The sequence below is a fragment of the Rhagoletis zephyria genome, unplaced genomic scaffold, assembly GCF_001687245.7.
Source record: "Rhagoletis zephyria isolate East Lansing unplaced genomic scaffold, Rhagoletis_zephyria_1.1 Rzeph_scaffold_03343, whole genome shotgun sequence".
Lineage (NCBI taxonomy): Eukaryota > Metazoa > Arthropoda > Insecta > Diptera > Tephritidae > Rhagoletis > Rhagoletis zephyria.
The window spans coordinates 1-64,851 of NW_016160426.1; the positions used below are offsets into that span (position 1 = coordinate 1).

Here is a 64,851-nt window from a genome sequence, read left to right on the forward strand (position 1 = left end):
GTTTAAATTTCCTTTTTATATCGTAGAGAAGCATATAACCAAGAAGTACTCGGGTATGGAAATATATACATATGTACATATGTTCTTTAGACCGTACCAGAAAAAAAGTACGTCGTACAACCCTGGGTCTAAAGTACATATGTATTTTTGCAAGGCAATTTCAAAAAAAAAAAAAAAATATTTTGGCTTCTTGTCTCTAGATGAGAATTTTTTTCTACAGTTCATAGACCTTAAGTGCTCCGTTTTAGTACTCATCCACCAGATCTCAGTTTTTATCAACATATCGTACCACCCTTATGTAGAAAATTAAAACTAATTAGCCTCATTGTGTAAGTCGTTAAAATTAGGCTAAATTGTACGACTCGACAACACGACAATATTGGCATTGTCTACTGACGTGCTGAAATAAANATTGTACGACTCGACAACACGACAATATTGGCATTGTCTACTGACGTGCTGAAATAAATAAGCGACGAAAATCGTCGAAAACTATACAGTGCTGCCAAGTTTTTCCGTTTTAATACATACACTAGTCGAGTGGAAATTTTGGGCAATGATGTGAAATTTTCGATACGATTCCACTCTCGAAAAATGACTTGCATTCGACACGACTCGCGCAATGAGGATGAATATAAAATCATTAAACTTTTGCTAAATAAGTATTTTTTATTATTCTAGTAGATTCCAGAGTAGTATTTAAAATAACACTGCCGCGTCCACGTTGTGCGATCTTAGCACCGGTACACCTTTTTATTAAAGAAATACTTCACTGAATACCCCTAGGCTAAGACAACTGGAATTGAGGGAAAAGTTTTCTTTATGGACATATGTATATTCTATTCTCATAGTAGAATGGACTTCATTTGCCCAAAAATCGTTTTCGATAAAAACTTCGACAACAATCCTTTCCTCCCAAAAAAGAATTGGAATGACTATACAGGAGTTCACCATTTTAGGTGTAAATTTCCTACGTAGCAATCTAGCACATGGTTTGTTATTGTAAAAGCAACAAAACGCATGCTAGATTGTAACGTAGAATCTTTACACAAAAACGGTACAGATCGTGAACTCCCCTATTGTGTTTTTGTCATGCTACGGCATTCATATGCATGTTCCAAAAGCAAGTGTTTATCACGGCTGATTGTGACGTTTTTGCTATCAGCGAGGCATACCGAGAACAAACATTGTTACAGACAGCCAAAACAATGTAGAACGAAGATTACGGCTTAGGCCCGAAGACATAACGTTGCCTTGATTTGAGTGCAGGGAATTTACAGCATTCATGGCCACGAAATGGTTGGTGGGTGACTCTCTATCAGTCAAAAAAAGTTGTTATGCCTCTAGGTTGTATTTACGACTACTTTCCCCAGCAATGGTCTTAGACGGCTATCCGAAAGGGGAACAACAGGAGGAGGACCAACTGAATCCACAAAACGTTTCTCATCTCACAAGTGGAGAAGATGAGCCTTCCATAGCCAATTCAACGGTGGTGTTGTTACCTACAATCCCGCAGTGGCTTGGTGTCCAGCATAGTAATACCGTGTTCCTAGCTGTCAAGAGTTGGAGAGTGTCAAATTACTCCTTGACGAGCCTAGATGGGATCGTCCTATTAGATAGGCACTTTCCTCCCTTGACGTCAAATCCTCAGTGATCCCAGAGTGTGTAGAGTCGTGTAATGCTCTGATTGTGAAAAGTGCTATCGATGGAGTCGAAGTTAACCAGAATGGCTGCTGCCTCAATCCCGATAGGACGTGATTGCTTCATTTCCTTAGGTCCCAACAAGATAGACGAGGCGCTCAGTAAGGAAAATACCAATCTAATGGGGTGCAATGTGAAAAGATACAGGTTGACGGGTCATTGTAGGCTAAAAGGCCACTTGCATAATCTAGGAATCTGATCAAGCGTTCTAGTATGTCGCTTCTGTGACTTTGCCAAGGATACACCATTACACCCCCGTTCTGGATTGTGAGTGCGTTTCATGTAGAGGGGCCAAGAGAGAAGCACATACACTAACTCTCTAAGGTAGCTGAGGAGTCGTGATGATGTGAGAGTACAATAGACCTACTGACCGGACTGCTTTATCTAAGCATCTATGTATATGCTAGGTGAGAGCAGAGAACGTTTATAAATGAGAAGCCGCATTTCCAGCTCTGGTTCTCTGGTGAGAATTATTGCTGTCCATCTTTCGCTTAAGCACTTTGGCGTATTCCCGCCAATTCTTGCTATCTTTATGCTTTTTTCCTTAAAGTTTCTAAACCCTCTGCGGATAACTCATCAACGTCTCTATTTCCAGTATTACATATCTCGTTTATTTACTCATCAAAAACTACAATGTTTGTCCACCAGGAGTTAAGGCTGCACAAAATAGCAACACTGGTCTGAAAGTCAAATTCGAAGCTTTTTGCTGCATCCAACTTCCAAGCACTTGCAAGCTCTAAGGCTAACTTTACGAAGTATCCGTACACTGAACGTACCCAACGAGTGAAAGCCGGAAATAACCAAGAAGGAGCAAGCCTGCCGATATTAACACCCAACAACACTAACAACAGCCATACACACAACCACACGAACCAGCATATACCGCCAAGTCAAACAACTCGTCAATTTCCTTTGGGCGCCAATAGCACTCGTACAAGGCTTGCGTTGAGCATAAAGGTGCATTTGCGTGTGTGTGTGTGTGTGTGTAAAAGCGAATGACAACAGCGCCCAAACTTGTAAGAATAAAAAAACACCTCTGCGAGTAGTTGCTGGGAGTACTTGACTTGATTTCTCGCCAGCGCCATCGCTATCGCCATCGTCGTGGCCAACTCGTCAATCGCAATGTGGCAGTCGTGTGAAGTGAAAGTGTAAAACGCAGCGCGCTAGTGAAAATTGTAACTTTGCGTTGCAATTAATGATACAAAAAAAAAATTGAGAAAATTAAATTGTGAGTTTGCTAGCGCCTTCGTAAAATGCTGGAGTTTTAATGAAGAAAAAGTGTGTAAATTGTGTGGGCGGGCGCAAAAATATTGATTGTTTATGAAACGCTGAGTTATGTAAATTAATTAGAAGAGTTTGTAATGGAATTTTGAGAAAAAAAAAATCGACTACCATTCGCATACATACATATGTACATATGTATGTATGTACATACATATTCGCATGCAAATGCGTGCAAGTGAATTTTGTATGCTGCAGAGAAAATTTTATAAAAAAAAATAAATTGGGTTGTGAAAACTTTGCTACTAACACGCAGCATGCGCTGATATGTAAGGGTTAAAGCGGAAAAATAAAGTATATAGTATCATTAAAATAATAAGGGCAGTAGTGGCTGTGCGAAAAAAAGTGTGAGCTTTGTTTTTTTTCTCAAATCGTTGCAGTAACGCATAGCCAGCGCTGGAAATAAGTACTTTGCCTCGTCTTGCCTCGCCAGCAAGTACTTGTCACACGAAACAAACACACCCACACCACACGACGACGGGTCAAATTTGCTGTTTGTTTTTTTGTCATTTTCTTGTATATTGTCCTTTGCGAACTGCTGCGAAGCGTGGACGATGTTACGAGTACGTTACGGTTATTCAATTATGTGACGAGTGCAATTTATGGAGGAAAAAAAGTGTAATTGAATAAAGGCGAGAAAAAAATATTGAGCTTAGAAACAAATAAAATGTTTTTTAAAACGTGAAAAAAAAATGTTTTGTGAAAGTTAAAGGTTCAGGGATATTGAAAATTCACACGAAGCAGAAAAGAAAAAATCTGAAAAAGTACCATTTTTTGGATGCGATGCCGAAATGTACAGTGTAGGCAACACGATGGACGGATAAATGGTATTTCTAAGCGAAAATTTATATGATTGATGAGGAGCAAAGAAAAATTGATTTTGTGGCATATGAAAAGTGTGCTGTTCATACACTTACTTAGAATGGCTTTTTTTTTTGTTTAATATAAGAACTGCCATGAAAATGGTTTTTTACAGGAAACACAAAGACAAAGTGTAGATCTTGATAGACACGCCAGCTATCCTACACGCATTTGTTTAAATGTGTGTATATTTGCCGTCTAGATACAGTTAACACTTGCCAATTCGCTTGAATACTATATATGTTATAAGTACATAGATATGTATGTATGTACATATTTCTAGACCTAAATAAATACATACATATGTACGTTCATACAGACACGAGCTTGACTAACGACTTATATATATAACATACATATGTCAATATAAGTACATTGTCAAGAACTTGCTTATTGTCTGATGGACAAGAAATAAATTGAAAATATACATATGTACATAAACATATACATATGTATGTATGTACATTAGATCCCATCAGGATGTATTGGCCGAAAAAAAGTTCAATTTATTCCAAGCGATGTCGAACACCCATTATTAGAGTAAATACAGTCAGTGTCAAAAATATGGCTATCCTGACGTTTTGCGGATTTTATTTATTTACTAGCAGACCCGGCGAACTTCGTCCCGCCCAAAATAAATTTTTTGTATTGAAACATTTTGGTCCAACATTTTCATCAACAGTTCACGGTCATGATTTTCAGTGACGCTTTTATCTTCTAATATTATGGTTTGGTGGTTGTCAGAACGCATATTTACATTGCCATCTTAAAGAGGATGGGATGGATTTCATGTATCTCCATACCATGTTCGAGTACTCTACCATGAACACTTCCAGAGATATGCGGGGTGAAAAATTCGGTTTGCATGGGAGGTGCCACGCCCCTTTTTCCAAAAAGCCCCAATTTTTCTTCACGTCTATGCGACTGATTTTATATATTTGTACATACCAAGTTCCAGTACTCTACCGTGAACACTTCCAGAGATATGCAATATGAAAACTTCGGTTTGTATGGGAGGTGCCACGCCCCCTGCACCTAGCGATATGAAATATACTTACATCCCATTCTCATACTTACCATACATACATATATACACAAACAATTTCATAAAGATAGGTCGAGCCGTTTAGGAGGAGTTCAACCACTAACACTGTGACACGAGATTTTTATATATTAGTTATTGTCTATGCTAAATTTCTCTTATTTTTTTATAAAAATATAGTTCAATCCACAGCAAAACAATAAGAATACATTTTTTTAATGCAAGAAATACCAAGAAATTTTCATCGAAAATTGGATTTTTTAATTAGATTTTTTAGAAAAATATACGGTTGATTTTTGATATTTTTTTTTTGTCAAGGATGTTGCGCATTTTCTTAAACAAAATCCATTTTATGGGCAACAAATGTCGTCGAATAAGAAAAATTCAAACTTCTTTGTTTTCCTGCATTTCTTCGAGTTGTGTATGAAATTGAAAAACAAAATCGATTCTTGCGAATTTAACTGTTGATTAAATTATATTTAAAAATTTAATAAGAAAATTACGGCATGTAAAATCTAAATAAATAAAATCGTAAAAACGTCATGGTATGCATAATTTTGACGCTCATTGTTTTTATTTTTTTCGGCACCCTGTTAAAATAGGGTTTTATCTATAACTTTTTACTTTATGTACGATTTCTATAAATGATAATATGTATTCAAAACGGTGTCGTATTGTTGTATGTCGTAAACTTTAAATGGCTAAAAATATATTAAATATATGAATTTTCACACTGTTAAAAAATAGTCGGTTGTGCTTTCAAGTTTTCTACATTAACACTTATACGACACAGCAACAGGTGGCCACTCTATTCGAAAAAATAAAACCAGTTTGCACATCTACTGGCCAGGCGCTATAATTTGACACCTCATTTTTGAAAATCAAGCGAACGGTGCAGATCTTTCCTGGACAAATAATCTTTTCGCGTATTATCTAATACATAGCTTTTATCCGCGTGTTTCACCCCACGTCTTTATACAAATATGAAAAATAATTTATGTAAAGATGTATTTTAATTCTGCTCTAATTTTACCATAGGAGAATACTGAAGGACAGTTGTATAGCTTCGGTGTTATGTAATGAAATGTAATAATAACTTTTTGGCACAGCAGGTGTTTTTATTTACATTAAAATATCTCCAATAAATAATATACCATCGTTTAAAGTACAAACCCACTTGTCAACAAAATGCAAATCCGCGTATCAAGACAATGTAAAACCGTAAAACCCTCTTAAAAACTCATTTATATAAACATACCTTACTATAAGCACCTACATATGTACCAGAGATGTGTCTGCATACCAAATTTCAAGTTCATGTGATTACGATCGGTTCCGAAGTTATAGCTGATTAAATATTTCACGCCTACGGGAGGTGACACGCTCCCTTTTCCAATTCCGCCCATTTTTTCCTATGAGTATGGAATTAATTTCATTTATCTCGACACCAAGTTCCAGTACTCTACCACAAATATTTTAAGAGATATACAATATGAAAATTTTAGTTAATATGGGAGGGGCTGCGTCCCCTTTTCCGGTACTGCCGATTTTTCTCTATGCTGCCTATAACCTTCCCGGGATAAAAACAAATAAGTGTGCAAAGTTCGTGCGATTCCGTGTGGCGGTTTAAAAGTTATAAGGTAATAAACAAACAGACATTCACATTTATATATATAGCAGATAACAAATAAATACTTAATTAGTTAAAGTAAATCTTTTCGAGATACAAGTAAGCTGTATCGTGCTCGGTTATTAAGCTAGGCGCGTGCTGAAAAAATTATAACTTTTTAGTTTGTTATGATCTGCGAAAAGTATGTAGATTTTTAATACATTTACACGGTATGTCGTTTATAGAAATGGGGGTGCAGAGAAAAAACAAACATTTGCATTCGTCAAATACACTCATAAATAGTGCGGGTTCAAAATCGCTTAGAACAAATTCAACTTTTTTTGTGATACGGCCTAATGTATATATGGATACTCTCTTACATATATACATATGCACCTACATAAAGGCAAACAATAGTAGGTACGCATACCAACGCGAACGCATTGGAGCAACAAAGAAAATTAAATACATACATACATATAAAACTTACAAACAAAAGCGAACGCACATAAATCTATATAAATATATATACATACATATATATGCATTTCTAAACGGACACATACATATATAAAGCGGCAGTTATCCAACTCTGCCGAACATCCGGACAAGCAAACCCACCATATACGAGTTCATATACATACTTCCACACCCCCACCACTACATAGCCGACATACCAGCACACACATTGCCGCCATTAACAACAAAATCTAAACGTTCTTTATACATACATAGTTACTACGTCCAACAATGTGTCACTTGCTCATAGACATCTACATACATACATATGTACATACAGTCATATATGTACATGCGTACAAAGTAGCTTAAACCATTTGCTTTATAAGCAAATCTAAGCATTTCCCACTTTGTTGTTGTCCCTAACGTGCATACATTTGTACACTCAACCCATGAAATCGCCCATGCGCACATCCACCCACCACAATCGACCTACAACCGATCTACCTTTCTACGTCTTCGACTAAGTAGAAGCTTTCAATTTGAAAATTTGTTCTATAGACTTTTTACCTTTACCGAAATTGTTGCTTTCTTCGAATTTTTGATATCAGCATTGTCAGTGGTTGATGGAAACATTAAGCTTAAGCTGATTTTGGTTTTTAAATCTGTTGGTTGTGGTCTTTGCATTTCCTTGTAGACGTTGATGACGTGTTTTGTTATCAGTTCTTTCCACAATGCCAAACTTAGATTAAGTGAAAAATCACTTAAGACTAACGTCCTGAGTCAATGTGCTTAGTGGACCTTACAAATACGAGTAGCTGCTAAAGTTTGCAACCACTTTGGGCGATAGAAAAAATTGCGTATACGCTGAGGTGAACTCTTGGGTTCTTGAAGAGAAATATTCAGCGAAAGGTCTATGTTATAGGGAATTTACATGAGGCGATTTTTCAGGCGATTTTTAATTGAAAGCAACAATCGCCTGGTGTAAACAGCCTTTCAACTAATCGCTTACAATGAAGTTGGTCGGCCCCCTACTTTCGTTCAACTTTTGGTTCAACTAATCGCCTGTAAAAGTTGAATCATGTAAATTCCCTATAACTTTTCACTTAGTAGATATCGTGATTTTTTCGAGGGGTAGAAATATGTACATATACTAATTTTTTTTTGACGTAGAATACGTCTTACGTATCGATATGGAGGCTATGCTCAAATGTTGTAGTTGTAGAAACAACGGTCAATATTGGCTTATTTTGGGGTCAATTTTGAGCCTTTAAAGGGTTCTAGCAACTTACGATTTGCAGGTTAAACTTTCATTTTCGGGATATAGGTTCTTTGGAACAATAGAAATATTATCGTGTACAAATTTTATACAAGTTCAACAAAAATTGAGCATTTTAATGCAAAAAAATTTTGAAAAAATTAGCAAATTTTTTGTATTTCCAAAATCGCACGAATGATTTTATTTTTGTTTTTTTTATTCAAAAATTCAAGATTTTCCCCCCATTTGGTATATGGCAAGAATTGGTTGATATCTTCTAAGTATGTTTATTTGATTCAAATATATGGGCACAAATAATTTTCCATACAAATTCACTTCGTCATGCTGTCAAGCTGCATCGATGGATGAAGAAACAAGTTTTAAATGGTCCAATGAAAATGTGCAATAATTTTTTTATGAAATAGGAGCAAGAAATAATCTTACTCATACGCCGTATTGTATATAGCATAACGCATCCATACGCCTACAAAGCGTATGAGTAACATTTTTCATGTTTCATGGCTGTAATTTTTTTCATCGCAATGCAAGTTTAAAATGAAAATAACCTGATCTAGAAAAACCGAATACAAATCCGTAATCTACGACTCAAAATTAAGTTTACGTGTCTCGAAATTTTTTGAGTAATTATTGCGTCCCTTCAGTTTACAAAGGACAATTATTTCTAAATTTAAATTTTGTGGAAAACCGCAATCAAAGTTTGAACAATTCATACTGGTGGTATACAAAAATACAGATAAAAAAACATAAATTTTGAATTACTTCTCTATAGTATTAAATGTGCGATATATAGATATGTATGCATTTAACAAAATTAATTTTAAAAATTTATAAAATGGCGAAGATATGAGTCATCCATTTTCACGATGGTGTACTAGATTTCTTAATCGAGCATTGTCGTGAATATGACAAAAAAAAAATGTATTTCTTATTTAAAAAGGTAGTTCGGTGCTGTTCTACCATTCCCATTTCTAAATGCTGTAAAAAAATTCAACCCAATCGGTCTAGTAAATCTTAAGTTCTTAAGATATTGATAACCCCAGTTAGAAGAAAGTCGCTTCGAGGAGAACGCAACAAAATATATCACCTTTCGGCGCTGTTCTACCACTCCCGTTTCTAACTGCTGTAACCTCTGTGAAGCACATAAAATATTCTTAGGAGCATGTAGAATTTGTCCTATTCCAATATATGTATGTATGTATAAATAAATATACTTTATCCACTTTTCTAAAACAATTTTGACATATTTACTATGTATGGCGTATACATTTTTGTGATACCCACCCAGTTTCAACTAAATATGCCTATAAACGAATGTTTTTTGCATTTAGTAGTAGCGCTCTTTTAATTAGCGTTTCTAAAAAATTCGATAATCAAGCGCATACACATGCATACATACAAATACACGCTTACTATTAATAGCCAGCTATCAGAGCCATTTACGGACCACAGAGTGAGCCAGCTATTGGTGTTAAATACTTTGACATTTGGCCGAAACTAAGCATGCAATTTTCCAAGGCCGTAAGGTTACTAGTGAATTGTGCCTATGTACCACACTAGTCAAGCACATGTATGTACATATATGTACATACATTTTTCACAAATCCGTTTATAGTAGATGCTACATACATAAGATAATATGTATAGGAATTTATGGGCATTTTATTCCAGCAAAAAGTGGGTGATATGAATGTGATTGTGAAAAGAAGGAAATAGCATGGTGGCACACTAAAAACATTTTGTGTGTGGCGCAAACTGGATATATTCCTTTTAACATACATACATTCATATATATGTATGTATATATACATATACATATGTACATATAAACGTCAAATCGATTTTGCGCCATATGACGAGAGGAAACACTCTTTAGTGCGAATTTGGCCACTTCTCAAGTACGAAAATTGCTGCATAATTGGAAAGGATTAGCTTCAAAATATACGAAATGTGATACTACATAGCACATAAATGTACACATACATACATACATATATATCGTTAGTACTATAGTATGGTAACAGCGTAACTCACATCGTCGCTGCAATACAAAAAGCCGTAACTAACTAAAAATCCAAAATTCACTTTTTGATTGATTATGATGCATTTCATCGAATTATAAGTTCCCCAAATCGTTTTATGCAGTAAATAATTTTAGTTAGTTGTGGCTTTTTTCCATTTCGGCGACAATGTAATATACGCCCTTTCCATACTACAGTTACGATATGTACATTTGTGTACACTCTAAAAAATGTTTGTTTAAATTTGCGTATATTAAGATAGGTAACCAGTTTCCTCTCTTAATGAATGCGAATTTACACACCGTGTTAATTAAATTAAACACTGCTTGTTTACTTTTAATTATCATATGTGTGGCGTAGAATAAATTTCAAAATTGCTTTTTTGTGTTCTAAACATTTATTGTTCACAATTCCACAGTTAACACATACAATTTTTTAAAATTTCCTCTAAAAATTTTTTGTTTAAATTTATGCATATAAAAAGAGGTAACCAATTTCCTCTCCTCATGTGTGCAAAATTAAACACTGTCTGTTTATTTCTACATACCAACTTTGCCGCGTAGAGAAAAATTGCACACAAAGTGTTTACAATTGAGTAAATATGGGCACTTAAAATTAATTATTTAAAAAAAATATATTTTACCTTCAAAATGTTTGAAATTTTAAAAATTTCATGGGTATATTTCTGTGTATATTTTAAACATCTCATGTTCACAATCAAATCTTGAACATCTTGTGCGTATATTTCCGCAGATTCTGGTTGAAAAATAAACACTTTTCAGTAGTAGTTTTACATGCACTTTTAAGAGTGTATATACATTTACACCGCTTTATTATGTATACAGTATAAGTACTTTATAAACACTGCTGCTGCACTCAGCATTCATAAATTTAAGTGAGCAAAGTGGATATTTCAAGGAAATGCAGCTGCAGCAAGAGAAATTCTAAACAATAATTACGGCATCACAACTAAGAATGTCCTTTGAGTTTTTGTGGCCGAAGGGCAATTGTAAAATTTTAGTCCACAGGGATTCACATATCAAATAAATATGTTGTATTTCCTCATAGGCTGCTGCGGCTAAGTGGTTAGAGGTACGTACTATGACTCCATAGGATTTGGGTTCGATTCCTGCTCCGAGCATGGCGGTCGCCATGGCAGGCAAAATTGGGGATGCTGCCCAAAAAATACCGAGATAGATCTTGATGGCGATAGTATCATCCACGATAACTTATGGAGCCCTCATCTGGGTCGTCAGAACTGCACAACTTGGCACTATCAAAGCGTTGATCAAGATACAAATGCTGGCATGCGTATGCATAACTGGAGCCATGGGAACCTATCCAATCGCATATGCCGCATGCTTGGAATCTAGATTTTACCCCTCTTCATATTCATATACAGACTCCGGCGAAAAGCGCTCTAGTAAGGAATATTGGTACTAAAATCGTGGAAGAAGGGTTTCTTAGTCGTACGAAGATTGATATTCTGACAAGGCAATATCCTGAAACTGAAATACTGAGAGATAAATTCCATGCATCCGAAGCCCACATTTACAAAGAGGTTTAAAACTGATCTAAGTAATAGGAAGAGCTGCGCAAGCATATCCGAGACATATCGAATAATACAGGGATTTAGGCACAATACCATTTTATCTCGGACACTGGGTTAATATACACACAATAAATCCATGAAGGTGGCACAATATACCTTAAGGTCGCATCGTAAGCCTCCTAGTGTACTTCTGGCTGGAAAGAGCTTCCCATTAAAACCATTTGTCGTTCCGAGGCGAATTAAAGTGTAGGCCCCTCCATTTGTGTTATAACATTAGGATGCACGCCACAAATTGGAGAAGGAGTTCGGCAAAACCCTTAGCAAAAGTGTACGCGCCAAAATATTATTATTATGTCCTCATAGTATAAACAACCAAATTCGTGCAAAATAAAGAAGACTTTAACTGCTTTATAAAACGAAGATTTTTATGCGAATATCACTTTAAAAATCACTTTAACCTATTTTATTTTTTATATATAATGCTTTGTAGTGTATTGTATTTAGTCTAACAAAAAGTAGTCTTACCGTTTTTAAAAATAGCACAAAGTTACAATAATAAGCAAAATAAAGGTAAATAGCAGTTCCGCTTTTAACTAGCTCATCAGACATACATAAATATATCTAGTTAGTCGGGTGAAGGCAGAGGAGACATTGGAAAGTGCGACACAATATATGAACTGATTTGTTACATATTTAGTTATAAATACTCCTGTGGAATCTGAGTTAATGCATACATACATATGTACATATGTGCATATATGTATATACATATGAATACATACTTGCAGCTATAAGTGCATAACGCTAACTTGGAAGTGAAATATATGGCAATGAAAATTAAATAAATGACAAGGTAAATATGCTCAAAGAACTGGCATTGAAAGTGAATGAAAATCGCATATACATACATATTTACTAGGAAATATGCAACAAGAAATTTTTTGAAAAACTTGAAGAGTTTATGAAAAGAATTATGAGATTTAAGCCAAGCAAGCGAGCAAGAGCACTAAAAATTACTTTATTTCTCTCTTCAAGAATAAATATGCATCTGTACATTTGGCTAGAGAAGGCTCAGACCAGGCATTCCATGGTCCGCAACCAGTTATGGCACTCCCATCTTCGACCATCGAAGCCAACGTCAGAAACTGGGTGAATATTTCGCTCAGCGCTCACTGAGCTTACATGAGGCCCAACCGTCCAATAGAGAGTCGCAGGATGACAGAGGCATCCCCAGCTGCTCCATACCCGGCTATATCGTTAAAAAGTGTGCTTTTCCTTGCCTAGTCATCAGCCGTTCAGTTTCCCGCAATGTCACTGTGGCCTGCCACCAAAATAAGCCTGACTAGAGGTCAGACATTCCCTTATCGATTTTCAGCGCACCACCATAGCATTCCACCCACTGATAACCGCCTCGTTGTCTCTTCACACTCTTCAGCAGTGAGTCTACTGTTTTCTTAATGGCTGATATTTTCGCCTGAAAGACACTACCGAAGTCCGGAAGCCTGACACATAGGTAGTTTTGATAGAGAGCTCCTGGTAAAATAGACTTCCAATAACCCTGCCTTCAAGTTTTGATCCGCCTGTGAAGAGGTTCGTTCACTGCTCCCTTCTAGTAACCCGGCGCACCCAGTCCTCCCTTGACGGAGTTTGTGCTGCGACAATTCTGCCTGCAATATCTTCAGACAGAACATTCAGCATGACGTTTAGTGCTAGTATAGACGTGGTTCTTAATGCCTTCTCTGGTGAGTTCCACCAGACAAGCACTCCGTAAAACTAGATAAGTTAAGCCTATGGTATCATAGAGCCAATGAATTATTAAGGGCGAGAGACTTCATACCTTACCAATAGCTCCCTTGCAGCAGTATACGGTAATCGACGCTTTCTTTGCCCTTTCCAAAGGTACTTTTGGTGAAAATGGGATGACGGACTCAATGAGCCTTAGGCGAAGTACGAGTGGCCGGCTGGAAATAAATCTCGATTTTGGTCAGGCGCTGGTCAGATTTGTTTTCTTCCATCTAGCGCCCGGCAAGGAAAACTATGGAAATACTAGACACAAAAGTAACGCTCGCTCTAAGCAGCCACTGCCAAGTAATTCGAATTAATAATCAGTATCCCCATAAATTCCCAAATTACCCTTGTATCTCAACGGCTTGCCAGAACTTGCCCTGGTGGTGACAAGGAAATCAATGTTAGGAATATCCAGACGCACGATCAGTTGCCCGGGAACTAAGAGAGATAACATGTTTCGAGAGAACCTCTGAAATGAAAATCTCTGATGAGTTCTTGTATGCTACAGCCAGTCTACCCTCTTCTACAAAAAGTTTAGCTTCGGAGAAAATACCTAGTTCCAAAAAAACATTGTCAGAAAAAACTTTCCAGCAACAGGATTGATTACTCCAATTAGGATTTTGTAGGATACATCCAGTCCAACCACTGCTAAAAAGTATCTCAGTTAAGGAAATCTTCCCAACAGTGAAAAGTGAATATCCCAAACTATTATTCTGGATCCAGTGCAGGCTCTAAGAAGATAAACGTACTTCAGGACAACATATCCTTTTCCCTTCTAAGGCGTCGAATTACAGATGCTGAGATACTGTCCTGGCGCTGCCAACGCAAATCTACCCAGCACCTGGACTGGTTACCCAAGTCAAGATATTGAGCGATAGGGCGAGTTCAGGCACTGTGAGAAACCCGTTGTTGAGAGAATCTGTTCAAGTTCTGAAATGACAAAAAAAAAAACGCCGAAATACGTAAACCTAATATCGGGTCGTTGATTATGGATCGGTATACCGTTTTTCTAATTAAGGCCAGTTTCCCAACACATTTTAATTTTAATGGGAAAAAATTTGAACTTTAACAAACAAAAAATTTAAAAAAAATCGTTTGTGATTTTTTTTTCGTGTATTAATAAAGCTTGTTCATTTTGCAAAAAAAAAAAAATCAAGCTGCTAACGATGAAAATCGGGAGATAAATAAAGGTGTGAGGTTCTTCACACTTGCCTGGTTATCTGGTTAAAAATTATTACTCCATAGGGTATTTTATTGTTGTAAACTGAATAAAATTAAAAGCACATCAACCGATAACCTGATAACCAGGCAAGTGTAAACAACCACATTGTGAATGGTAAAATGAAAATGTGCAATCATTTTTTGAATGATGTAGGGCAAGAAATAATAGGGGTCTTCACACCGTGCTTGGTACTCGGTAATTCGGTGTACGGTAATTTTTCCAAATAGTGTTACACAAACAAAATACATGGGGAAAAAATACCGAACACCGATTTACCTAGTACATGGCGTATGAGTAACATTTTCCGATGTAGAGTTTGATTGTTTTTTTTTATGTGCAATGCAAACTTAAAATCAATATATATTGGGAAAATTACCTGGGTAAAAATTAAGTCCAGTTTAGCGTCCCTACAGCGTATTTACTCTCTTTATACTCATTTAAAGTGGTACTCTATCAGTTTCGACAAAGTTCTGGCAAATATGATGAGATGGAAGAATCAATGCGGTTAAAGTGTAACAAAATTGCTCTACGAATAAGCAGGATAGATGGTAGTCAGAGATTGTCGAAAAAAAAAACATTTCTTAAGTTGAACAATTCTGGTTAGTTGAATTGAGCGACTTATCACCATAAATGCTAAAATTAAACATTTGGCTGTGCGGTGGTATCTACTAATGCTACACCCTCTCAAATCTCATCCGAATATAATCGAACTTTTGATGGCGCCAATCTCAAAATTCTTATTATACCCACAGTTACACCGTAATCTTAAATGTTTTTTTTTTTTGTGTTGCCGCTAAGTAAGAAAAAATATAGCTATTAAAAGAATATTTAATTAATTTATCAAGTGCTTCACGCAAATACCCTACGCCAATCGTCTACTTGAAATAAAACGTGCTTAAGTGCTTCTTAAAATTCTCTCTAATCCAAAAAAAAATGAAGAATGATGCAACAGACATACCAACCATTGAATTAAAAAATTGCAGAAAAAAACTGCAAGCAATGCATTCAAGCCAGTAATAACAACATGTGTCGCCAACCAAAAACAAAACACAAAAACATCCAACTTGTGGTATTAAGTATTTGTGGTTTAAATCATACCTTACTTGTTTTTGTGCCGAAATAAATCCTTCGGTTCGAGACTACGTGTTTCGCATATGCATTCACAAAATCACAGATAATCCCTAACGTGTAGGTTTTTTTTCGGTAGTATGTCGTTGCAGGATGATAAATGTACTATGTTACAGGGAAGTACATATGTAGTATGTAGCCATTCCATACATACCTGTGTGCGCAGATAGCTTTAAAGGTAAAAAAGTTTAGTATAGCTTGTTTGTTTGTTTCACGCTTTGCCCTGACAGCAACAGAAAACAAAACAATTCATCAATAAATAAAAGCAAATGCCGTTGACAATGTTCATGATACAACAATGACTTGAAGCGCTTGCAAAAAAAAAATGGAGAAAAACACAGAAGTGCTTATCAAAAAAAAAAACATACATATAAACTAAACAAAGGATGTGAATGCAGAGTACATAAATGTCGTCGGCGCCATTGTTTTTTACCTGGACAATGTTGGCTAGTTGGACTAGCAGTTATCTACAAACAGATGCATGTTCATATGTACATTAGACTGCCTCACTCCCCATACAAAAAAAAAAATCGGTACGGTTTTTCCATTGGAATTATAAAATCTATTAAATAAATATTTCGGCAAAATATTGAGATTTAAGTGAGCTAGACCCATTTGAAAATACCTCCAAAAATGGAGTTTTTATGAATAAAAATAGTTTAAAACGGTTTAAGCATAAAAAATATGCTTAAAAATATTTTTAAAAAATTTAAAAAAAAATTTAACGGAATTGTGGTAATGAGATTTTTGATGCTATTTTTTAACTTTTTTCAAAGATGGGTATAAGAGAAACTTGAATAACTGAACCTAAACTCTTCCAGTTTAGACTTGAGAGGTATCATTGGAAAGGTATTTTCTCACCCTTTGTATTTCTTTGCTAATAAACTCATTTAAACGATGAAAGAGAAAGGTAGGGCGAACGAACATAATTCAAAGTTGAATTAAGATATGTTGGTATTTGAAAACAAATAAAAATTGGGACACGAATGCTTTTTTTTTTGGACAAAAATAAAAATAGTGGGAAAAGACCTTTCTACTGAGATCCCATAAGTCTACATCAGAATAGTGTTGGCCCAGTTATTCAAGTCTTTCGTAAATCAAACTTTGAAAAAAGTAAAAAAGCAGCATCAAAAATCTCGTTATTACGATTCCGTTGAAAAGATTTTTAAATATTTTTATGCAGATTTTTTAAGGTTAATTCGTTTTGTCATTTGAGAGGACTTTTTTCAAAAAGTTCTTTAAGAAACTATTTTTATTCATAAAAAACTCCATTTTTGGAGTTATTTTCAAATCGGTCCAGCTCACGTTGATCTTAGTATTAATAGAGATTCTGTCGAAAGCTCCCAAAACCTTCTCATCTTCACTCGACATAATCCACAAAGCCTTTGTGCGGCATATGGTGAGAGATTTGTAAAGCGTAATTTTTGTTCGCCGAAAGAAGGTTCTGCTTTTAACTTGCCTACTAAGTCCAAAGTAGCACCTGTCGGCAAGTGTCATTCTTCGCTTGATGGTGTTAATGCTTCCTTCCAATGTTCCAAAGTCCTTCACTACTTCAAAATTATAAGTGCCAATAGTGACCAATACGCGATAAAGTCTTTGTGTGTTGACAGCATGTACTTTTCTTTGTTTTCGTTCAACGATAGAAGAGGAAGACATATTCTACCTTCGGATATGTATTCATCAGTCCAAAGCCCGTATATTCTTCGTAACTCCGCCGCCAGGATCGGGTGCTTCTCGGCTGTCCGTTGTGTAACACTTCGACGCTGTCTGACGGACATCTTTATAGCTGCAACAAGATGCAGATGTTGGTTGCGCCGATAGAAGGTAGGACAAGAATACTCAAGTGCTTTTGCCGAATTTGTGTGCCGCTTAGTGGTAGCTGTAGTAAGCACGGTAGCTATATATGTATGTACATATGTAGTTGCCATATGATAAGTCGCGACCAGATCATTGGGTGGGGCAAGCACCCGGGTCATTTTAAGTATATTCACTGCAATTTGTGTCTGCTTTAAAGCATAACCTTGCTTACCGCCGCACCTATATAGTAACCATGGACACATCTCTCTCAGCTTCTGATTGAATTGTTGAGCCACAAGCTATAACTCTTCCTATGCCTGAAGAACTGTAAAATACCAGCGCTTAATCCTTCTATCCATCTTTGGATCATCGGTGTAGATGCTTCTACATCCCTTCCCGTCGCTAGACCAACGTCACCTACAAAGGAACCTCTCTTTCTTTTTCTTTTTATTCGTATATCATAACCTCACAAGACCCTAAAATTTTTCTTGCTAAGAAGATAATAGTTTTCTGCTCTTTCACAACCCGGCAAATCTTTTAAAAATTGTTTCAGTAGCGAAAGTTCAAACTGAAGAGTTATTTTTTTTTGGACTACAGTCCTACTGGAATAAATAGTCTAAGCTGCCGAGTGACACGAAACGAATCTACCCCCTTTTTCTATTGACGCAGATTTCTACTTAGACTCATACTTGCCGTCCCTATTAAAATAAGGGTATTGTAGAAATTGAGTAAGTGGCCTGGCACTCGGGTAAAAGACAACTTTGTTGCTTTGGGCTAATCAGCTATTTTGACCGATTTCGAGGCCACTTGCACAATTTAGTGTATACTCCTAACGCATCACTAATGCACCGTTGTCGATTTTTCGTTGATGGAGGGGCTTAGCAGAGAATAATCGGTTTTCTTAGTTACATAAGTATGTTGTTACATAAATGAGCTCGGTCATAAGTCGATTTCTAATAGCTTAAATACACTCCTTATTTTATTTGTGTGAAATGGATTACGACAGCCCAGAACAACTTTATGAAGTTAAAAAATCAATTTGTTGCAGTGAACTGAAAAATCAAAGTAACCACCGGAAGCAACACATCAAGGCTGGTCAGCCAGCATCTCGCGGGCGCTAATCGGTATACAGAGTCGATTAAAAATCAAAGTTGAACCACCAAACAACATTGGGTCAGTAACAACTAACTACATACATACATACATACATACATATAATAGGAAGGTATGGTGGGTATGGTGTGTGCATGTACTTTATACTATGTGAATGACGTTATCTCCGCTGCAAGTGCATTGTTTTAAATAACATGTATGCACTACATAGTATATCAACTAGGCAGACATTCAGGCAGTGGCACGCATGCATGAACTGAGCCTGTCAGAAAATTCATGGCAAATGTCGTTACAATATGAGCGAGCCGTCGAGGCAAATCCGCGTATCTTGAAATTACGATAGCGTCAGGCGCTCGTGTACTGTGGTGTTTGTGGCTTTGTTAGAGCATAACCTGCAGTCAGTGTTGCCAGAGAAATTTTCGTTTGGAGCTAAAACGGTCGAAAAAAAGAGCTAAAAAGGGCTAAATAATACTAATAGTTGCTAAAATGAAGAGCTACATATTTTGGTTAATGTTGAGCATTTATTGACGTAAGGTTGTTGTCACATTTTCTGCAATTTTAATAAAAACAACGGTTTTTATAAGTTTAAGTGCTGAAGAAAATCGTTTAAAACCAAAGTAAGGTGCATATATTTTGAATTCGGTGCTATGACACTTATAACAGTGAACTAAAAATACCTTACAAACTATTAAAGGCTGTAATTTCAAATATTTGCATTGAATAATTTTTACGCAAATTTTTTTTGGTAAGTTTTACTTCCAGCTCTCCTTAAAGGTAAAATTATGAAGGTGTAAAACAAAATCCACGCTATATGAAAAAGGATTTTCTTTTAATTAATTTTTGAATTCTTTAACCTAGATCCAAGAGTTGATGGTGGATACACTGCATCTCAAAATTTTTCATTTTATCAACGCTTAAGTTCTGGCGTATATATATTAAATACAACTAAACTTTCTGGAGCTAAAGTGCTAGATAAATTGGAAAAGAGCTAAAAAAGAGCTAAGAGCTAAAACCCAGTTTTCGGAGCTAAATAGAAAAATAAGCAGCTAAATCTAGCTCCAAAAGCACCGAAATGGCAACACTGCCTGCAGTACGGGGGAGCGACTACAGGACGGATGAATCGGTAGCTACCTGATAAACTCCGTCAATTACCAACCGACTACTTGCAGTGTATTTTAGCGATTACTTTTTCAAGGTAATGTCCCTGCGGTTGTCACCATCGGCTGCAATTTTTCTAAATATAGGCATAATGCAGGGTATGGTATGATTACGAAAGGGTAGATCTACAGGCACCTTGCACTGCGGCCAGATTTGGTCTAAAGTGTCCCCTATTTCAACTTTGGTTCTTTTACATGCTCAGGAATTGTATAAGCCCTGTTGCGAAATCTGCAATGGGTTGTCCTTTGCTAAACGTGTAGCTGTTTAAATTCTGGCTCTACGATGAGCCTAGCCTGTGTTGGGCAGGTTGTAATAAGGTATTCCACTGATGAAAATTAAAATTTCAAATTTTACCTTATTTCCGAAAAAAATTGGCCTAAAACTGGATAATTGGATCAAAAAATTAATATGTATTTTTATGTGCATGTATAAATTTTTGATAGTGGGTAGACAACCTCTCCCTTCGGTACAATATCTACTTTTGGACTCACATTAAAAAATCTTTGCCTTGAAAGGTATTTTTCCGTGGACTTCAAGCCAAAACTATGTTTTAGCCAATGTTTATGAGGGAGACTATTGGAAAAGTTTCCCACATTAGAAAACGCATCGAAATGGCTTTACAAATAAAAACAACTAAGAAAGTCTAAGTTCGGGCGGAGCCGAACATTAAATACCCGGCGCAAGTATTAAATATATGTTTTTTCACCTTTCCGAAAGCTACCGCTAGATGGTAAGACGGGGTGTATCAATTTTGAGTAAATTAGCGTCCTTAAATTTCGAAATATTGCAGTTTCAAGCATTTCTGAAATTTACCGTTATATGAAAAGCGGCCGCAATTTTAGTCCGATTTCAATAATTTTCAACGTTTTGCTTTTATGTGGCAAGCACAATAACCACACCGAGTTTGGTACAAATTGGTATAACGGTTACCGATATACATATATGTGATCATAAGTGGGCGATGCCACGCCCATTTTCCAAAATTTTACCATAAACGTATTTCTTGGTAAAGAATTGTTGCAAGCATCAATTTTGAATAAATGAGCTTTAATATTTTCTGATTTATCGAAGATTTTGTATTTCTCTAAATTACCGTTATATGGGATGTGGGCGTGGTTATTGTCCGATTTCGCCCATTTTCAATACCAACCTACCTTGGATAATCAATTTATCAATTTTAAAGCGCCAGTTCGACTTTTATTCCTTTCTTTAACTGCTTTCTCTACTGGGTGAATAGTGCGTGATGTCACCGCCATTGGTGCAACAGACACAACATATCAAGTACATACTTAAAAGTACTTACTTATACATAAGTACATACATGTACATATATAAATATGTATATGAAGCGTACATTTGCAAGCTAACATCATGCAGTGTGTTTTTTCACATAACATTATCGCATTTTTTAATTTATTTTATTAATGTATACGAACGTGTGTACTAGGGTGATCCTTGTATCCACAAAATAAGAGCATCCACGAATATTTTAAAATTGAAACGAAAATAGGGGTCGCAGCCAAGGTTTGAATAAATTGATTTTCGACAAAAATTTGACTTTGATCAGCTACTTTATAACACAGCGAGTTTATCAATTTATGTGAATAAGTTTCGAGTCAAAATTTTATCGAGTGTTTTGCTATTTTTTCTATTAAAATTTTTGTCAAACCTTGGTAGCGATCCCTAAAAATTTGTTTAAAATTTTGTAATTTTCGTGGATAATTTTATTTTGTGCGTAGAACAAAATAAAGGGGTGCCCCTTATAAAATTTAGATGTTGATATTTTAAGGACCAACCTTATGTATTTGCATATGTATGTACATGCAAACGTATTTTATACCAGCAACTTAACTGATTCGCCGGCGACGCGCCTATCTTCCACCGATATCCTTTCAGTGCTGTTGAAGTGGTTATTATGCTGAATGATGCTTCTTCGGTTATCTACTATCAACGCTAGAATCGGTTGCAAATACCAGATAATAGTGGCAGTTTAGCTTAAAGAGGTTTATATGTACACATACATAAGTACTTACTATACCTACATACCCTGCCAGCAGAAAAACGTACATTTTACCGACAGTGCAGTTTTCGTACATTTTTCGTATCCGGAAACGTTCAGAAAACGATTTCTATATTAGTTCATCACCTTATTTCAAAACAATAATTTTAAAATATTAGTTCAAACTGAGCATTTGAAAACATGTATACGTACTCGCCAGTAGCTGAGTGCGCAGAGAAGTGAGCTACTATTTGTTAGCTTTCAGGAGGTTCCGGTTCGAATTCCGTCCGAAGCAACACATTAAAATTATTTACTAATCGAAATAATTGCTGAATCTTAAATTTGTTATTTGACTGGTTGCCTGTAACTATGAAAAAGTTTCTGTGAAGTTCATAAACAAACAAATAAACGTGCAGCAAATAGTTCCGATACTAGCAAGTTAATATTCTTATTAAGTCTCATCAAAAAATTCCTTGTCGTTTAAAGAATAAACAGAATGCCGCATTATACTAAAGCCAGCTTCCCGACATAAGCTCAAAATATCATATATATATCTTTCCGTCAAGGTGTACGGATTTTTGGAGTGTTTTTTTTCATATAATAAAAATGTTCCTGTTTTACACATATCTCATAAATTTCTTGAAGTTCCTGAAGCCCCCATTATTTTATTAAAAAGAATTCGTTATTTTCGTACTGGAGGGACTTATCTATTAACGGCTTGACTATTTTTCACCCCATTTTAAAAATCAAACATGAAAAGAGGATTTATAGGCCTTTAAAATTATGTATATTGGTAGCCTTCGATTGTTGCGAGTTTTTATCGCGCAAAATTTAAAAAAAACTCTAATTTTCCTTATTTTTTAAACTTTAACTATCGCTTCAAATATTAAGCTGTTACTCGGAAGGGTCGACAACCTGAATGGAAAGTTTGTTACATGTACATAAATTAAGAACACACTGCTTGTTAAAAAGTTCTAGTCAGAAAAATAATAAGATTGTCTGTGAAGCAATAAACAAATAGGACTAGTGGAAATACATTCCCACGTCAAACGGTTCTACGTACCGGAATGACTCGGGGTTTACCCGCCCAAGGGCTGTAGTTTCGGCGATCTAACCCCGTTTAGGTCGGCGAAATCCGTCAAACGTTGCTCTATTTTAGGGCTACAACTGCTCCGGGCCAGAAACTTACACCTGCTGCGTATGCCAGAGACGACTGTATACAAACTTCACCTCGGTCAGGTGGACACGTCGTTCGTGGCCACATGCTGTGCGAACCGAATCGCCTCCACGGCATACCACCACCCGCCCGTGCAGAACACAACCAACACACACACACCTCAGCACAACACAACAATAGATACACACACAAACACAATAGCACCCACACACCGCCGCGGGCAACTCCCAGTCCCTCCAACAATCTGCTCGGTTTGTCAGTCCAGAATATACCGTAACGTGACATCAGTCAAGTGCAACTCCTGCCTTGGCTGGTGCCACTTTAGGGCATGCTCAGGACTTCACAACACGCGTGATTGGACAAGTGACTACGTGGGCCCCTGCTGTGCTGCCCTGTCGCATACCTCCCCCGCGACGCCGCCAACCACCACCACAAGGCAGCACCCCCTTTTGCAGCACGTACAGCAGGGAGCCGGCAGGCAACACAACTCCTTAATACCACACATAACAATCGGTCTCCCAAGGCACACAAAGGTGCTACAATTTAATTGTAATGGACTCCAGAGCAAGATCGAGGAGATAACTGTCTTTATGGGAAGGCATGCAATATTAATAGCTGCGGTCCAAGAGACGAAGTTGCACGGCAATTGAACCTTGGTGAATTGCGCCGGATACAACGTGCACCGTCGAGATCGCGAGCGAGACAATGGTGGAGGAACCATGTTCACCACCTGGACCAAGGAGGTCAGGCTACCGCTGGGAATTCACGTGGATGATACACTAATTTCGACGGTGAATAACCCCAAAATACTCGGAGTAACCTTCGACAGTCTGCTCTCCTTCTCTGCGCACGCAACCGCTATTGTCAACAAAGTACAGAGCCGCAACTAGGTCCTCAAAGTCGCTGACCGGCAGCACTTAGGGCAAAGACAAAGAAACGTTGCTGGCAACATACAAGGCAATAGGCCGGACGGTTTTAAACTACGCAGCACCAGTGTGGTCGCCGGAGACTAGTTGGACGCAGTGGATGAAGCTACAGACAACTCAAAACACCGCACTACGGACAGCGACTGGATGCCTTCTGATGTCGCCCCAACACCATCTACACGACGAGGCGATATTGCTCCCGGTCAAGGAGCATAACACCATGCTCTGCAAGCAGTTCCTTGTCGGGAGCGATAGACGTGGTCACCCGAATGGGCAGCTGCTTGCAGGAAAGCCCTCGCCCAGGCTCGTCAGGAGGCATCTCTACGAACTAACGGACGAAGTCCAGAGGTTCATTAAAAAACCTCTGGACCCGTCAGCATATCGGCAGGCCCTGAATGGCATTCACAGGTAGTCAGTCTCGAGTTATGTAGACTCCAGACCTATGAATGCCGTTCTAGGCGCACAACCACCGGACATAGACGAGACGGAGCTTCATCTGCCTCGGGAGACAAGAACCACAATAGCCCTTCGCTCTGGCTACTGCAGCAGGTTAAACTCATACCTGAGCAGACTAAACGCATGCGGAGAGACACCTCGTGACTCGAAGCATCTCTTCGTATGCCCGGAAAACCCAACAACCCTAACGCTTTTGTCCCTGTGGACCGACCACATTGATGCTGCACGCTTCTTAGGGCTGCCGTTAGTGGAACTTGATGACAACGACTGAGTTATTAACCGATCAGGGCGGGGTTGTTATAGCCGCTAAAACAACAACAACAACCATTCATGGCATGATACCAGATAAAACGAGCTCAGCCCCTTTTGATATGCATTGGCTGAAATGCTATTGATAGCGTCCGCCATCATCAGGAGATGTCGCATTGTATTTATTAAACCCTAAGTTAAATAAGTATTTGACGGTCGCCGTGTTGTAGTGGTAGCAGTGTGCGCAACCATTCCACATGGCCTGGGCTCAAGCCCGGTTTAACCCTACACCCTAAACCCTTTTTTGTGTTTTTTTTGTAATCTAGAAGTGCAAGAAAAATCTACTTAACCCAGTGGGAAAATGTAATGTATAGTAATCGAAAGAATAATCAGTAAAACAACCCTTTTCACATTCGCAAAAGGCATTTTTTTCGCCAGGGCGATGTCCTAAGAAAAGTGGGGCATTCAGTTTTGCATTACCTAGTATCGAGAAATGAATGTGTTTTAATATGAAACGTTTGGAACTTTTTGAATACATTAGAATTCTAATTACAAAGTTAGCAGTAATATTAGCGAGAACTTATAAGAAATACATTATATTATTTATCACGCATGTAATACATCACTACTTTTCCGACTGGGAAGTCACTGACTTATGTTGTTTAAGAAATTAACCTCTATTACGCGGTGTTATTTGAATAGGAACGAAGCGTTTACTGCAAAAAAGTATGTTGGAAAAAAATTTGACATGTGTGATTTTTGAAATGACCGATTGAATTATAAGCATCTATGCACATCTATGCTCATTTCAATAATCCGTGACAGCGTTTTCACGGTACACTTCTCTTGGCTTTACTCAGTTTTTACTAATAATTACAATTTTGTTTTACCATTTTTAATATACAAGCTTACGTCTATCTGAATATAAGTACATAAAATACTCGTATTTGTATACATTCATAACATTTTTTTTATAAAAAACGGTAAATATTAAAAAGAAAAATTTTGCATTAAAAAAGGCTTGAGTGCCAACAAACTATGCTAATCGAAAAATCGGAAAAATGCCAAAAATTGGCAAAAAACGTAATTTTTCATCTTTTGTTAACTGCTCAAAAAGCTGCCAGCTTAAACGGAGAACAATAGTCTGGTGACAAACTTTAGTATGATAGACAAATGCATTTTACACTATTTTTTGCACTGTTCCATTGTTAAAATTTCCATTCAATGAACGACAAAAATATCATCATTGATTAGTGGTATCGATATAGGTATTTAGTTTTGTCAGCGTTTTAACTATAAATTTTGCTTTATTTTCTTATAAATTTTTATATTAATAAATACATAGTAAATACATAAAAATATTTGAATACATCGAATACATTGAATATAGCGACAATTAAATTTGTATACCATGAAACTGTTAGTACTTAATCGGAAATAAACAACTAAACTTAAAGAACACGATATCCAATAATTTTAAATTTGCCTATTATTGAAACATTTTTGCAAATAAAAACAAACATTTAAGTAATTATTCTACTTGTACCTACTCTTATTTCTAACCTCCAGTGATGCCTTGCATATAGATATCCTGCACCGTTGGTATGACGTGTTGGAACTGCCTTCGTTTCGGTATTGGCTGCACATGTGGTAAACGTGTACCATTAAGAGCATTCAAGCTTGGCGTGAAATCATCATTGTCATCTTCATCGTCTTCGTCGGTGCTTGCTGCCGTTATATGCCCCGACTGAAGTGCTGCCGACTGGTAATTTTCAAAGTGTACTCTTTTACGCTTCACTGGCTCCACCGGTTTCCGCCATGCAATTGTTTCTGTGTGCTTATCGTTTTGTTTGGCTGCGCGCGCGGCAGCTGCCGTTTCGCTTGTCGATGGTCTTACATCTAGTGAAGAATTTTGCGAACTATCTCTACTCATTGGGAGGACTTCATAAGTAGCTAGCGATATCGGTGCATTCGTTGGTTCCAAAACTACACTGCTATCATCACTAACAATCAGTGATGCTGAAGCTGCTAAGTCTTCTCCTCTAATGTTATTGTCTCGATTCTCTTTCTCTTCCCCAACATTGATGATATCCTGGGATGGTCCCCGCAGTTGAAAGGGTGCATTCTCTTTCACAATGTCACGCAAATGTTTGGTGCGCGGTGTACGGTAAACCAAGCGATCGAAATCGTCCAGCGATGAGGAAGATGATATTGCAAGTGATTTGAGTTGATTTTTCTTTTCAATAGCGCATCTTATTTTGTATTCATAAATGTTTTCAAGACTTATAGCACATTTGGCACAAACTAGACTTTCCTTCCGAAAGTCCACTTTACGCTTGCGCGCGAATTCCAAAAGTTTCGGATTGCTGATAACTACACCTTCGCCATCTAATAAATGGCCGTCAGAAGAAATGGCACACCGTTCTCCACGAATTCGTACCATTGCCCTAAATGCAATTAAATTAGTTCATATTTTACAATTTCACTTTATTTACAATTCCAATTCTAATCGTTGCTAGACGAAAAATTTGCATCAAGAAAATGCATTTTGACGCCGTTGCGGATATATTTAAATGCAATCAGCTGACGGTCACTGAACGTGCGCTTTTGTGTGAGTGAGTGTTGCCGTTTAATTTTCGTACTCTTTATAATAACGGGGCCGTACGTAAGAGGTTTGATAGATGAATTAGAGAATTGTATTAATTTTGCGATGAAAATCACTGTACAGAGAAATAAAAGTACATTTCCGCAGCAAGCTTTTCAAGCGTTTGGTTCTTTTCAGGCTTTCAGCTACACAATTCAGCTATTGCGGAAAGCCTAAAAAACGCTGAACGCCTGAAAAGCTTGTTGTGGAGCTGTACTCTTAATATTTGTCCTCGGTTGACAATTGTACATGACGTAGGGGAGGGCATAATAAACAGGTAGTAGGTAATAGCAGAGCAGCTGTTTTGATTTGTTTTAATTATTTGATCTCTAAACTGTCAAATATTTTTACTTTTTTCAACAAAAGCTCTTCAATGGTAAAATGTATTTTCATGTAAATCTCCAAAAAAAGCGATTAAAATCTGCCTTTATAATGTTTGCTTAACTCAGGAGAAAGTACTTAGATAACAAAAAGGGGCAACTCATTAGGGGTCTTCATCAAAAGTGATGAACTCTTGATAAACTTGATAAAGTGATAAATTTATCATTTTGATAAATGAACTGTCAAACTTTGTATGAAAATCTATTTAACCAAGTTTATCACTTTATCAAACGACTTTGGCGGATAAATGTACACTTACAGGTAGTCGCTTTCGCTACGTACACAATGTACGAGGTAAGAATGAAACGTAACAAAATAAAAGTAAATGTTTTTGTTCTAATGTTCTAATAATAATGTACCTTGATGTGGGCAACATAAGAATCTTGGATTGGACTCGATGCCGAAGAAACAGAAGGGTTCAGTTCGTCCCTGTTGCATCAGGAACAAAAATCCCCAGGGCTTGGAAAGTAGTCTGGGTGAAGTTTACACCGAAAGCTGGAAAAATATCTCATGTCTGTCCCGGGGATTTCAGACCAATCAGCCTCTTCTCGTTTTTGATTACAGTTCTGGAGGTTCCTAACTATTGCCTCTCGGGAGCTTGCACACAATTGTGACGTCGATTGAGGAAGCATTCATACATAAAGATTTCCTCGATATTTAGGGGGTCTTTAACAATGTACTATCGGGGCAATACTCACATCCCTGAGAAAGCTTAGGGTCGAAGCGGACCTTCATAGGCTCATACACTGCATAACCAATGGCAGAGTTTTCGCGGCGAAGTGGGTCACCATCCAGCGTGTGGTAAACAGGAGCGCACCCCTGGGTGATGGCTTATCGCCTTTTCTCTGAATCGTGATCGTAAACAACCTTCTTCAGGAATTGGCGAGTAGTACGTGTCGAGTGATTGCCTATGCGGATAATATACCATGTTTAGTGACGAGCAAATTTTTGGGTACCTTCTGGGACTTAACTCAGTGGCACTTCAACTTAGTGACTAGATGGTCACTAGGAGGTATAAGGTGCACCAGTAATAGCCTCCAGAAGTACGTTGTTGGACGCGGCTTTATTATCCAAGATAGCTACGAGACAGAAGTCCTTAACGCTGAGGGACTTCTCTATATAAGCGACCAAGCTACGAAGTGCGGTGTTCGCAGTAGATAGATTTACTCTTTCGCTATTCCTGTTGGCCATCAGACAGTAGACGATTGTAATAATAATATTTTCAGGTGTCGTAAGAGCAAAGGAGAAATGCTGGTGGGCCTAAGGTCCTTGGGGTTAATATGTTATGGCTTTTGGAATAAAGACAACCGGCTTTTAAAATATGTGAACACTATTTCGTAGACCCCACCAGTGTATTAATTAGTTGTGCAGGCATTAACTTACTCATATAAATTTAAAAACTCGCTGAGTCATAGTTGATCAAAGTCAAAATTTTTAAAATATTTGCAATTTTAAAAAATAAATTTTTTCAAACCCTGATATCGACCCGACCTTTTTTTTTAACCTGGAACTTTTCGTAAAAGTTTTTATTTATTATTTTTACGAAAATAGAACAAAATAAAGGGGTGCCCCATTATGTTGATAATTTAAGGACAACCCTACTATACAGCTCGATAATATTTTGGATAATTTCCATTATAAATACCTGCGTGCTTATGTTAATACAATACTCTTAATAATCGCCTCTCTTGTCTGATATTGTTTAATAAACAATTAATTAAAAGTTATGTTTTTTATATACTTTCAGAGTACAGTCTCGTTTTTTTGTTAAGCAAGTGCAGTATGTCTCAGATAAAAGTAAATAAATTGCAATGGTTTCGATTGCCAATGGAAATAAAAGTACAATGGCGTACTTTAAAGGACTGTTATAAATTAAACTAAAAAAGAACAAAGGCAAACTTGTATAAATTCCTTCAAACATACACATCTACCTATAAATACAGAAATTAAGTAAATTAAATTAAATTCAATTCAATTAAACGCAAAAACTCTAAATGAGAGACCAACTAATTTAAAACAAAAAATTTAAGGTTACTATCACAACGCAAAAAAAAACCGTAATTGTCTTCCAAACAAAAAAACAAACCAACCAAAAAGAAAACTCCATAAGTCCAAAAGTTCACCAAACGAGCAATGGAAAAACTTGTGGAAAAATACGTCGGTAACAACAAAATTAGTCGAAATTTTCAAGCTAAACTCCAAGAAGTATCCGAAACAGTAGCAACGACCAAGAACTATACTCTGACACACCGTACCAGAAGTGCAACACTCAAGAACTACAGTCACAGCACAATTACGAGAAACAACGAAAATTCTGAACAACAATCAAAGCATCGACAAGAACCAACTCCAAGCCAGCAACAGTATTATGTGCGAAATGCAGCCACTAAAGGAACAATACAACAACAACCACAGCTAACGCCTACTGTCGACTATTTCCGCTTTTCCGCTTTGTATGCACTCGTAGCGAATTCTGCTACCGTTGCCACGTACAATATGCGTGACGCGTATGCGTGCGTGACTACCTACGATGAAGTCAACAGCGACGGTGGCGCCGACGACAATAGTGGCAACGACTATATGCCACATCATCATAGCACACGACAGCGGCGTATAGCTGCAATGACCGCTATAGGATTAAGCCGCAACCATATAAGCCTTACACGAAAATCGCAGCTTAGCAACAGAGTTTTGCGAGCGGCATGCCTACGAAGTGGCACTCGTCAACAAAGTGTTATATCTGCTGCTGCAGCCGCTGCCGCGGGAGGTGTCTATAGTTGCGGTCTCTTCAATACGATTGGCACTGTCGCCGGAAACGGAACAAGCTTTGCTGGTGGTGGCAGCGGCCTAGATAAGCGTAGTCTTTTCTATTTGACGCTCGTATTTTTCATCTATTGTGGTGCAATGATGCGCGCCTCTGTGGCGGCGACAGCCATTGCTAATGCGACACATAACAATAACATAAGTGACAGCGACGAAGATAAAGCGCCAATAGCAGCAACGGCGGCGGTGGCGGCGTCCTTGACACCAATCGCTACTCCTATTGAAAGCGTAATGTTGATTGATAGTAGCGTGCAAGATTCGATAGCATCCACAACAGCATCAACATCTGCTACGTTACCATTACCTGTCATCAACTTGACAGCTGCTATTGCGCATAGTAGCCCCAATGTTTCATTATTAGCCGAAGCGGAGCCACCGCCGCCGCCACCACCGCTGCATTTTGTGGTGGACGCGTTCGCAAAAGATCTAACGTATATACAACGCGTTGCAAAGCGCGATACCGCTCATGTGCCTGATGATGAGGATGATTCCGCTTATCATGACGACGAATTTGATGAATACGAGGCTTTAATAAATAATAGATCTGGTGAGTAAGAAACTCTTATATTTGAAGAATATTTATTTTTGTTTTCGATTTGTATACGATTTTTTCTACTTCACGCGCGAAATGAGATTAATACCCATGCACCAGCGTTATTTTCTGCTTCCTACTAACTCGTTTTTAACTCTTATTTCATCGTTTTTGCTCCTACCGCTGCAAATAATGGTTTAGGCCCTGCCTCCCTAGCTAATTCATCCGCTACCTCGCCAGAGTAAATGTTGCATATATGTAATGACTAGCGCCTTTCTGAGAGGTTAAATTGAGTTTAGAAGACACAGCAGCGGTCCGGAAGCCATAAGAGCCCTGATTAAGCCCTGCACGAGTGAACTGTCACAACGGAATGGAGCAATGCCTCTATCCAGCGCAAAGTGAACAAAGGTACCTTCCATACTTTCTCTAGATAGTCGTGATAAACGATGTCCTGGAGAAGTAAGAAAGGAGAGGATGCCAGGTTATTGCCTACACGGATTATGTGACACTCATTGTTAGAGGAAAGTTCTTGGACTCTCTGTATGATCTTATGCAAGGGTGCTTAAAATTGGTCACATATCGGTCTGCTTGCTACAAATCATTGAAAGATGGAGTTCGTACTATTTACCAGGAGGTACAAAGTGACTCATGCCCAACTTCCCTCAACAGAAAGTGTTTCACTGGCTCTCTCTGACAGGGTCAATTTCTTGAAGGGGAAGTTATCATGGAAGCCAAATAATGAGGAGCCAGTAAAAAGGGCATCAGTGGCTCTTTAATGCTGAAAGAATTCCATAGCTATTGTCTGGTGGTATTCGCTAATCATGTTAGAGCTCGCGAAAAGGGCGGCCCTCGTTGTAATCAACGGAGCGCTCCGGACCACTCCTACTCTGTCGCTAAATGCTATGTTCAGTGTCGCACATGTTGACATTGCGGGCAGAGCGGCGGTGGTTCGCTCAGCGATTACACTACGTATGCGCACTCAATAATTCTCAAAAGCTTCGACTTTCTGCCAGAAGAAATGGATCGGAGTGTTCCGAGGCTGGCCCCAAATGGATCCTTTTCCACGTACATCCCTCCAAGGGGCGAATGGGATAACGACAGTTTTTGGAGTAGAGGTCCAATAAACATCTTCACAGAAGGATCGAAGCTGAACGGAAGAGTTGGAGGAGGTGTCTACTGTCAGCAACTTGCAATAAATCTTACGTTCAGACTGCCGGATCTATGCAGAGAGGCAGCCGATTGGCTACGAACCAATGTTTTGCCGACTAGGAGGGTAAATATCTACTCTGATAGCCAAGCGGCAATCGGGGCGCTGGGATCGCTACTGGTATGATCGAAAGTGGTCGGGGAATGCCTGAACTCTCTCTCAACCGCTTTAGAATTCTTCCAAATGAAACCAATTTAGGTCCCAGGAAACAGTGACACTACTGGAAATGCAGGGCTAATGATTTGGCTAGGAAGGGCACCCTCGAGGCCATCACCTCGGATAGGGAGGGCATAGGAGTTCCGTTGGGAACCTGCGGCCTGCTGCTAGACAGATGGGCTCACAGTCGTCTCAGCAAGCGCTGGACGAAAACCCCGACATGCAAAGTTGTAAGGTCCTTTTGGTCGCTCAGANGCGGCCTGCTGCTAGACAGATGGGCTCACAGTCGTCTCAGCAAGCGCTGGGCGAAAACCCCGACATGCAAAGTTGTAAGGTCCTTTTGGCCGCTTGTTGACCGCAGTCGCTCAGGTACGCTTTTCCAGCTGGCTAAGCACCAGTTATCCATACTTACAGGTGCACAGATAGGACACTGTCCTTTAGGAAACCGCGCGGTATGACTCGTCACGCATCACTACTGCCGAAGTTATTTAGAAGACGAGCTGGAATTATCTCAGCTGCCCGGCATTAGCTAGACTGAGGTTTGATCACCTCGGTGCGCATTTTATCAACACTCCCGACAAGCTCTCCGAAATTGGTCATGAGCTACTTGCGAAACTTCGTTTTGAGCACCTAGCGCTCTCTTAGTTTAACACAGAGAACGTGTATTTACCGTTAAAAAAAAAAGTTTGTATAATGTTGTAACCTAATGGACAATCTAATTAATGTCTAAGTGAGTCCCTCGGGGTCTGCCACAATAACCTAACCTAACCTATTCATCTGATTTCCTAGTTCATATAGCGTCGAGGAAAAATCTACAAGTGAGTTATAGGGTTGCCATTCACTAGCTTTTGTTTGAACAGTTTTGCATAGATCATTCATTCTTGGCTATGCTCGATAAGAAGACTATATTTATTTAAAAATAATACTTGTACATATGTATGTACACTTATTTGCTGTATGACTTAAAATATCTATTAGTATACATAAGTACATGTGATTGTAATATTTTTATTTCAGCAAAAGGCAAATACATCGGTGCTCCCTGTTTTAGTGACATGACATGCGAAACTACATTATTGCATGTCACGTGTGATAAGGAGACAAAAACCTGCGGCTGTGAAAAAAATTACCCAGTACAGCTTGGACTAACCAAAGGTTGCGACAAGCGTAAGTTGAAGGATTTCGGAACTGAAATTTACACATATCGACATCTGAGTGGAAGATCGATTCAAAAACGCTATACATATCTCAACATATTTTCAATATATTTTCAGTTGATATAGGGCGTTTTTGAACCAAATTCTGAGATAGGACGTGCTTGAAAAGTGTTCTGAGATAGGTTNACCAAAGGTTGCGACAAGCGTAAGTTGAAGGATTTCGGAACTGAAATTTATACATATCGACATCTGAGTGGAAGATCGATTCAAAAACGCCATACATATCTCAACATATTTTCAATATGTTTTCAGTTGATATAGGGCGTTTTTGAACCAAATTCTGAGATAGGACGTGCTTGAAAAGTGTTCTGAGATAGGTCGATCTTCCACTTAGGCGTCGATATGCACACGTGTGTCTTTATGTATGTATGTAACTTCCGCTAATTGCTCCAAAAATTTATGTTACAGCTAAAAAACTGGGCGAGCAGTGTTTCTACGATGAAACTTGTATGTATAACGATGAAAATTCCCTTTGTGTTCAGGTGCGACACAATGCTATGTGTCAGTGCGCACATGGTTTCCATTCTGTAAGTCACACAAAGCCAACTCGTCGCGTTTTTTGTACGAAAGGTGAGTTAATAATGTCGGATTTCCACTGGACGTCACTGATCACAAATTTGTTTTATTTAAATGTTGGGTATAAAAAATACCCGTGCCATTACGTTCATAAAAATAGTCACTAAGTTCGTTTCCGCAAGGTTAAGGGGCAAATATTTTNAAAGGTGAGTTAATAATGTCGGATTTCCACTGGACGTCACTGATCACAAATTTGTTTTATTTAAATGTTGGGTATAAAAAATACCCGTGTCATTACGTTCATAAAAATAGTCACTAAGTTCGTTTCCGCAAGGTTAAGGGGCAAACATTTTTTGTAATTTCAATGCCTAGTGGAAACTTGGCTATACGCTTAGTAAGTGCATTAATGTACTCTATGGTAGCTCAAGGCTAGTATAATTTTTCCCCAAAAGTAAGATTTTTTATAGGAAATTTAAGGTTTAGATTCTAGAGTTCATTTGATCATGCCCATGCCCTTTGTAGAATAGGCTTCAGTTTTCTGGGTGACCGCCTTTTCGATGGCCCTGTCAGTCTAACTATAATCTTATCGGAAGAGCGGTTAAAATTTGTTGAAGCTTCTGAATGGTGACAGGTAATAAGATCAACCGAAATAAGGTCAATTGACTTTATTTCCCACCCTGGTACGAAATAAAGTCAATTGACATTATTTCCTTTTCAAAAGCGAAATAAAATCCATTGACATTATTGCTCTTTCAAACATTAAATTTGCTTAGCTTCGCGGCGGCCCGCATTCGCGCGCCCCGCGTACCCCGCGCGACCAGCGCGCCACACCACATCACGCTACGCCTCGTCTCGTAACTTCCTGCTGTTGATCAGGACTGCCTCAGTCTTCTGGTGCTCTATTCCTGCTAATGTCAGCCAATCGCCTACCAGAAGAATTGCTGAGTGTGTCCTGTAGGATTTGCTCTCAAATCTGAAGCCGTTTCTCCGATGCTGTGAGCGCAAGTTCTTTATTGAGGTTCCAAAGCAGAGCAGGAGTCTTGCAAATTCCACCTGTGAACAATCCCGCCACTCTTGAAGAAGCGGCTTCCTGATGCCCAGCGTTATATGTATTATCATTCCAGATAAATTATCACAAATTTATAAAATCTACAAGATTAAAATAAGACCAATTTATAGATTGTTACTTGTATTTACAGACTTAAAGGAGCTAAGCTCTGATTTGCCTACACTATTGGGTGTCTCAACGGGCATCGCAGTGCTAGCCGGACTCATCTGTATGGTATTACATCTGTTCAGTAAAACGAAGTATCCTCGCCCGCGAAACTTTGGCGATGCTAATCTACCGCCACCCATTATGTACTCAAGTGAAACAGGTATGCCCAGAAATCGATTGCAACTTTGGTAGTTTAAAAAAATATAAACATTGTTCAATATTTAATACACCTTAAAATGCTAAAATACTTACCTCTGTATCACATCATAATTCACACAAACACTTCCCTCCTTCCTTTGTATTGTCCAATTTATGTTCTAGAATCTAGAGNGAGCGCAAGTTCTTGATTGAGGTTCCAAAGCAGAGCAGGAGTCTTGCAAATTCCACCTGTGAACAATCCCGCCACTCTTGAAGAAGCGGCTTCCTGATGCCCAGCGTTATATGTATTATCATTCCAGATAAATTATCACAAATTTATAAAATCTACAAGATTAAAATAAGACCAATTTATAGATTGTTACTTGTATTTACAGACTTAAAGGAGCTAAGCTCTGATTTGCCTACACTATTGGGTGTCTCAACGGGCATCGCAGTGCTAGCCGGACTCATCTGTATGGTATTACATCTGTTCAGTAAAACGAAGTATCCTCGCCCGCGAAACTTTGGCGATGCTAATCTACCGCCACCCATTATGTACTCAAGTGAAACAGGTATGCCCAGAAATCGATTGCAACTTTGGTAGTTTAAAAAAATATAAACATTGTTCAATATTTAATACACCTTAAAATGCTAAAATACTTACCTCTGTATCACATCATAATTCACACAAAGACTTCCCTGCTTCCTTTGTATTGTCCAATTTATGTTCTAGAATCTAGAACCTCCCAATTCCATCGATTTACCATTTAACTCACTCGTCACTATTGTCTACTTTTGAATCTGATATGCCTTAACCGATTCCAGGTATACCATTGACAGTACAATCGGGTCGTCCATCATCGCGTTCTAGTCTCCGTTCGAGCGGCTCAATCGGTTCCTATGGCAATCGACGTGCTTCATCCGGTGGTGCTACAATTGCCGGCGGCCACGGTGGTGGGCATGGTGGTGGCGGAAGTAGCGGTACGAAAGGCATACTCGTCTCTACATCACGTACAGGTGCGGCTAGATCGGCCGCCATATTGCTTATATCGTGTCATTTGACGGAGCTCGCGAAAGAGACAGCATTGCGCACCACAACGTCGCGTCAAACTTCGGGCGCTGGCTGCAGCGCGAATTCGCGCGACAATCTGGATGAGAATGGCTCGGGCGGTGGTGGTGGTGGCACAACCGGCGGCAGCGGCAGTCGCAGCTGCGACAGTACGTTGTCAATGACGCGTCACCTGCAGAAGCAGTTGAACCATCAGCGTCATTTGCTAAGTCTTGAGCTGTCGCCGGCAAAAACGAAAAATAACGATAGAATTAGAACATTGTTGGGCATTAATGGAATTGATAATTATAGAACCGATGACGATGATGAGTTAAATAGTTTAGATCATAATCACCTGCAAATTGGTGCATTGCCGACACCGGCCAGTGAAACGCCTAGATTTGCGGTAAACATACGCTATCTTTCTCTCAAATCTTTCACTGTCACTGTCACTGTCTCTCTGTGTCTTTCTCGCTATATTGGTCACTCGATATATTGTACTCTAACTCTCTCTCTCTCTTTATTTATTGAAATACAGACACATTTACATATACATACACATATACTACCGGCACAAAACACACAAACCCCCGTACACTTGCCGTCAACAACACTACTCAATTGCAATAGTAATAAACTGCCTTATTTGCCCTATAATGTAGGGTTTATTTTTTGTAAGGATAACACACAAAGAAAGCTCTCGAAATTTACTCGAAAGACATTTGATTAGAATGATATTTAGAGAAGGAACGTAAATAGTTACCGCGATCAAGGAGTACCTATCGTAACCAACCTCTATTTGGTTACAGGTCTTCTTTGATCCACGTATCGTTAAGTAACGTCGCGAGGTCCCATGGCTGAATTTTATTCTGCTAGGTACGGTGATGCTAGGCAGAAAAGTATAAGCTTAAGGCATTTACATGGGCACATTATATACTCAGTCGTTTCCTGTTCTGTTTCATAATCCTGTAGTAGGCAGCAAGAACGCCTATAACGATTCTCACTTCTTTCCGATACTTCTTTATCCACGATCCCGCTATGTTTCGGTACACAAATGAGGTAAATACAATTTCTGGATGCGATCAGTGTTAAGAGCTGAAAGCAAGCCCACGGCAGATTTCAGGTGAACTGGTGTTCATCTANCACTTCTAAGCAAGTTAGGATTTTCTGCTTTTCACCACGTGAAAAAGCATCTCATCTTCCATCCGAATCAACCAAAAAGTGAAAATTGATTTTTTGACACCTAAGCCCCCTTTCCGTAGACCAGGTCACATATAATGATTATTGATAGACTTCTATTCTATTGAATCATTACACAAAATCATGTTTCAAACCTAATTGTTACAAATAATTGGCCATGTGGTGCCCAGACCATAAATTATGATCCACTCTAGAGGCTCCGAAGGCGGCAAAGAGTGAATGTGCGTAGCCTATGGCCTACATGTGTTTTAATCTTCCTCTCGCAACTGCATCGAACTCCAAACGAATGTTTCTGCTGCCATATCGCAATAACGGCAGGAGTCATCTGTAATTATCCCCGAGGGTGTTCACATGTCCCTGGGGCTTGCAATAACTGCCTAGCAGACCTGTTATAAATCTAAGGTTTGTATTTTGGATAATGATTAGTTGCCCTAGATCTCTTGGTCAGTCGTGTTCTCCCAATGTACTCTACTGAGATGACGCTTTTCTGGTCTTAACTCTTTCCTGATGGTATGATCCTGTAATCCTTCTTCTACTACTCTATCAATCTCTTTGTTGCCTTGTATATGTTTGTGGCCCGGGATCTCCGTCCGTTGTACAGTGTTGTCTGCACCCAGGGTGTTCAATCTCGCTACAAAATTCAGATAATACACGTGGTATTGATCTCACACGAGGATATGGCTTTTAGTGCAGTTTGATTGTCGCTGCCGATGGCAATGTGCTGTCACCTTAGATGTCTTTATGGAGTTACTTCTACACAAACACTGATGACATAACCATCCGCATATAGGCCATATTGTACATATGTACATATATAGAGTAGCCGACACTGTTGTCGAAAAACACATTAACTATTTCTTTTTAAATATTATTATTTTTTTATTTATATACATTTTATTCTAAACAACCTGTAGTTTCACGCAACCTCGCATTCCTAATTATTTAATGTACACTTAAAATCTAATTTCCAAGTGCCAGCTTAAGCTAACTTTAGTGATAAAGTAAGTTTAAGCTCTCAAAGTCGCAGTGTTAAGAAAATAAAAAAAATAAATACACTGCAGATTAACTTGCACTGACGAGATATTACAAATGGGTCCATCTATGTCAAATCGACCAATTTTGATTTGATGAATTTTGGTGTTTTACCATATAACAAAATTCTGCCAAAGGAAAAAAATTAATTTTTGTTATACAATGCCTCTATTATTCTGAAATTTTTAAGGTGTTCTTTTTAAAATGAATTTCGAACTAAAACAATTTCCAAATTATAAATAAAGGCATGTTAAACCATTTTAATTTAAATTTATTTTTAATTTGTAGTTTGCCAAAAAAGTGCATTCTGCCGAGAGAAAACAATTTAATTTTTCGAAGGTTATGCAAATTTCTAAATTTCACAATTTCCGGTAGTTTGCAAGTTTTTTTTTTATATCTAATAATACAAAATATCTATAATTTCAAAAACTTTGGGTCTCTTTGTTTTGTATTTTTAATTTTTATTTTTTATTTTTTTATATATGTATGTACATAACTCCAAAAATCAGCTTTAAAGCGAGACCAGAAGCATTTTTAACCGACTTCAAAAAAAGGAAAGGAGGGAGGATGCTACCAATTCGTCAGAATAACTTTGGACCATGTTAACCGAAGAAATTAACGGTACTCTTAAATTTGCATATGAGAATTGAAGTCAGTTTTATTTTTTGCTGAAAAATTACTTGTTGTAACTACATATAAGAGTTTTAAGACATTGAAAAAATTAACTCGAAAAATCTGGGAAATTGTGAAATATTTAACTTTCGAAAATAATTTTTTTTCTTTGGCAGAACTCCGTTGTAAATAAAGATTCTGACCAAAATTCGTCTAAATCAATAATGGTCGATTGCAACTATTGGTCGATTTGACATACATATATATTATATACTATGTATGTATATAAAAATATATAAGAATTCCAAATTGCTGCACACTTATCAACGAAATTACTAACAAACACCCACTTTCACGAAAAAAGTCCAACAAATAATGCTAATTCTATTACCTATGACTAATGCCGAATTTCCTCTCGGCATTATATTGACAAAAAATATTTGCCATTTAAAAATGCCATGTGGAAAAAGAATATTTTTATAAACGTAATGGCGAGGGTATTTTCGAATACCCAACATAGTCATTAAAAATGCTGTAATTTAATGCCTACTGGAAATTCAGCATTATACAATACATAAATTCATTAAAAACAACTTTCAAAAAAACTCAAAGATTTAAGGTGTGTCATGAGCTGAGCAAAAATTAGTTAAAAAAATATTACTACAGTATTGTTAATGTACATTTATTGGTAATTAATAGTAAATATTTATATGATGATTTATTGGTGTTACATGTACTTTGTGTTGTATAAAAAAAAAGTAATTATCATTTATAAAAAAACTTGTTTAAATTTTATAACACGGTTTTACAAACTTTATCACACAATTACAACAAAAAATTGCGTTTATTTTAAATTAATATAAAAATTTAATGCAGTGGTGAATTTTCCTGTGATAAAATAAAAATTCAAATGTTTTATTTTTTCGCCGTTTCTAGTTTTTTAGTGCATATGTCTCTTAGTGTATGTACGTATGTATGTATGTATGTGTATGTATGTACTTAATTTTGACTGTCAAACTTGTGTGTACTATAACATTTAAATAATGCCTTTTGTTACACTTGAAAAGTACTCGTAAGTTCATCGCTTCAGGTTTTATACTTTGTCATATTCCATTTCTGATATTAAAAAAACGAAATTGAAAAACAAAATTAACTGTATTTAAAAAGTTAAAAAAGCGTTATTCATATATTTTTTTTAGAAACACAAATGCAAAAGCAAAGTACAAACAACGTTGCAAAATGTCGCGAAAATGTTGTAACTCGTAACAGAAAAGCAATATGGCGGTGACTATGTTCCTACCAAGCAAAGTATTAAACAATTTAATTTCTTAAATTATTTTATTTATATTTCTTCACTGCAAATGAATGAATGAACGCATATAAATAATATTTAGTACTTTTTAATATTTACATTATTTTTAACTTTGCGCATATTTTTCATGGCATCTTTTTCCATTAATTTCATGCTAATTCCATTCCAAGTCAAATTGATGGCAATAAAAGCAAAACAGGCAAAATGCTAGTTTAATCGCAAATTGACAAAATTTGAAAAAATAAAATCCTCATACATTGGAAAATTTAGCATTCATGAGCTCTAAATTTTTGTTTTTCAAAACGCACTGAATATGAACATATTTTTATCTTAAATATTTGCTTAATTTACATAAAGCGATGTTGTATGTTTTAAAATTATGTATCCAAGTGTGCCGGATAAAATGGGACTCGAAATTTGAAAGAGATTTTTTTTTATTAACTATATATGTTTTTAGTTTTTAGCCAAGAAGTAGACTATCTTAAAATAATTTTCAAATAATGAAACATAAGCATACTCATTTAGGCCAATTTCAGATGCCGTTTAATGATTAAATACTATTCTTTTTCAGATCAAATATTTCAACTCTATGGGAATAAGATTAAGATAACGATTTAGAATAAAATTTAAGTTAAGATTAATATTAAGGAAAGAGATCAAAATACTTAAACTCTTTTAAGATTAATATTAAGATTACGATTAAGATTAAGATAAAGATTAAGAATAAAATTTAAATTAAGATTAAGGTTGAGATTAAGATTTGTTTTGCATTGATGGTGAGGTTGGGATTAAAATTAAGATTAAGAATAAATTACTATTAAGATTAAGGTTAAGAGTAAGATTAAGATTAAGATTAAAATAAAGATTAAGATTAATATTACGATTATGATTAAGATTAAAGTTAAGATTAAGATTAATGGTAAGATTAAGATTAAAATAAAAAATTGAGATTGAGGATGTGATTAAGATTACTATTAAGATTAAGGTTAAAATTAAGGTTAAGATTAAGATTAGGTTAAGACTATGATTTAGATTACGAATTAAACTACGATTAAGGTTAAGATTACGCTTAAGATTAAAATTTATATTACGGCTTTGATTACGATTAAGATTACAGTTAAGATTAAGAATAAGGTAAAGATTGTGATTGAGATTGAGGTTGGGATGAAGATTAAGATTGGGAGTGGGGTTAGGATTAATATTAATATTAAGATTAAAATTAAGATTAATGTTAAGATTAAGACTTATATTAGATTCGATTACGATTTCTATTAAGATTAAAGATAGAACTATGAATAAGATTAAGTTTGAGATTAAGTTTAAGATTAAGGTTAAAAGTGAGACGAAGTTTAAGATGATTGAGTCAGAGATTGAAGTTTAGTTTGAGATTGAGAATCAGATGAAGATTGAGATAAAGTTTGAGATGGATGTTGAGATTACGATTTAGATAACTTTTCATTATTATACAGCTCTTTAGCAGTGAAATCTAAGATTTAGTACCTAATGTATTTCAAGGAACATTTCCAAACTTTTTCGAAACTCCTAAATAATCCAAAATGTTTGCATGTTATTAATCTCCGTTACCTGTAAGAGAGTCTACTTTTAGCGTGAATTTTCAAAAAAAAACCGATGCATTAAAACTGGCACACTTTTTTAAATTTATTTTTTTACTTTCGTTTCTTAATGCATTTTGTTTAGCTAAGAGGCGTGTATTTACTTGCTTAAATTGCTGCTAATTTTCTAATTTTTTCTATAACAAATAATTTTTTATTTACACGTATGTCGAAATGTACTTGTATTTGTGCTACTTTCTCAAGCAAACAAGTAATCTGTCGCTAATGCCCGAAAACGCTTAAAGCTTATGGAAATTTATATGTGTAGATAAGTCAAAAAGCGAAAAAAAATTATTTTTTTTTAATTATTAAAAAAAAAATTTTGTTCCCCAAACCCTCAAAATTTTAAAAAACCTAAAATTCGAGTTATTTAAAATTAATGGCGTTTTTAGCGTTACAATCACTTACAAATTTCCATAACTGGCGCTTTTTCTACGCCACTATCTTTCCACCTAAAAAAAACTTAACTGCATATGTACTTTCTCTGTAAATGTATGAGCTGTATACAATTTCCAATCTTTAATTTTCGCATCGTACTTGTCCTTATTCGGCTTTCTTCGTACACTTATCATGCAAAAAAGTGCTGATTTGGCAATGACTTGCACGCTACGCTTGTACGCCCAAAACTATCTAATTCTAACTAACTAACTAACTGTCCCACATATTTAGCCGCAGCGCCCTCAAAGCAACAAACAGCTTAAGCCTGAAATGTATTCGTTAAAAAGCAGTAGTTTTGCATCATTAGTAAGCAATAAGAAAAATAAAAGTCATAATTAGTGCAAAGAAGTATAGTAAACCACTTTCAAACTTCAATCGGCAAAATGTGCTTTTTCCAAACTAACCCAACTAGTGATACGAAACTTATGCTAACGAATTGCGTTTCAAATATCCTATACTTAATAATAAATATGAAAACCAATTTAAATAAATAAGTATTTTATGAGTGAATCTTTTTTTGTATCTTTTTCATGTAAAATAATCTGTCTACTTCTTCCCTTTCTTTACCATCCATACTCGTACATGCGCTAACACACACACACACAGGTTCTCGAAGACCAAGTCTAGCGTCGGTTCATAGTACTAGTTCGTCCGTGCGTAGCTATAGTATGATGCGTTTCGAGAAGGAAGCTCAACAGAAGGAGATCCGTCAGGAGATGAAATTACGTTTGGCGCGTCTACAACAACAACAACATCTAAATCAAAATAAACCGCAAATTGTAATTGGTGATACATTGCAACATCATATGGGTGCATCATCGGCGCTCAGTCGTTTGAGCGGTATGCCAACGCCGAGTCCATTGACACCAAATTCAATGGATGAACTACTACCATCGGTGGATGAGTTGCAAGAGGTGAGAGAGAGAGAGAGAGAGAGAGAGAGAGAGAGAGAGAGTGGGAGGGATTGGATGTGAAAAATGGTTAATGATTTTTATACAGCCAGTGTAAATTTCCAGATTGGTCATATCAAGCATAGCTTAGAAATGAATCAATTTATTCATGGCCTTAAACCCTCATCTAAAGGCTCACGTGATTCGACGGAAAAAATCACAATTATAAGAATGAGTTTTGCTTAAGAGATGTCCGCTCCTTTATTTAACACATATTTAATTTGAGAACAGTGTTGCCATTTATTTTTTTGCCGTCCCGCCAGATTTATAAACAAAAATCGCTAGAACCTCGCTAAATCATTTAAATTGTGTAAACAATTATGAAAAAATAGTTTCTTTTATAATTTAACAGTTCAATTTTATTTTATAAAATTAGAGATCAAATGTTTATAAAAAACAATAATAAAATGTATGTAGTCAATGCTAAACTTATTTGCAAAATTTTAGTGTAAGTTTCAAATGGTTAAGTTTCTTCAATGGAACTATAAATATAAAGTAAGGTCGAAATTTTTTTTAAATTCTTAACTTAAACTTAAACTTAACTTAAAACTGAAATTTCGGTGATTTTTTTTTATAAATTTATGGCCTCTTTCATAAAAAATAAAATAAAAATAAAAAGTGACGTTTTCATAAAATTTTTCGATTTATAAAAGCAGTTAAAGTATTTTGTATATTTTATGAATTTGGTTGCTAAACTTTAACGAGTACTTTTCCATTATATTTTGTGTTTTGGGGAGCCCTTTAATTGTTTTCAACTTGGTTTTATTATTTATAGAAATATGATAAACGTTTTTTTTTTCAAATTGCAACTTTCTCTGCACTGTGCACTAAATAACCTAATATGAACAAACAAAACTCAAAAAGCGGGCTCAACAATACTCTCCTGAATTTTATTAGATTTAATTCAAAAAAAAAAATATCAAATCGGTTGAAAAATAAGGGCTTTGAACCAAAAATTCTAGTTTGGCACCCCTGCGCGGCAGGAATATGTTTTGAATTCTCAACGAAAAATTATTAAGTGAGAACACAATAGACAGCCTGTGAATTACATAAGAAAGCCTTTGAGGCCCCCAAACCTAATCTAACCTAAACCTTTTCAAGTAGTTTCGGACCGTAAATACAAAATCAAGCACACACATACTTAATTTTATAAAGGAGAAACTGTATAAAGTATTCCCCCTTTGCTGGGCATGAAAAAATGCTTTGTTCAATTATCCTGCTAACCAATTAAGCGGAGCACACTCTATGGAACTTTTCATTTATGGGCCGATTCATTGGTTGAAATTAAGAGAGTTATTCTTTTCAAATATTTTCCAAACTGGTTTTCAAATAAAATTACAAATCTTAAACTGAATTCATTATCCATTCTCTACCCACAGTATCCACCAAAAAGTGACGATCTAGCGACAACAATACATAAAATGGCGGCCGAAAGTGTAGCCTCTTCAAAGCTAACAGCGATAAAACAGGCAGCGGTGGGTACCAGTGTTGCACTGACAACAACAATGGGCGCAACAACAATGGCGGCGGCGAGTACGGGTGCCAGTGGCAGTGGCAGCGGCTGCTTGGTAACACCGGGCACACCGTCAGATGGGGCTGGAGCGGCTGCTTATATTGGACCATGTAGTTCATCGACTGAAGCGCTCTAAAAAGTTATAAATAAGCGATATATACATACATATATGTATGTATATAAAACAGCCAGTAACGAAATATACAAAGTACGAGTACATACAATAACAAGGAATTAAAAACTGAGACAAGCTGTAGAAATTGACGAACAGCAAAAATTAGCGGCTTCAACTCGTAAAAAATATGTATCTATTTTTAACAAAGCAGCTAATGAAATTGTATGCTTAGGTGGAAAAAAGTTTAACAACTGCGCGCAATATAATTCTGCGTTAAAATTTAATAATAGGTTAAAATAAATATACTTTTTAGATTAAAATACAAATTTAGTGTATTGTATGCGATTTGCTAAATAAATTAGAAAAATTTATTGATTTTTTTTTTATGCAGCAATTGTATGTTGTAGGTTAGGTTCGTTTAGCGAGAAAATCAAATGATTAGCTAATTGTTGGTAACCATTAAAAGTATGTATGTAAATAAATTTTTTCTAGGCATACATACATACATACATTAAAGAGTTTGGTCCCAATATTTACAAATTTTGCAGTGCGGTTGGCAATTTAACAGTAAAAATCCGATGCAAGATTTTCAAATGCTGCTAAGTACCGGTCCTAGTTTAAAATAAAAGAACCAAACCTTTTGTTGGTTACATTTTTATATACATACATTTTTCTACACATGCATTAGGGGTGGCCCTTAAAAATATCAACAACTAAATTGTGTATAGCGGCACCCCTTTTCACTTGAAATTTGATGAACTTGACATATTATTGAAGCTTATTCTTATAAATACATAAACAAACTCACTGAGTTATAACTGGTCAAAGTAAAAATTTTGTTGATTTTTTACGAGTTAAAAAAAAATATTTAAAACCTGTTAGCGAATCGTGCAATTAATTTTGAGATTTTGAAATTTTCGTGGATGGTTTTATTTCGTAGGTAATCAAAGGTAAATTAAAGGGGTGCCCCATGATTTTGATATTTTAAGGACCAACCTAACATGCATACAGCAATTTTATTTTAATTTGAGATTTTATACGACAATGCTTTAACTATGGTTGTCTTAGATCTGCCGCCATTACCCACAAATGTGGTTTCAATTCAACACTCAGTTTCCATAGATAAAAAAACAATAACTATAAAACTCAAATAAGGAATACCTAAAACAGATTTTAAACGCTTTAAAAAAGAAAACTTGTATGAGAGTCACTTTATAAAGCTTTTCAAATTCTTTTCATTCCCTTCTATCTTTTATGAGTAGATATTAACCCATCATTAAGTCGCTTGAGTCGAATTTTTATTCTTTAAGGTTTAAGGAATAACGCACAGTGTCATGAGTGTGGCCAAAAATACAAAAATGCAAAGCTGCGAACCACGAAATCTGAGTAAGGGGTTTAATTGGCAAAGATCTAGCCAAGAAATATTTGAAATTTTACGGAAAAAGAATGAAAACTATAAGAGCTATAAGCTGTTAAATTAGTATGTGTTAAACCCCCTTTTAATTCACAACAAATCGGGTTATTTTTTCATAAATTTTGAAATGGAACATAATAAAACCAGAGAGCACTTAGTCAAAGTTTTCTTTTACCTTTTAAAATATGGAATATTTCTGATCTAACAATGTCAAAAATAAGTGCACATCTCTGATATATATATTTTTCCATCGCATCTAACAAAAAAAATACCAAAAATCATTTCCGATTTTTTTTCATATTTTGATTTGGCAAGTAAGTAGTCCAATATACAGAAAAAATTGCTGCATGGACCAGCATTTTGCGAATTAAATGCATTTTTCAGTGTCGTCCAGAATTCAAAAAAAAACAATAAAAATAAATAAATAAAATTTCTTCATGATTTTTTGTTTTCTTTATCACTTTTTCCAAATATTTTTATATGTGGTAGGCGTGTCTGAAGTCTATTCTCCTCCAAATTTCAATTTGAGATAAAATAAACCTACACACCAAATGTCATTAAAATCAGATCAGATTTCTTCTTTCTACAGTAAATGAAGGGCGTATAACGAACTACATCGAAATCGGACCAAGCTAACTATTTTTGGCTGCAGTTTATGTAGGATCGTGACACTGTGCGACGTAGTCTAAGCAGTCGTTCAGTCCTTTTACGATATTACTTTCCCTAGAAGGCTGCAAAGACAACTCCATGTAATTTTGAGTCTGTGCGCCGACTATTCTTCATAGCAAACATTTCACTTTTCTTATACATATATATCGGGCCCTAACCGCCAAAATAACGTAAGCGACATTTTTTTCAAAATTTTCTTTTTGATGCCGAAATGCATCTAGATGCTCTAGGAATATTTCTGCATCAAACAGAAAATTTCGAAAAAAATGTCGCTTACGTTATTTTGGCGGTTAGGGCTCGATATATTCCTATCATTTATCATTTAACAATTCAAAATTATTTTTTATTCGTGTTTTTAACTAACTATTCCAAATTTTGAACATAAAAGTATTTTTTGTACTCACTTAATTGTAGCTAATGTCAAGATAAAAGAATATAAAAATTAATATCGAAAAATCGCAATTGTTTAACTAAACAGGTAAACTAGTATAACAGTAATCTTAAGAGCTAAAGGATATAGATAAATTAAACTAGAAAATATTAATGAAGACTTAGTAAAAATAAAATTGAAAATTTTTTGGAATAAGTATTCAGAAAAATGTTAATAAATAAATAAGCGAATGAAAAATAAAAAACTGCAGTGGGCAAATGTCTACGTTTACTAAATAAGTAGATATATTTTAATTATGAAAAGTTATTGTAGTCAAAAGATAAAACGAGAAAAAACAATGTTTGAGTTTACATAAAATTTTATGCGAAATAATTTAAATCCCATTGAATTTTTATATGCATACATGTATATGTACGCAAACTAAATATATGTGTGTACATGTATGTGTGTACCTTTTGATGTACATATGTATGTAGGTACGAGTATACCTAAAAAATATTGTAGATATATGGAAATCTAGCTAAACTAATCTACGTTTGTGTATATTTAGATTCGTATAATTGCTAAGGATTTTTATATATACACACCCAAATTGTGGTCCTTATAACTGTAGTTGTATGTGTATGTACGTAAACGAACAAAATCGGCATGTGTTATTTATTGTTTAAAAAAGAAAATAAGAAAAATTTGTTAAAAACAAAAAATGTAAAAAAATAAAATAGGAATGTACCCATAAGCGTTGATATGAATTTTAGTTTTAAATGTAATCTTTGTGCGTCAGTTGTTGTATAGCGAAAAACTACCATAATTTTTTTTTAAATTTCTGAATTCGAAAAAAAAAATATTGAAAAACTATATGATTTAAAAATGTTGGAAAAACTTAAAAAATATTGACGGACTTGAATAGGATTTCTTTCCTGCATTTGGTGAAAATTTTAGCAAAAGTATGCCAAAAAAAGTTCTCAGTGAGTCGATTCAATCTGTGTTAGAACTTATTATAAGAACTACGACGCTGTAGGGCCTAAGTTAAATACCTGGTCAGCAGATAATACAAATTATGTCAGCACATAAAATTTTTGTCATTCTCGCGTCTATAATAGGAAGTTTGATAAGTTTGCCTTGAAATGTGTTTTTCCGACCCTGGGTTCCATGCTGGAGTGCAGAACTAGCGTTTTCTCGAATCCCCAAAGTGCAAGAAAAATTCTTCGGCCTGCCAAACTTCGAAACTCTTTTCGATGCAGAAGAATTTATTTGCTAAAAGTAGTAACCTTACTACAAATTCGCTGAAATTTCGTATATTCTCTATTTTGAACTTAGGAATGTATGGAGAATAGTAAAATATGGAGAATGCTAAAATATGAAGAAATCCGATTTTAATGAAATTCCGAAAATAAGCGGATTTTAACAAGGAAAACATTTTCCGAAAGAACGTAAAAATCGGTTAATATTTACATCCACCAACTCTAAACAATTGCCGCAATTGTTGAAAAATCATGTTTTGATGAAATTTGGTGTACCCTGTTCGTTCACTCAAACAGTTTCTAATTTGGGAAGATAAAGAAGAATTTCTCACTCCACCCTGCTACAAAATCATTTTGGCTTCAAGTACTAAATCTTATGAATTTTATGGACAATTAACAAAGCTATTTTTTTTAGCACTGGCGTGCTATTTGGGAGATTCCAGGTTCGAATTCTTGGGCAGCAGAATTTTTTCATTCTTTTTTAAATATGTTTTTTTTTCTAATTGTAAGATTGTATTGTTTTAAAAAGGAAAAATGTATACAGATTTTTTAATTTTATTCAATATTTCTTAACTTATTTTATACGTACATTTTTCCTTTTTTTGGTTTAACTTTATCTTTTTTATAAGCAAAAATGGTTTTCTTTTTAAACACTTTTCTTTTAATTTTTAGTTTTTATGATTGTAAAAAGAAAAACCTTTTTTAATTTTAGAACCTTAAAATATAAATTTTTAGAACCTTAAAATATTTTATTTAGTTCTCTTTTAATTTTCAGATTTCATTGTTTTAAATTAAAAATATTTATTATTAAATTTCATTTCATTTTTAGGAACTTACTTACTTATTTTCTATTTTAATAATTTTTTTTATATAATTTTCTTTTAGATTTTTTTACTTTCTTTTTATTACATTTATTTTTTAGGAGTGAGTTTATTTTTTCTTTCTTCACTTTTGTTTTCAGATTTTATTATTTTAAAAGGAAAAACTATTTTTAATGTATGTATCTAGAAATTTGTTTTAAATTTTTTCTTTTTTAATTTAGTTTTTTTTTAAATATCTAGTTTTTGTTGTTTTAAAAAGAAAAATTAATTTTTTTAAATTTAATTTATTTTTATTTTTTTAACTTTTTACCAAAAGGCAATCAAAACAACCCTTAAGACCACGTCAGACGACTGGTGCATTTGTATATATCTTTTAATGGTCTATTGGTACAAAATAAAAAAGTTTAAAAAATATTGGGACGATAATTTTTATATTTTATATTTTTTTTGTAATCACACGATTGGTAAAATACAGCGAACTTCTATTGAAAAATGTGTACAAACTGTTTGTCGTGATTAGGATAAAGACAACTATTTCTGCATTCACACGATTGGGTTACGATTTGAACCAAATTCGTTTTTCCCCCTTAGACGTCCTCGTTAGCAGATCTATCAGCTTGTGTCGATTTCTCAACTAGGTTTTAAAATTATCTGCCAACACATTTTTTAGAACAAAATTTGTGTTTAACAAAGTTTGTGTTAAGTCTTTCGAAAGACCGAAAAGAGCTTTCAAGATAGTTTGAATCAGAATTGACAATTGTTTCGAAAAAACTGTGGCGGGTTGTAACCAGAATTGTTCTGTTTTGTATGTGCTAAGAAGCATTGCAATCAACAATGCGGTGTACATTATTTCCGTTTCGACCCTCTTTTAGAAAACGAAATAAAATCGTAGTAAAACGGGAGTTTAGAATTCGAGTACTTGTGAAGTTTTGAATGCATTTTGCTTGATCATGGCTGCCGTGTAGTAGCGTAAACTTATTCAAGTCACAATAATAAAGTAAGTGAAGTAAAATTTTCTTTGTACTTTTTAACACACACACACACACAACAAAAGCATCAAATTCGCATTGATGTGTAGTATTAGTATAAAGCAGTATTATTTACAAAGAAAAATTTATAAATACAAATTTACTAAATACATACATACATAATTGTATTATTTATACTTATGAATGTATGTAAACACACACTACATGTAATACAAAACGAAACAAAAATTACAAAAAATACAATTTCAAATACACACACACACAAAATAAACTGTGTTAGCCTAATTCTATGTAATTACAAAAAAAAAAATTAAATTATACAATATTTTAGTGAGTTTGTTTGAGTACCTTTGTATACTAAAGATATTAATTATATTACACAATTTAAAACAGCTTATTTACATATGTAGTTACATATGTATGTATGTACGTAGCTCTGTTTTGCTTTGTTGCTGAAACTTTACTGCTATACTGTTACGGTCCCTAAACACTTACATACATATACGGCCCTACAAGACATTGCTGAGCACTTTAGGCGAAAATTCTAACACATTTACACTTTTTTCATTAGTCTCCAATACATGCGCATTTATCAAATGATTTTGTTTTTGTAGTATGGCATAAATGTGTTGTTTGGCTATTAGTACTGAGGACTTTCTAATAACAACATACAGGGAAAAGTATTCAATATTTTTTCCCATGTCCTAAACAAAAATGAATACTTTGATAAGCACTTTTGTAATTAGTGATAATGATGAACATGAGCACTCATATGATACTCAGCTGTCTTGTAGGGGGTTAACCGAAATTAGCGCATATCTATACAACTATCATTTTAGTACTACCAGCGTCACCACCTACACAAAACTTGTACAGTAAACTTTCCTTAGTGTATGCCTTTTCTAAAACGGCATACGCCTTTTACATAGAATTGTTGTTTAAAAAAAAAATACAGTTTTAACAAAGTCAAAGAATTCTTGGACTACATATTAGCTACATATCAAATTCATTTCAACAAAATATTCGCCCACTTCAGATTACGTCCCATTGAAAAAATTAAGTTAAATGGTTTATAAAAACCACTTACTTAAAACTAAAAATCACTTTCAATAATAGACTAAAAATCGATATGTTAGTACATTTCGTCCGTCCTTTAGTTAAACACACACTTTCACGCCGTCCTCATCAATGCGCGAATATATATCTACAAACTCGTACATATACTAACTGAAAGAACTATGGAAGGTTCTTACAAGAGTTCGCTCACTTAACACGATTGACTTTAAGCAGACGTCTTTAACTTTAGGTTGTCCAAAAGTATTGATCGAAATGAAGTTATGTTCAGCGCAATGACTGTCCAGTCAACGAAACATCCAAACTTTCTTTTGTTCAATGCAAACGTCATTTCTCCAATTGTAAAACATTGAAGAGGTCTTCTTGGTATGTTCCTGAAAGCTCTACTAAACGAGCAGCCATCTGAAATTCAACTAGAGTAAATGTGTAGTCTATTTGGCAGTAAAATGGTTTTTACGAAGGAAACTATGCTGCTCCGACTTAAATTTGGCCGTGCAAGTACCCTGTATTGCTGTGAAACCTCGTCAGTCCCTTCATATGTACATATGTATGTAAATATATGAAGAGAGCCGGACTCCGTCGTAAAAGCATATTTCCTTGGCCAATAAAAAACACTGATCTATGACTCAAATGATGAAGCTCTTGAATCACATTATCTAGTTTTTCTTTGTCCAGAAACAGCCAGTGGACTTTTAAATTGACTTTTTCGGAACCACCCTTAAACACATTCTTCTAGAATTTCTGATAAACACCTTTTGAAAATTCTTTCACCCATAAAGTGAATCAATGATAATCTGATCATTTTCTAAATTAACAAGCAAGAATTTTTCACCATAAATTTTTAGAAACAAACCATTTTTTAGTAACAATAATAGCTCCTAGTAGGCATTTCTTTGTAGAACATATCCATATATTTTTAGAATATTTTTCTTACAACCTGTGCTGCTGCTAATTTAGATACCTAGTCTATAACCATCCTCTATGTATACCTAGTGTTCGAACTATACACAAGAAAAATAAAAAAATACGGATATATTTACATGCCTGTATACCTATCTACCAATTTAAGCATAGTGCTCGTAGTCGAAAGAGACGCTCTATAACCATGCCTAAACCTGTGTTGTGTTAACCCTTGTGAACTATTTACTATATGTAGATATATTGTAGTTAAATAATTCTAAACTTAACACTTAACACTTATACATACATACATACATACATACTTACAAGAACAAGAAAGTACTTAACGAAAAAAAAATATGTTCGTAATAGTTAAAGTTATTTAAGCAAAAAGTTTACGGTAAAAAGATAGTTACGACTAAAAACTAAAAACTTACTTAGTTTAATTTTAGCTTAAAAAAGGAACTGGTTGATTATGTACTTACTTACATACATAGTACTTACCTATTATAAAATAGGCCTTTAATACCAAATAGAAATATTGTAAAAAGAACTTTGTAGAAATTTTGCTAACCCTACCCAACAGCCTATAACTGAAGTACTTAATACTAAAGACAGGGCCACTACATACTTACTACAAATATTGTAAAAACTGTTTTGGAAAATTACAATAAAGTTTACTAATAAAAATTGAACAGTGCATATATAAACTATAGANTACCAAATAGAAATATTGTAAAAAGAACTTTGTAGAAATTTTGCTAACCCCCTACCCAACAGCCTATAACTGAAGTACTTAATACTAAAGACAGGCCCACTACATACTTACTACAAATATTGTAAAAACTGTTTTGGAAAATTACAATAAAGTTTACTAATAAAAATTGAACAGTACATATATAAACTATAGAACTTATTAAGTTTTATTAACATGATTTTCATGTACGTATGTATATTTAGCTTTTATTATAATTTCGGCATTATTTTTCATGTTTCAAAATATGTTCAACAGTTTCAAAGTCGGTATTGGTTATTACAACGAATTTTTATACCCAAGTTTGCTTATAACAGCCTAAAGAAATCGAGATAAATTTATACATTATATATGGGTCAATCCGTGCCAAATCTACCAAGGGTTGGGAAGTTCTGCTAAAGGAAAAAATTAAATTTTTTTTCGGAATTTCACTCGGATTTTGCAAACTATTACAAAAATATTTCTGGTCTCGTTTTAATTGTGATATATGGGGCTATAGAAAAGATGTATATTTAACAAAAGCTGAAAAGAAAAAAGTTAAAGAATTTTGAAATTTAAAAATTCGTGAAAGCAAGAACTTACACAAACCTTTGGCTCTTAAAACATCCTAAATCTTTCCTTAAGGATGTGTGATTAATCAATTAATCGAACAAGCTGATTAATCGCAACCTGATTAATTAACTAATCAAAAAAATAATCACTTTTGATGAATCGAAGGGATTCTTTTCTCAATTAATTTCATTATGATTTATCAAAATCTAATTAATTTTATTAATCAGAAAACTGAATAATCGCTACACATCTTTTTAATATAAAAAAAAGTTTTAGTCATATGCATATGTATATCGTCAACTGAAATGCAAAAAGACGTAACAAACATCATCGTTGAAATGCAACTAACTAATAAAAAATTCAAAATTCACTCTTTGATTTATATGATGGATTTCATCAAATTACAACTCCCCATATCATTTTATGTAAAAATAATAATTAAAATATTAGTTACGACTTTAATAAGGACTATAATTAATCAATAATTTATTTAATCGATTAATCGCACATCCCTATTTTAAATTATTGTACTATTGTTTACCACAATTTACTTAGAGTTAGCAAAAAAATGTGTCAAAGTTCAAAAATTCATATTTAAAAATAACATCTTGAGAATTCCAGGATCTTTTAAGATCAATTGGAGGTGTTGTATAAACAAAAGTGAGCCTAAAATGTTTAAAGGTGTTTGCTATTACGATTTTTTCAAATTTAAAATTTTACATAAATTGAGTTCAAACAAGTTTGGAATACTTATCTTTCGATCACAGCAAACATAGTAAAACATCCTGTATGCAATGAATTATGCTTTCCTTCAAGTTCATTGCATACTTTAGGTATGCGTCTAAGAGAAGCGTATTTCACACTTCACGAAAAAGGTTACCTGTACAAAACTCTACAACAAAGAAAAGAAATAACGACAACACAATAAACCACAAAATCGATTTACATTTATTATCCTTTCGCCAAAACCACAATTCCAAAACAATTTGTGTAGTTTATGTTGTTACAATTTATGTATAGATATGTAAAATAGATGATAATCAAATACGAATTAAAGCATCAGATAACAAAAAATAAATAAAAAAAAATGTTATTTAGAAAAATAAAAGAACGTCAAAAAATATGTTTTACGCCTTTTAACTTTTTAAATTCCACCAAATGTATTTTGGCGCCCAAAACTCGTTCAATCCACCTCTTCAATTGTCGGCCCACCAGCAGCACCACCAGCACCGGGACCACCACCAGCTGCATTTGGTGGTGGTGGTGGTGGTGGTACGCCACCTTGGTACAAACGCGTTATAATTGGGCTACAAATGTGCTCCAATTCCTTCTGTTTATACTCGAACTCATCCTTCTCCGCTTGCTGGTTGGTATCCAACCATGTGATAGTCTCATTACATTTCTGCAAGATCAGCTGGCGATCAGCGTCCGAAATTTTTGCGCGTATATTCTCATCATCCATTGTGGATTTCATTTGGAAGCAGTAGGATTCGAGCGCATTCTTGGCGTTGATACGTTCACGTTGCTTCTCATCCTCATTGCGATACTGTTCCGCCTCATTTACCATGCGTTCGATGTCGTCCTTGCTCAGCCGTCCCTTATCGTTTGTGATGGTAATTTTATTCTCTTTCCCAGTGGACTTCTCCACAGCTGTCACATTTAATATGCCATTCGCGTCAATATCGAAAGTCACCTCAATTTGTGGCACGCCGCGCGGTGCAGGCGGTATGCCGCTCAGCTCGAATTTGCCGAGAATATTGTTGTCCTTGGTCATGGCGCGCTCACCCTCGAACACCTGTATCAGCACGCCTGGCTGGTTGTCCGAGTAGGTAGTGAATACCTGAGTCTGCTTTGTTGGGATTGTCNTCCTTGGTCATGGCGCGCTCACCCTCGAACACCTGTATCAGCACGCCTGGTTGGTTGTCCGAGTAGGTAGTGAATACCTGAGTCTGCTTTGTTGGGATTGTGGTGTTACGCTTGATTAACACGGTCATGACACCGCCAGCTGTCTCGATACCTAAAGAGAGTGGTGTTACATCGAGCAGCAGAAGATCCTGTACCGCCTCCGATTTATCACCGCATAATATAGCCGCCTGCACAGCAGCGCCGTAAGCGACCGCTTCATCCGGATTTATGGACTTATTCAACTCCTTGCCATTGAAAAAGTCCTGCAATAGCTTCTGTACTTTCGGTATGCGCGTCGAACCGCCAACCAAAACAATATCGTGTATCTGTCCCTTGTCCATTTTCGCATCACGCAGCGCCTTCGCAACTGGTTCCATGGTGCCGCGGAATAGATCACCATTCAACTCCTCGAAACGTGCACGCGTTATGGACGTGTAGAAGTCAATGCCCTCGTACAAAGAATCGATTTCGATGCTCGCCTGCGAGGAGGCCGAAAGCGTGCGTTTGGCGCGCTCGCAAGCTGTGCGCAAACGTCGTAAAGCGCGCTTATTTTGTGCCAAATCTTTCTTGTACTTGCGCTGGAACTCTTGTACAAAATGATTCACCATGCGATTGTCAAAATCTTCGCCGCCCAGATGTGTATCGCCTGCTGTAGACTTCACCTCAAAGATGCCGTCCTCAATGGTAAGTATGGACACATCAAAAGTGCCGCCGCCCAAATCGAAAATCAATACATTGCGCTCACTGGTACCCTTCTTGTCCAGGCCGTAAGCGATGGCTGCAGCAGTGGGCTCATTAATGATACGCAGCACATTTAAGCCAGCAATGGCGCCGGCATCCTTTGTAGCCTGACGCTGTGAGTCGTTAAAATATGCCGGCACCGTGACGACAGCATCTGTGACTGGCTTGCCAAGGTACGCCTCTGCGGTTTCCTTCATCTTCGTCAACACCATCGAAGAGATCTCCTCCGGAAAGAAGCTCTTCTTTTCGCCCTTATATTCGATGCGCATTCTCGGTTTGCCATTCTCGTTGAAGACTTCGAAAGGCCAGTGTTTCATGTCGCTCTGCACGGTGGCATCATCGAACTTGCGGCCTATCAAACGCTTTGCATCTGCGGTGTGAAAGATAAGAGGACAAAAAGATGGTATCTTGGGGATCATATAAATATGTATGTATGTATATATGTTATATGAATTAACTAAACGCAATTATGAAGCAAGTGAGTAGCAGTACACTTATGGCGTTTTCTTTTTGTTCGAAAAAATTACGACCTCCTTATGTGGCGACATTTTAAAGAAAGAGCACACAATATGTATGTGAAGATGCTGAGAAAAGAGCACGGAAACCGACAACCCTGGAGCAGGGCAGAATAAATGCCAAATTATTTCGAGGAAAAGAAAACGCTATTAGTGCATATGAACTTCTGTGATAGATTCGAGGGTGATGCAAAAAAGAACTAAAAGGCTAAACTTTTACTTTTAACGGCAGGCTGATTATTTTATTACAAACATTCAACTTTAGTACACACTTAGCAAATAAAATTGTGAAGTTTAATTGCGGCGGACAACACAATTTTTAAATTACATTGCATTTAAGATATTAGTCACATGACCAGGCAGAATATATATTTACTCAAACATGGGAGTCCAAAGACTCTCTGAATTACAGAACTGAAATGAGAGCACAAAACAAATAAGGTTTCATATTAGATCTAACACACAGAATGGACACGTAGTATATTTGTAATTTTATGTATAGAATATAGGAGAATAGATGGGTTAATAACAGTGAGTTGATAGATAACAACTTTATGAAAAAAAAATAATTACAGGGAGTATGGAATAACCCAAAAAACGCTTTTTAAAGTGATTTGAATCAAACTCTTAATTATCTTGCGTAAAAAATAAAAACGGTAGTGCATTTTAATTATTGGCATAGCCGCTGCCAAAGTGTAAAACTTAGAGGTAAACAGATATTTAAATATTTTTTTATAGTTCTTTGTTATAAAATTGATAAACGAGTCGACTGGAGGTGTTTGACTCCAGTATAAGGAATCGTTTGATAACTCATGCAGCTCCTTCATAAAAAATATGAGAAGCCTTTTTATAGCACAATCACAATAGATGTACACTGAAAAAATAAGCCTAATTGTTCTCGTACTTGCGCTGGAAATCTTACACAAAATGATTAACCAATGCGATTGCGAAAATCTTCGCCGCCCAGATTTGTAAGGTTTATTATATAAAACCTCGGATTACCATTTCTGAGATATAATGATTAAAAAATTGTGTTCTCCATAATATGCACAATTTCAATGTACTTGTGGGGTAGTGTAGTTGGTGCGTTTTTTTAACAGGACTTTCCCGGTAGGCCTACTCCACGTCTTACTGTAGTCCTGTTTAACTAAATAATATTGCATGAGATAAAAATAGTACCATTTGAAGTGATGAAAGCAGTGTGAATTAAAAATACTTAAAAAAAGACGATTCATCTGATTGAAAAAGTGCACTTACATTTTTTTTATATAGCTGGCCAGTCTCAAATTTCTTTTTATGCACTGAAGCTCATTGAATTTGCTATCTTTTTTGTAAACAATATTTCCCCCGGATTTCTATTTTAGAAGTTAATCATTGACATATCGAAAATTTGGCATAATTAAAAAAAAAGTAATTTTTAGCAAAAAAAAAAACGACTTCAATTCTCATACAAAAAAGATATATATATATATATATTTATATACATCATGATCCAATGATCGGATCTATACCGGATTGGTATGGGGCCACACCTTAGGACACTACCTTTCCGATGCAAAAAGAATTATCGAAATCGGTTGACGTGGTCCAAAGTTATGCGGTAAAAAAATATATATATATATTCCGACGAACAGACAACCTCCTCCTTTTTTGGGAGTCGGTTAAAAATTATATAGAAAATTACACTCGGTAAATATATCAGCATGAAAGAACCTGTTAACTTCCGAGTGGTTGCCCGCTAAAGCATGATTTTTTATAAATACCATAAGACCCTGCTCACCTAAATTGAATGCTAAATGTAGAAGTTATGATCAAGAGATATATACATACAAAAAGTTTCCATACAAATTTATGATTTGCATATTATGTATGGAGAACACACCTTTTATTCAAGTTTTGAATCGCTATACCTCAGAAATGCTAATTTTTATGAAGAAAAATGTGATAGCAGTTTTTTTTAGATAATTGTATGATTTACACCTTCGACTGACCTATTTTTAACCGACTTCCAAAAAAGGAGGAGGTTATCAGTTCGTCGGAATATATTTTTCTTTTTATGTGTGTTACCGCATAACCTTAGACCACGTCAACCAGATAGTTATTTTTGCTTAGCTTTCAAATATTCAGATTGTATAAAATTTTTACAATTATTCCAACTAAACTAATTTGGAATTAAACATGAATTTGTGTGATATTTCCATATTTCTGTTCAAACTTTTCACAAATAAAATATAAAAAAAAACCGAACAAGATTTTTCTCAGTGTACATGCATACATATACTATTTTCCACCGAGAGCCGAACGCCCTTAATTTCGTTTTCGATTCGATTCGACAATCCATTTTGAGATTACGGCACTCGATACAACGAGTCAATATAAATTATATTAGAGAAGAAACGGTGTAACTTTAATTTATTTATGTATAAGAAGCGACAAATGCGACAATGAACGACTAAAATCCCGAAGAGATAGCCACGTCTGGTACACTGTTGGTTCCACAGCCATGAATGACCATGGTATCGGAGCAGAGGTCTTTTGTATACAACCCAGATGACTCTTTTTTCACTAGCATCGGGCAAGCTTAATCTGTTTCTCAAGCTGAGCTGCATGTCTGAGACAGGAGCCCAACAAACACATCTACGAGTATATGTATTTATACACTCGGACACAAGGGCGGCGGTCCTCGCCTGGGCTTTGCTTCAACATTTAATATTCATCGCATACAGAACCCGGATTTACTTCATTTGGATACCAGGGCGATCATGAGCCATGAAGTGACAGACATTCTCGCGAGGAAAGACACTTCGTAGGGATTCCTAAGCGCAGGAACCTTCATCGGCATGCCATGGAGTACAGTTAGGCGAAATTATTATGTGGAAGGAGCAACATTACAGGGAAAATACGGAAAGTTGCAGATAGACAAAATATTTCATTCCGAAAATATCAATAAATAGAACTAAAATAAAACACTCCGAATGCCTAACAATCTTTACTAAGAATGGTTACCGACTTTCTTACTGGTCACTGCAGGGTAAGGAGGCGCTTGTCACATCGAGGAGTTGTTCACTCCGTCCAGTGCACGGTTATGTGATGAGCAGAGCTGACTCGTAATGATTTCTTTAGAAATTAAATTACTCTCAATTACTAACTACAAGAAATTCCTTCAGTCCACAGCAACGGAATTATGGATGGTTGAGCGGGAAATACTTTCACAAAAGCATCGCTCCACAAAAAACATCTCTTAAAGTCATACAAATGCAATAAATATTTTCATACAGCAACAGGTATAACATATTTACACAAACACAAATAAAGTTAGTTATATGTATTGTTGAGTTCAAAATGCGCAATGCACTTTCTAGAAAATTTGTCTGCATTACCCCAGACATTGAGTCGAAATTGAGATGACTCTAGCACCTAATTTTAAGATAAAAACCTGTGTGACTTGTAAATGTCTGTGGCAACAGTACCGACTCAGAGTAAACAAATTTTAAAGATATGTATGTGTATGTATGCAGATCACTGAAGGAATGAGGTCGGGGTATAAGTACTAAATTGGCTTTGATGGGTCTGCTGAGGTATTGGACGAAATTAGTACTTCTATGCAAATTAAATAAGTCACTCATAGGGACATGTGCAGTCGACGAGATGGCGATGCGACCGATTTGGTTGAGAGAGACGCTTCTGTAAAAGAATTTGTTTGTGAACTACGGAGCGAATAAAAGCATGTGCAACACCAAGTGACGCTGTGCTTAAAATATCTAAATGCAAATTATACTACCAAGTGATAGGTAAAATAAAAATTTATCGCCACATAAGCGGGATCAACGTAATGAAAATAAATATCTACTAAAATTAGCTGCATATAAGCGAGAATAATAAAAATGGACGTGGCAACAATAGAAAATTTAATTGAATAAATTAGGAATATATACTGGCAGACGTTGGCAACATATTTGTGGCAGCCATACACATTGGCACACTAACGCACAGTGTGTCGCGCGCAACAGGCTAGGTGGACAAAATGAATTCCCGGTTTTCTAGAAAAGGGTAACTTACTAACATACAGCATATGCCGAAAGCCCTGACTGAAATGTATTTTTATGTTCTACATTCTAAGTACTATGGGGTGTTCTTAGTCTTCAGAAATCAATTTTTAATCTTACTGAAACCCATTGCAAGAAAAAACTATGCACCCACAACACAAGTCATTTTTTGGTATCGTATTTGGTCTGCCGGAGTCATCGTCTCTAGTCACTACTACAGACTTTTCGCGGTGAATAAGAAAAATATGGCGGAAATGATAATTGCTTTCTATTTACTATAAAAAAAAATCGGAAATGAAGCGAGGAAATTTTTTATCAACAATTTTATTAGAAAATAAACCTAAATACTTTAATATCATAAAACATTAAGGAAATAGATAAGAATTATTTTTAAAACAATAAAATAAAATAAAAACATGTTAAATTGTTGTAAAAAGAAAATTAAATGAACAAGTACTTTTCAAACAAAAAATATAAACCAAATTCTACTCTCATATAAAAATTTGAGAGTATCGTTAATTTCTTCATGATCCAATGATCGCATCTAAAACAAATTAGAATGGGACCACCTTTGAAGCACTAACTTTTCCCCCCAAAAAAAAGAAGAGAATTATACAAATCGGTTAGCAAGTTATTCGATAACATACATTAAAATTAAAATAAAAAATATTCCGAAAAATTGATAGCCTCCTCCTCTTTTTCAAGCCGGTTACAAAATAAACAAACCTCTGACTGACGATTCGAACCTCGAATCTCTCGAATGACGCGCTAGAGATTTGCTAACTCGGCCATTGCGACTGTTGGAGCTCCACGAGCAAAATGACATCCAGATATGATATCACCTGACTGTTTCTGTTTGTTTTAACCACACATTTTTGGTGAACTTTTTATGACTTTCTCTTACTGACTTGAGATAAGACTGTCTCACTGAATACCAACATAAATATACCGCAAAACTTACAGTAAAAATTTTTGTCCACCTAGCTTGTTCTGCACGGCACACTGTGCAATGTCGACAATGGCGCGGACGACTTGGCTGATGGTTGAGCCAAAGAGAAGCGACAGCGCGTCAAACAAATTTAGCAACAGAAAATGATAAATAGAAAGCGACAAGTGCATAATACGATGTGGCCAAAAATGTACAAAAACAAAAGGAAAGATGTTTATATTCTTGGCTACGAGTTGTACTAAAATTGCAGTACATATATGTATGAGTGCAAGTGTTTGTGCATGCATTCGACGTGCATGATTGATGATGTCTTTCGTTGTGGGGATAGTGGGTGGCGCTCAGCATCATAGTTAATCATATTTTATTGTTTATTTTTCTGTTTAGTTTTTTTTTTGTTGTTGTTTATTATCTAGTTTTTAGTTTTTGTTGAACTCACCAAAAATAGTGTTGTTTGGGTTCATGGCCACTTGATTTTTGGCCGCATCACCAATTAGTCGCTCAGTATCGGTGAAGGCCACATAGGATGGAGTCACTCTATTGCCCTGGTCATTGGCGATAATGTCGACTTTGCCATGCTGAAACACACCGACGCATGAGTATGTCGTGCCAAGATCAATGCCAACTGCTGGCGCTTTAGCCATTGTGATTGCAGTGTTGCTGCCTAATGCCGGGCTACAGTATGGATGAGGCCTTTGTTATTGCTGTGTTTCTTGCTGCACTAGCTGCTTTAATTATAGCGACGATGGTGAACGTTGGTGACAGCGCATTGAGTTGATTGCATAGCCAGTCCAAACATATATACATACATATGTACATATATACGTACATACATACATAGAGATGAACCAAATTTAGTTGCACCAAATTATGCAGAAAGAATGCGCACATTGCATAAGTATTCGTTGATGTAAAAAATAATCTCACAATTTCACAAAATATCCACAACTTACCTCTTTTGGTTGCTTGGCTATTTGAGTTGAAAATTAACTTAAATCTAGGCGCCTTCTCAGAATGCGTAACGGTATAGGTAAAGTGATATGATGAGGAATAGCAGGACGAAGGTGGATACTCGCAGAAATTCTAGGAGTTTCTCTCTTTGCAGCTCCACTGCGGCGGCGTTCGCATATGCGTTACAGCGGCACGAACGCGTAGAAAGTTACCGAACAAAAATATTTTCTATGCCAATGCAGTAGCAAATTATTTAATGCAATAATTTTAGCGACACTTAATTGATTTAAGCCACGAATATTTGAATTTGTTCAATGTAATTGTTTTGTATTTAGTAATTTTTCGCTTTCAAAACTTTTGTTGCTCTTTGTTTTTTTTTTGAGATTTTATTTTTGGATTATTTTCTTACAAAACAAATTTGTATGCATGTGTGTATGCCGCCAGAGAGTGTTGTGAACTTGGCCGTTGTTCGCAAGTGAATGAGCCAAAATGATCGCATTTTGTATTTTCAAAATAATTTCGATATGTTTAGCAATCGCTGTTAACCGTTTCGGCCGTTTGCGTTCGGCGAAATTTCTCGGGCGATGTTATGGACGGTCCATATGGCTCAGCAGATTTGGTGCATTTCTCTTCTGAGGTCGAAGACACTCAGTCGCCAAGTCTCTTAAGTTGTGATCTTTTTCATTTATAGACGCAAAATGAGATTTTCCCCAGTTCGATATTAATACATATGATACATACATTATTCGTCAATTGAAGCCTCCCTATATACAAAATTCTTGCAGACAAATTAATTTTTATTCTTGGAAATTTAGCAAAAAAAAATTTAAATGATGAATGAGTTTTTTTGAAATCTAACATTGGGGAAAAGTTTTTAACAACTTATTGAATTCGCGCGAAACTCGTTACTAAGGAGTTTTTTGGTTGCTGATTATGAATTTTACTACGAGTTTTTAAAATTCAAAATTACGGATTTTTTTTTTAATTTATTGAGTTTGCCATATTGGATCGGCCATTTTGAAATTTTCGTNAGTTTTTAACAACTTATTGAATTCGCGCGAAACTCGTTACTAAGGAGTTTTTTGGTTGCTGATTATGAATTTTACTACGAGTTTTTAAAATTCAAAATTACGGATTTTTTTTTTAATTTATTGAGTTTGCCATATTGGATCGGCCATTTTGAAATTTTCGTAATCAGCGACAAAAAAAAATCCCCAGTAACAAATTCAAGCGATTATGATCATTTTTCAAATTTTTGTCCGTTATACTGGATCAGACGTATGTGAAAAAACGTTATCATCATTTAAAAGTTCAAATGTTTACCAAATTTTTATAAATATAACAGATTTTTTGTACCTGAACTAATTTTGGAAAAGGGATGAATAAATTTTGGACAATTTAACCACTATATTGTATCAGCCATTTTTATACCCGAGCGCACTTGTGCACAAGGGTATATTAATT

The 64,851-nt window shown here is 35.8% G+C and overlaps 3 protein-coding genes across 3 annotated transcripts; 1 reads left to right on the forward strand and 2 right to left on the reverse strand.

Moving 5' to 3' along the window:
* Positions 1-26,193: 26,193 nt before the first annotated feature.
* On the reverse strand, positions 26,194-27,395 carry LOC108368820 (uncharacterized). Its single transcript, XM_017623735.1, has 2 exons — positions 27,311-27,395; positions 26,194-27,262 (listed from the first exon to the last, which is right to left on the reverse strand). Exon 2 carries the CDS (start codon positions 27,256-27,258, stop codon positions 26,374-26,376), a length of 885 nt encoding a protein of 294 aa, XP_017479224.1. The 5' UTR covers positions 27,259-27,262; positions 27,311-27,395; the 3' UTR covers positions 26,194-26,373.
* A 2,347-nt stretch (positions 27,396-29,742) lies between these two features.
* On the forward strand, positions 29,743-46,336 carry LOC108368821 (uncharacterized). Its single transcript, XM_017623736.1, has 7 exons — positions 29,743-31,210; positions 33,576-33,725; positions 34,184-34,345; positions 35,491-35,667; positions 36,471-36,662; positions 43,507-43,814; positions 45,230-46,336. Exons 1-7 carry the CDS (start codon positions 29,974-29,976, stop codon positions 45,497-45,499), a joined length of 2,496 nt encoding a protein of 831 aa, XP_017479225.1. The 5' UTR covers positions 29,743-29,973; the 3' UTR covers positions 45,500-46,336.
* Positions 46,337-54,987: 8,651 nt separating this feature from the next.
* Hsc70-1 (Heat shock protein 70 cognate 1) lies at positions 54,988-64,086 on the reverse strand. Its single transcript, XM_017623737.1, has 4 exons — positions 63,390-64,086; positions 62,876-63,164; positions 56,227-57,299; positions 54,988-56,123 (listed from the first exon to the last, which is right to left on the reverse strand). Exons 2-4 carry the CDS (start codon positions 63,078-63,080, stop codon positions 55,467-55,469), a joined length of 1,935 nt encoding a protein of 644 aa, XP_017479226.1. The 5' UTR covers positions 63,081-63,164; positions 63,390-64,086; the 3' UTR covers positions 54,988-55,466.
* Positions 64,087-64,851: the final 765 nt, after the last annotated feature.

What these genes read in the sequence shown, in the direction of transcription:
- LOC108368820 (XM_017623735.1), bottom strand. Translation starts at nt 27,258, where the DNA reads ATGGTACGAATTCGTGGAGAACGGTGTGCCATTTCTTCTGACGGCCAT.
- Hsc70-1 (XM_017623737.1), bottom strand. Translation starts at nt 63,080, where the DNA reads ATGGCTAAAGCGCCAGCAGTTGGCATTGATCTTGGCACGACATACTCA. An exon ending in CCCAAACAACACTATTTTTG is followed by an intron (nt 57,300 to 62,875) that starts GTGAGTTCAACA and finishes TTCACACCGCAG; the next exon opens with ATGCAAAGCGTTTGATAGGC. An exon ending in TCCCAACAAAGCAGACTCAG is followed by an intron (nt 56,124 to 56,226) that starts GTATTCACTACC and finishes AAGCAGACTCAG; the next exon opens with GTATTCACTACCTACTCGGA.
- LOC108368821 (XM_017623736.1), top strand. Translation starts at nt 29,974, where the DNA reads ATGGAAAAACTTGTGGAAAAATACGTCGGTAACAACAAAATTAGTCGA. An exon ending in TATGTACTCAAGTGAAACAG is followed by an intron (nt 35,668 to 36,470) that starts GTATGCCCAGAA and finishes AACCGATTCCAG; the next exon opens with GTATACCATTGACAGTACAA. An exon ending in CGTCTCTACATCACGTACAG is followed by an intron (nt 36,663 to 43,506) that starts GTGCGGCTAGAT and finishes ACACACACACAG; the next exon opens with GTTCTCGAAGACCAAGTCTA.